We start from the raw sequence: 72,089 nt of genomic DNA on the forward strand, positions 1-72,089 counted from the left end.
CTATGCAGCTGACATGCAGCTGTATATTAATACTAAACCTGATTTGTCAACCACCTTGGAAAAAGTACACATCTGTCTGAAGGAGATTAGGATATGGATGAGCCACAATTTTCTCATGTTTAATAGTGCCGAGACAGAACTCATGCTGATTGGAACACCTACCCATATTGCCACCACTAATTACTGAAGTCCCATTATTGATTAAAACGTTATCACCATCTTCAGTTGTCAGCAATTTGGATGTGAAGTTTGATGCTTCTCTCAATTTTTCAGATCATATAAAAAACATTTGTAAGTCCTCATATTTCCATTTGAAAATTATCCCCCAGTTAAGGTCTTCTCTCAATTTTGCAGACACTGAAAAGTTAATTCATGCTTTCATTTAATTTCTAGATTAACACTCTCCTCAAGCACATTAATTAAATTACAGCTTCTACAGAAAAACATTGCCAAGGAACTCACTAGAGCAATTAAATCAGATTACATCATCTCTATTATAGTAAAGCTCCATTGGCTCCACATTCACCAGAGAGTGGATTTTAAAGTTTTGCACCTGGTTTTTATGTCTCTAAAAGGAAATGGTCCTGTCTACCTCACTGACCTTCTTTGTCAAACGTAATTCCCCTCTTTAAGATCAGGTCCCCAGAATCACATTTTGTTTCTTATCAGGAAACTCTATCAGAACGAAAAACACCTTAAATCCAAACCATATGAAATGGCCTCTCTGTGTCCAGCACCACTGAGATGAGGGAGAGAGAGACTGGCAAGGGAGCAGCAAACTTAATTCCTGTATTATTAATAAGCATTGCCGCTACACCTACCTGGCTGAAACGTGATTCTCACGTTTGAATGAGCTGAATATGGGACTGCTGGGGCTCTCTTTAACAATTTTTGACACGTCTGATGAGATCACTGCTATGAAGAAAAAGCTGCAGCTTTCTGTTAATAAAACCAACACAAGTGATGTCTGCTTTCCCAACAAATGGAAAAAGTGTTGTTAATGGTCCTGGGGATAGAAAGTGTGTTAGGGTGGAAGGGAAGCACCAAAGAAATGGAAGTCATCGATGATACAGTAAAATGGAAGTCATCTGATCAGCAGCAAGAAACTCCCCCAGGTGGCGAACTGGCTCACTGTTGAACATCCCAGGTATCCCAATTTTACCTCCTCCCCAAATTTCACAAAGCGACACCTCTGGACGCCTCACAAAACTACTCACATCTCGGCCTTTCTCGACAGCCTGATGAGACCCCTGGTTGAAAGGCTCCCTTCATATATCAAGGACACTAACCATGCCGAACTTTTTAACAATTTCCAGTTTCTGGGTCCAGAATGCTACATTTTCACAATGGATATCACATCTCTCTAAACTGTCATTCCCCACAATGACAGTCTTACAGCACTCAAGCACATGCTTGATACACCCACCCAGACCCTTGTACGTCTTGCAGAATTGGTACTGATACTCAATGCCTTCTCATTCAATAACCTTTTTTACCAGCAGGTTAAATGGGACCCAGCTATATGCTAATACTTTTGTTGGTTGGGTAGAAGAATGCTTCTTCACTTCTTACACTGGCTTTGTCCCTGACCTCTACAAGCGATACATCGATGACTGCATTGGTGTTGCCACATTCTCTAATGACCAGTTAGAGGACTTCATGCATCACTTCACCAACTTCCACCCATCCCTCAAATATAAAGTTAATATATCTTCCACTACTCTTCCGTTTCTAGACATAAACCTATCCATTAACCATCCCCGACTCTCTATTTCAGTCTATTACAAACCCATGGATTCACACAGCTATCTCCTGTATCCTGTACAGCTCATTTCACCCCAAACACACTAAAAACTCTCTTCCTTTTTCACAGTTCCTTCAGCTACGACAACTCAGCAGTGATGACATGGATTTCCAGAACCAAGCACTCAAAATACATTCCTTTTTCATAAACAGAGGATACCCCACCCATATTAGTGACAGGGCCCTCATCCGAACCGAAGTATTTTTCTGATTTCAGATATTGGAAGAGAATACATGCTGTATATTTTTGTCCACTAGATGGCACTGACAGGGACGACTGCCTTCCTGCGAACTCCCATCCGTTCTTGTTTATTTCTTTATTTTTTGTTGTTTTTTGTACTGCTTACTGCACATATTGTTTGCTTGGTGATTAGATATGACCAACAATTACTTATGGATATAAGGTCAAATATTGGCACAGTTAAACTTACACCAATGATTAATGTGACTATCTTGACTGTGGTGTCTCACCTGTACCTGTACTTGGAAGAAGACTGCATCATAGGAAGAGGGGTAAACGGGCAGGTGTTCTGGTAATATTGAGGCAGCGCAGCAATCGTGCCCTGCTCCCGAGTATACTTCTTGCTAATGTTCAGTCACCAAAAAATAAGCTAGATGAACTGAGAGCAAGGCTTTCTTTTCAGTGGGACATCAAAAACTGCAATGTGCTGGCACTAACGAAAACCTGGCTTGACCCATCTGTTCCGGACTCTGGTATCCTTCTGGGAGGAGTTTCTATTCATCCTCAGGACAGAACAACAGATTTGGGTAAGAGCAAAGGTAGTGGGGTATGCTTCATGGTAAACAATTCCTGTTGCACAGATGTAGATCATTTATGTAGACCAGTCGTTCTCAAACTTTTTGGACCAAGTACCACCTCTGATCAAACCAAAGCAACCAAGTACCACATACAAGTCATCTTCTCATAGGAACCCCAGAAATTCTCAATGACCAACAATGACCAACCAGCACACGTGTCACACACTCACATACACATATAATAAATATTATAATAATAAACTTTATTTGATATAGCGCCTTTAAAGGTGGCATCTCAAAGTGCTTTACAGAAAAAAACAGGAACAACAACAAATAAAAATAAACAATAAAAAAGCACCATTTCAGTGAGAGGAGTGAGTCTGTTTAGTCGAGCAAAGCAGATGTGAATTCATTTTTTGAGCCTTGATACAATTCACAACAGAGTCTAACAGATTTTAAATCATCAGGCATTTTCTTGACGGCCAAGCCCTTGCGGCGGATGTTACAATGTGTCCATTAATTTCTGGAGCAACCTCTCTAATCCGTGCAACTACACCGCTGTGTCGGCTTGTCATTACTCTAGCACCGTCTGTACAAACCCCAATGCATTTTATCCAGTCGATGCCATTCTCTTCGATAAATTCATTCAGAAGCTGAAATATGTGCTCTCCTATGGTTCCTGTTGGTAGTGGCTTACAGAACAGAAAGTCCTCATGGGATGTACCCTCAAACTCGTATCTAACCTAAACAGGCAAAATGGCCAAATCGACTACAGACTCATCTAATTGCAGTGAAAAGTATCTGCTCATCTTAATGCGCTCTATCAGCGTACTTTTGATATCATCTGCCATTTCAATAATTCTATGAGTGACCGTGTCTTTCAGAGTGGGCAGCAGATCGAGCCATTTAGCAGCTTTTTCTCCACACATAACACGTCAGCTCTTTTGCAAAAGGTAAATAAGGTTCTTCAAAAATAGTGTGGGGCTTACCTGCTTTAGCAATCCGCAAGCTTGCATATTTCCCCATTTCCATTGGCATTATTCCAAAATCACACACATTCTCCTACCTCCTTATTTGCTGGAGATAGCTTTTTTTAAATAAAATTGGTCACTTACGTTCGTAACACGCATTTCTATAGAGTGGTATAGAATTACATTGTGGCTCTGTGTCCACTCAAGTATTAGCATACACTGTATCGTAGTATGTAGGCTGCATATTAGACACATATTAAAATAGAAAATATGAAAACCCGTCCCGATTTTTCAGCGCACACAACAAAGTTCAAGAGTCATATGGTGTACTACTCCTGGCACGTGTACCACAGTTTGAGAACCACTGATGTAGACTATTTCAACATCATGCTCTACATATCTTGAACATCTGACAATAAAATGTCGACCTTTCTATCTCCCAAGTGAGTTCACATCGGTAGTGGTGTATATTCCGCCATAGGCAAATTTCACAAGGGCACTGGATGAAATACATCGCCTCCTTCACAGACATGAGAATACACATCCTGAGGGGGCATTCATCATAGCGGGTGATTTCAACGGTGCGAACTTGAAGAAAACAGTGCCTAATCTACATCAACACATCAACTGCCTGATATGCGGAACAAACACATTGGACAATGTTTACACTCCCTTCCGGGATGGTTACAAAGCCCTCCCCGGACCTCCTTTCGGCAAATCCGATCATGCCTCCATTCTGCTAATTCCCGTTTACAACCATAAGCTTAAACAGTAAAGGCTAGTGTTAAGAACCATTCAACGTTGGTCGGATGAATCGGATTTTATATTAAGTCACTGTTCTGCTACCATTGACTGGCAGATCTTCCCCGAAGCTGCCAGAAATAATATCAATATGTATGCAGACTATGTAACTGGCTACATCAGTAAATGCATTGAAGACGTGGTTCCCAGGATTACTGTTCGCACATATCCAAATCAGAAACTGTGGGTAAATGGTGAGATACGCGCCAAACTTAAAGCTAGGACAGCTGCTTTCAATTCTAGCAATATGGATGAATACAAAAAATCCATAAACGACCTCAGGAAAGCCGTCAAAATAGCTAAATACAACTATAGAGTTAAATTAGAGTCATATTATCATGGCTGCAACACACGGAACATGTGGAGTGGTATACGCACCATTACAGACTATAAAACGCAAACCAGCTGTATCACCCAACAGTCTGCCTCTCTTCCTGATGAGCTAAATTCATTCTATGCTCGGTTTGAGGTCAGTAACGCAGATCCAGCCAGAAGGACTCCAGAAATCCAAGATGAAAACTCACTGATCATGTCCAGAGCGGATGTGTGTAAAGTTTCTAAAAAGACCAATCCACTCAAGGCTCCTGGCCCTGATGCTATCCCTGGCTGTGTTCTGAAGGCGTGTGCAGACCAGCTGGCACATTTCTTCTCAGACATATTCGATTTTTATCTAGCTAAGTCTATAGTTCCTTCCTGCTTTAAGAAACCACCATTTTCCCTGTCCCTAAGAATCCCAGTCAGTTGCCTGAATGACTACTGCCCCATTGCATTCACATCAGTTATCATGAAGTGCATTACTATGTACATTATTATGTATTATTATGAAACCTTATCTTGTAACTTTAATTTTGTGATTTTTACCCCCCGGTGAGCTTGCAGAAAAGACATTTCATTGCCAGCAACTACTGTTGCACGCTGTATTGTTGTGCATTTGATAAATAAACTTTGATTGATTGACTTGGAATTCAATCTCTACTCTGATTACTTTTTTATTTAAGCAATAATTAAAAGAAGAGTTGCGACTTTATCAAATAATCAAACTTTATTTGTTTTTGTTCACAGAAAACACATTGTATATTTTACCTGAACACAAATATCGGCCAGTTATACAGAAACATTGATAATAAAGATATTGTTACAAATGGGGGGTTATGAAAATGGTGCAATATTTACAGTATATAAAAACAAGGTGTTTCAGAGGCCTAACATCACAATCACTGAGAAAACTACAGACTGCTACTAAATATTGAACTCTTAAATAATGCCTGCAGAGGCCAAATAAGAGATAAGCTGCTTTCTAATTAAATTTAACACAACCAGAAGTTATATTTCTCTCTCTGCAAACCCAGATGACAAAAAATGAATGGGAGTTAATCTTTAAAGATGCACCCACAAACAGGAAAGACTTCTCTAACGAGGTATCTTTTTACCCAGGAAACCCACGTTCCCTACAAATACAGAATAACAAGCAAATCAGGTTTTGTTTAGATGATCATGAAGTAGGGGATATAGGCTGGCACACCCTTCAAGTTTCCAACTCCTCCTGACTCCTCTTTCTGGTGGTCTGACCTTCTTTCTCCTCTTTTTCTCTCTTCTCTGTTTCTCTTCCTTCTGTTGTGTTGATATGATCTTATATGGCGTGTTTCTGGACTGCTCATTGTCAATAATTTATCCACAACTTAATTAACTAAGTAAGCTAAGGTAAACTTTCCAATGTTTTTGATCAGAAGCTCCCCTACGTATCAGGAAAACACCCCCTCCGCATTGAAGCTGGTAATGTTTACACTGCCAGGTGTTTAACACTTTATCTAAACTCTTAGAGACACTTCCTAGTCCCCCAAAGCTGTAACAATATTATGATATGATTGTTGGTTCTAAATAGTAATACCAATTGCAATTGCAGTACATATAATAGTAATTGTATTACTAATACTGCTATTTGTTCACAAGGTTATATAGTACACTTCAAATAAAATTACAGATCTTCTGGGAAACAACATACTGTACAAAACAACATCAAATGCAATTGTGTATAAAGTAATGGACCACATAATTCAGGGAATAATATACATTTTAATAAGTGTATCTTCCAAATGCATCTTTGTGTTTCTGCGTTTTTCCTCAAAAGTGGAAACATCTCTCTTGCTGCATGCATGACCGTCGAGGAAGGCAATAGACTGTATAGTTATCACCTGAATAGGATGTAATTCCTCCCACCAAACTATACAACCTACTACCTCACCTCGCAGAGACACGGAATACCTCCTTCTTAAACCTTGAAAGGCCTGACTCTTGGACATGAAATAGGAGTCACTTTTTAAAAAAGAATTATGAATATTGTTCTTGAACAATTTGTGTATAAATCCTAGCAAAAATGTATTTGAAACAGAAATGTAAAAAGTATACAGTACAGTGTTTTTGATTTAAAAAATCAAAAGTAAAAAAATCCAAACAGACTGAGTTTACAACCTAAAGTTTGTATGCAGTAAAACTTATGGTTGACATGTTTCACAGCTTCATCGGTTGGTACTTCCTCAATGGTAGATGACTTGACTGTCTCCTTAGGAAAGACAGTAGATTGTATAGTTATCTCAGAGGGAGTACAAAAACCCCACAACTATTCAATCTACTACCTCAGCCCCAAGGACAGCATTACATTTGCAGAAACAAGGCTGGCAGTTCACCATATCTAAAGAAAAAGAAAAAAATAGTTGAATTCTGATCCCGCACCTTGTCACTTTGAGGCATTATGCAGTTATGAATAGCACTAAAAAGTCTTGTAGTTTCATACTACAGTATTTTTATTTTTCTGCATATTTTCTTATATTATCTTGAAAAGACATAGATGTTGACCTGTCTCTGTCCCCAAAATAACTAAATGACTGCAGAGCCCATAATGAGGACTAAACCAATAGTTTGTTTCCTTCATAAATGGCAAGAAGCATTGTTTCATTGTTCTACGCAATGGGAATGCACTGTTGTACACATTGATACAGTTAAACTCCTGTCACAAAATACCAAGCTGTAGTTGTAAAGTACAGTATTGTATCTGTATATGAATTTATAGACACTTTGTGTATACAAACTCACACAAATTACATCAAAACAAACACATATATAGCACAGGACAGCATTTTCTGTCATCCGTTCATTCATCTAGAAACTTTACCACTACTTACTAGGATTGAATTAATATTCAGTATATAAGTGAATTAATTGATACATTTAGTTTAAAGATTTTTTTAAATTATAGGTACCATTCACATGTAAGTGCACTTACAATACAAAAACATACAACCTTGTCTTCTTAGAAATATGGACAGAGTTTCAGACAGTGAGGACCATATGCACTTGAGAAAAAAGTAAGATCTTTACTCTTTTGGAATCTATTTAGGTATCTCTCAAACCTGAGTGTAAGTGCAGTGCATCTCACTGATAAATCCCCAAATACAGGGTGGTAAAAGAACAAGTTTAGAATATTCATGTAGGATAAGACAAGTTTAAGTCCTGTAAGCTTGGGCCTGGTTCAAAACCAGAACTAAGGGACAAAAGCTGCAAGTGTTCTAGCTATTGCATTGTTCTAGACTGCAGAAGATCCCTAAAAACATTCAGACCTGAGGAACGAATTAAAACCAAGGAAAAAATATATTTAAGATGACATAACACAGGTACAACATAAGTACAAAAAGATGACAACAAATATTGCATTGTTCACGGTAACGGAATAAAAAAAAACAACAAACCACAGCCACCACAGAAAATACCCTAATTTGTGAAAGCCCACAGCGTAACTCACTGGCATCCAGAAAGGCTGGCATATGATACAGAAAGCTGCATGACTCTTGCCAGGAATTAATGCCCATTTCATCAAAAACTGGGTTGATTCCAACCTGACGACCCTGCGGAAGCTTGTTGTTTAACAGGCAGAAGTAAACAGCTGAATTTAAACATGGCTTCCCCCAGCTGCCTCCCCAAAGCCTGCACAAAGCAGTATTTTCTGCTCTCCGAAAACAAAATGGCTGCACTGCAGCCATTTTATGGTACTTAGGTTCAGCAATCTAAAATGACAACATCTGAGGAGTTATTCTTGTCAACTGGCCCTGATTCCAAATTGATTTTTTGTTGTGTACAGGTGAAAGGAGTATATATTCTGAAATTTGAACATTAAATTAAAAGAATTCCTAGGACCACATTTAATTTAGAGAACTTTAACTACATGAATTAAAAATCACAAAATTGGGATTATACTTTGTTCCACATTTCTACCACTCTGTGGAACTTTACTCAGAAACAAATACAGAAGCATAACTTTTTAAAACATGACCTGCCATTTACTGAGAGAATCTTATAAATTATAAATATATAAATTGGGAATTTGACATATACAGTAATTTACACTTTTTCATTGAGTGGATCATTAGTTTAGGTTTATAAGTCAGAACTACATACTGTACTGTATTTCAGACCCTTCAAAAGATGGTTTTATATTAGACCACTCTACACATGTACTGTTGAGATGTATAAAGTAGCATCTGTTTTTAGCTCCTTTGAAAATCCATGTCTTCATTAAGAAATTTAGTTGCATTTATTCTCACATAAGTGAACAATTCTTAATACATTTGTTTTTATCCAAGGTGATTTACTAGCAATTAACAATTGGATAATATAGCTGCAAAATATGTGTGAAGTAACTTGGGCCAAGAGGACAAAACAGAATGGATGGGTATATCTAACCAGAATGGCAATATTAGGTGAGTATAACTGATTTTAGCAAACATTTGAATATGGACAGTAGTGAAAGTGTAGATTTGTATTTGAAAAATTAGGGAATTTCTTTTTATATATGAATAGTGTTTAATATCTAAACACTTAAATTTTCTACTTTAAATTATTTCAGGAAATGTATTTTATTTTTCAGTTCTTCTCACTTAATTTTTGAAGCAACACATCTTGTAAAGCACAAAACTACAGCATAATAAAAATAAACAGAAATGTTTGACTTAGTACATATTTGTAGTTTTAAAGTTTTATGGGTAGCGATAAAAAAATATAAATAAACCTTTTCTATCACTTACTGCATGAAATCATTTTTAAAATAATAATTGTTTCTTTTGTGTTCTGTCATGAAACAATGATCTGACCAGGTTCAACAGATTACATGCCAATCCAAAGGTTTAAACTGCATCACATATCAGCTCTGAAAAGACACATTATTGCTCTTATACTTACAAATGTTCTTGTGGAATTTCTATACACTTTGCTTTTACTAAAGTTTTTTTTAACCAGTCCACAATGTGCTTTACTGCATTGTTGCATAATTTAGTGAAATGCCATGCTTGTATAGAATCTAGGTCTCTGTATATATAACATTACCCCACTCTTCAAATCTAGTTAAAATAATCTAGTTAAAACACATCTAGAAAAAAAATTCTTAGGTTTTAATTTGTTATACAGTGTTGTGCCACTTCTAAGGACTGTTTAAGTTTGAACATACTATATTTTTATACCAGATGGAGGAACATACTACAAGAGATATTTACAAACCAAAGCTTATGATTTATATGATGCTTATAGTATTTCCAGGAATATTATGGGATATAGGGTTAAAATCGGGACCACTAATGTTAACATAAAGGAGAATGGAATGGTAGAGGAACTGCTTTACATAAATTAGCATGAAAATCAAGGACGCAGAAAGGCATCAGAGTAACTCATTAACATTCAGCATTCCTCTTTGGCCTAATTAGCACAGACACTGATTGAAATGTTTTGGCAAGAAATTAGCCTACATTAGAACAGGTCCATGTTCACTGGAGTGGAATGAAAAGGCAGGAGGGCGGGGGCAGTTAATTGAGATGTTGAATTAATTACTTACTGAATGGTAACAAACATTTGCAAGTGGCAACTGAATAACAAAGAGATAGGTGATGGTAGAAATAGTTTTAACTTTCATTCAAATAATGTGTAAGCAAGAGTGTTCAAATAGTGTAATAAATATTCACATCCAAGTGGTTACACCATTATATTGATTAATTAAATTAATATCTTTTGTATCTTCTGAAACTCCCTTTTAGCTTGAAATAGAAGTTACTAAATGTAGTTATTCATTTTTGAACAATTTGGATTTGCTTTTTGCAAATTCTGGGTACTGTATGCTCCTTCCGCAGTCCAAAGCATTATTTTGGAAATATTGATTAATCAAAGTTGCACAATCAAAATCTTTTACATTTTACTTATTCATTATAGTTTTAACATCCATTTTCATGTACAAATATGATTTTATGTATATTTCTTAACATCTATTTTTTAAAGATTAAATATTAATTGAAATGAATATTTTTCTTGTTTATTTCTTTAAAATACTTAAAACCCACAATCATAACTGCTAAACAATTTTGATTTGCTAAGTAATATTAATTTACCACCCCTTGTATACTTAAAATGGGATAGGGCCTTCTGTTCTTAGTTTGATTAAACTCAAATGTGCAATGTCACAGTATATTTGACAAACAAAACACAAGTAATTGGTTTAGACATACTCATTAAGTTCAATGGAGATAAACAGCAAAACTGTGCTTCAAGCTGAACAAAGAGCAAATAACCTTGATTCTCTATAGGGGCTTCAATGTAGATCTACTTGAAATCACAGTTGTTTAGAATGCAGAAACAAACATTTCCTGATCTCCTGGTAAGTGTCATAGCGTTCTAAACTACAGCATCTTCCATAAAAATTAAATACATAAGAACCTTTTTTAAAGGGAGTATCTTACTGTAAATTGATAAGACTACTGAGAGTGAAAGTATTATGGTTTGAAATATAAGAACCTAGAAAAGAGATAGAACATATCACTGGTATACTGCATTTGCAGCCTGATACTAGATCTCCTGTTACTGGCCCCCACTTTTTTGCTGTTTTACTATTCTCCACAGATATTTTCTGCTTCATTTTTTCCCAAGAAGGTCTAAATGGTGAGAGACCACAACCAGCTGAACTTTTCTCCTATTTCCTTCCCATTTTGGGAGAAACTGAAAGAGTCTGATACTTCAAAATTGGCAAAAATCTGTGATCTGTGGATCAGCAAATACAGGGGGTAAAAATGGTAATGTCAATGGTGACCTCCCTTCTGTGGAAATGACGATAACTTAAATTCTTAGATGGCAAGTATTCAGCAAGTACAGATGCAGCCATTCAAAATGGGTGAGGTATTTCGCGGCATACCCCGGTGGGCGTGTCGCAGTATCACGCGGTATCACGCAGTTGACGTGGTGTCACGTGGTTAACTATCCGGCGTCGCCTTGTAAAACCGCCAGGGGGAGCTTAACCTCTCATGTACAGCATTTGAGCCTTTAATTTTGAACTGTGTATTACAGCATGTTAATCATCAGTCATTAAAATGTTGGTATATTTTATGAAAGCAAGATTGCTCAGTTGGACAAAAGTACACAACCTACCTTTATCAGAAATATTTATGCATCAAAGCCTTTACTGAAGATATTACTAATAGTATTAATAATGGATGACTTTGGACAAGCTGTATACTCAAAGTATAATTTCTTTAGCACATTTGTACAAGCACTTGGAATCTGTCCAAGCCATACTTTGTCAGGCATTTTGTTTTACTTCAACGGGCATAAAAACTCCCTTGCTTTTAACAGGGCGTTTCATAATTTCTAACTACGAAAATGATTTAAAATGCGACACTTATCATTCAACTAGAGCTTAAAATATCACAAGGATCCTCAAGAGCACAGCAAAGAGTGTATTAAAAGACACTTGTATTTATCAACGCTTTCTTTTCCGTATACCAGATTTTATGGAACCACTTCAGAGGGGTGTCAGCCAGTCAGATTCCAGGAATCGGCACTTTAAAGGAAAAATACACACCGGTATTCCATTTCTCCCTAACGATTTTAAGCATCGAAGTATTTAACTAGCATGTGAAATAGCGTGTGAAGAAGTGGTAGTTTTAAGCTTTTCTGCTAATATATGGAATCGCGTATCTAAAGAATTTAATAACGGTACTCGTGTGCTGCGACAGGGCTGTGTAGGGCTGTTTCGCCTGCCTGTTCATGCGAGCTGTCTTGTAGCCTACTGGTCTACGTGTGTAACTACCAACTAGCAGGTTGTGTGTTCGAATCCAGCTGGTGCTGGACTTTTTTTTTTAACAAACATTTCTTCGAAAAAATAGAATAGCGATATTATGGACAATCAATTGACTTTTATATTTCAAAATATCGCAACATGATCGATTCTAAGTCATTTTTGACACCAGTCCCTGCTTCTGCTTCCTGCTTCTATTGTGTGTGTGTGTGCAACAGAGTAAATTTTTATAGAGAAATGGAGGCTGGACAGTATGCGTTACAATATAAACATTTATATTGATTTAAATCGTGTTCTGATTTAAATCGCAAACGCGTGTTTAATTATATGTGTTTTTTAATCATAATCAGGCTAATGCAACATAAATTGATACCGTATCTTTGTCTTCTAAGAATCTTAATAAACTTTCAGCATAGCTTTCTACCCGTCAAGATTGATATTTCTTGAGATTTTTGGATCAAACGTGGAAGGATTAGATTATAATCGTTTTTATTTGTCAAATACATGATTGTATTTCTGAATGTTATGTGACACCTATAGTAGTTCACTGCTTTAAATACATCGAATTAAGAAAGTTATGTGTAGCACTTTAGATCTTTTTTCTGAACCAGGGAAAATCTGATCATGTTTCTCTATAACAATAATAAAAAACTTTATTTTACATATCGCCTTTAAAAGTGGCATCTCAAAGCAATACAGTAGATCGAAAAACAGTTAAAAGGGACCAAATTAAATACCAGACAATCGCAAACGCGTTTTCAATACAATTATTTTATTCATTCAGCAGTTTGTGAGAGGGACATCCAGCAGAGAGAGACACACACACCAGTTTTCATTGACAAAATTGTTTTTTTTTTCAATTCCTCTTGTCTAACAGGAATGTTTTGTTTGTGGACAGATTGTTAGACAAGAGGAAAAGACCGCCTCCTCCTACGAAGCATTAATCGCGTATCTAAGGAAAATTGCAGTATACCTTTGTTCATGCACATCATTATACAGTATCTCATTTTGTATTTCGATAAAAAAAATCGTTTGCCCAGCCACTACTGTTGTTATTGTTTTTATCCTGTAAAACGTTTCCTTTTTCTGCGTTTTCCATTTCCTTTTTCTGATCACTCGCTTTCTGGATACACATCTTACCTGTCCTGTTCTTTGTTTTCCTGGTTTGCTGATTATGCCTGCTGTGGTCCACTCCTACCCTCACACCTAAAGAATACTATTTTAAATTTCTTGGCGCAGTTCATTAACCCTTGTATGTGCTGTCCGCGCCCAAAATGCAATTTAAAAAAAGTCAAAAACCACGCTCAAAATGCAATTTAGAGCTTAATAAGATACACTCCACAAAATTAAAGACAAAATTACAGACGATTAAAATCTGTAATCTTTCCACTTGTACTGTGAGTCATCGGAAAGTTTCTGCTTTGTGTAAGGATGGTGAGAAAGCTGTGCTCAATGTATTTAAGGGACTTAAAAGTAAAAGGAGATGCTTCATATTGCTTGACTAATTTTAAAAACCAAGTTATAAATGCAGACGCTCCCTCGGTGCCGCGCCGGGTGTAAATATCAAAGTATACATTCCCAACAAGAATTGTACCCATCTGTCATGCAAATAAAACACCTTGAATTGAATTGAATTGAGGGAGAGAGGGGGGTAGTGGGACAGAGATACTGTAGACAGACTCAAGGCAAATAAGACACTTATGGGTACGCAGGCATTCACGACAGCAACATACGAAACATTTGCACATACTGTATAGTTAAGTTATTACTTGGTTTTCAAAGTGCAATGAAATACAATATTGTTGTTGCTGCTGTTCTGATTGTTTTTATCCCGTAAAGCGTTTTGAGAAGCCACCTTTAAAGGCGATATATACTGTAAAACCGCTGATTCTTATGGAATGTGTTCCGCAGGAGATTCAAATTTTTATTTATTTATTTTTTAATCGCGTATCTTAGGAAATCTCAGTATAACTTTGTTCATGAACAGAGGCATGTTACATTATCATTTGTTTTTTTAACAAGGCTCGCCAGCTAATGTGAATCAAAACCTGTCTTGCTAGCTTTTAAAGTCATGCATGTGTAAACTGTACTAGAGGGCATGCAAGTTACCCTGCCCCTTTCAGCTGAAGAGGAGTCCCTCTGCTGCAACACACAGCAGACAGAACGGGAGACTATTGCCTTTCATATCTGACACCAGTGAAGTAAAAGGGGTGCCTAAAGGGGTGATTTCAGACCACATTTTAGTTACTTTATTTTGTTTACTTTTAACATTTCTGTAATTTACAGTAGATGTCACAATAGAAGCCCTAAGCCTATTATACTCAGTCTAGCCTTGGATCCTCTGAGTCCCATGACTCAGTCTTGTCTGCTTTCCTAGAATAAAACCAGTTAAGTCTTGTGTACTATGCAATTTATATTTTCCGATTCCATGCATTCCCTTAATGTTTAGAGTTTACTATATTCTTCAGACTCAAACACATAAGTACTAATAGCTCTGTCCGTTTAGGAGACTCTTTGCAGTACTGTGTCCCACTACCCCCATGAATTATTTAGGTTGGGTCTAATATTTTCCAGTAATATACAGAATGGCATACAAAATGCTGTCAGGCAGGTAACAGAAAAGAGAAAAATATAAATATTTCCATTTTACAGATGTTCACACATTTATAACATTTCGGCTCAATAAAAAGCTAACCCAATAATTAAATGTGATAAAGTATAGTTTGGATGTTTATACATTCATGTTAATCGTATTCTTGATTTATTTCAATAAGTGTTCATGTTTCATTTGCTAACTTAGAGGATATTGTGCAATGAAGAATAAAATAGCTGCATGACAAGTGACTTCCTTCTCTCAGTGGAAACTAAAAGGTAGCCTGATAAATTATAAGACAGTAAGAAAGGTTCCAATCAGGAGGAGACAATTCTTTCCATTTTTTTGTTTGATTGCTGGTAGCAAACTGATCTGAGGAACTACTCCTGCTCTTTCTCTTTTTATCATACAGTAAATTTTATTTTCTTGCTTTCTGAAACACAATATAACAAAAAATAACCTCACCAACTCAAAGAAAAAATCCTTGCTCCCCCCCCTCCCCTTGGCAGTACTTCCTCCCATGCTTTTAACTGAGGACATCTAAAATACTGTCAAACAGCTACAATGGTATCTCTGTACAAGGCTTTGACTGTGTCAATCACAGCACCTACCGTTCCCTTACCAGCAACAACATGGATTCTAACACTCAGACATTAAAAAAGTCAGGCCAAGAGAGAAAATACCGAGCTTTACAACATGCGGTACCAGTAACATTTTACCCACAGTAGACTCACCAACCAGATGTGTTTCAGTTTCTGTGATAAGCCTAGATTAAGCATATCCTCTCCTCTAGTAGGAGCACCAAGTGTAAACATGTAATGTCCCTATTAAAAATAATGGCAAAACAGAAGTTCACTCTTTCTAGAACATACCTTCCTATGGACACTCCAAAATGTATAAAATAGTGTCCACAGCATCTCATAATAGAGGCAAATGGGGAACTACAAACTCATTTCATACAATGCCATCCATGAGGGGTTAAATACACCCTGAGAGAAATTAATTTCTGGATAATTCAACGGCTATGATTAAACACGCGTTTGCGATTTAAATCAGAACACGATTTAAATCAATATAAATGTTTATATTGTAACGCATACTGTCCAGCCTCCATTTCTCTATAAAAATTTACTCTGTTGCACACACACACACAATAGAAGCAGGAACCGCTGCCTGAAGGGAAGAAGGTGACTATTCATTGTTATCAAAAATGACTTAGAATCGATCATGTTGCGATATTTTGAAATATAAAAGTCAATTGATTGTCCATAATATCGCTTACCTATTTTTTCGAAGAAATGTTTGTTAAAAGAAAAGTCCAGCACCAGCTGGATTTGAACACACAACCTGCTAGTTGGTAGTCACGCACCTAGACCAGTAGGCTACAAGACATCTCGCATGAACAGGCAGGCGAATCAGCCCTACACAGCCCTGTCGCAGCACACGAATATAATCATACGGTTATTAAATTCTTTAGATACGCGATTCCATATTATATTCCCTTTTAATCAAATTCTAAAAGTATGCTTGTTGACTCCGGTATTACTTTAGTTAAAGACTTCGAAGCTTAAAATGTTTAGGGAGAAATGAAATACTGGTGTGTATTTTTTTCTTTAAAGTACCGAGACCAGCCATATACTGTATGTTTATGTTCCAAAATTAATATCGTTTATGGCCTTCACACACGTTACAGTATGCTCCTATTCTTTTTATGCTCAGCTACTAAGATTTCCCTTCAGTTGTAAAATTCAATATCTACAACGGGCACAGTAAAGACGTTTACAGTAAGTCTTTCTACGACAGACCAACGGACCACGAGTGCCCCCTGTCGGTCAACCAATCACGCACCGCGTCATAATGCATCATGATACGCGATACCGCAGCCAATTACCTGCGGTACGTGTCTGTACCGCTCACTTTGAATGGCTGCATCTGTAGTTTTTAAATCGGGCTGTGTCTCTGTTTCTCAAAGTAAATGAATATATAATATATATATATAATATATATATAATAAATTATTCTTTAGTGGCTCCAAATTCAGAGAAGATATGGATACTCTTCTGCAGGAAAGAACAAGTTATAGGTGCTTATTTCCAAGTTTCTCTGGCATACAGAAGAAAGGAAAAGTTCAGTCTGTTGGGGGATTGTTGTTGCATTTTTACATGGATTACAGTCTAGTGACAGAGATGGGCTTTTCCAGAAATTAGGATATTGTTGAGGCAGGGCAGTCCTTTCTCACATACCCTGCTGTGCTTAGGGTCCTTCATGCAGGCAGAAAATGCTTTTAACATTGGCAGGAGACAGATGAGATTGCTAATTTGGAAGGGATTGCTCCCACTCACTTGAATGAAGTAAAGAATTTTTTTTTTTTTCATGAGGCTCACATATATGTCAATAATTGACATTTGGTTGTGTGGGGGATGTCAGCTTAAATATTCATTGGTTGCAGCAATTATTGAGAACTGAAATTCTATTGAATTTAATGTATATCTACTTTTTTCACTGGCACCTACCCCATACCTTGTTACCGTTAAGTAGTAATTTATATATTTTTTATTTTATTTTTCTAATTGTTGTCAATTAAGTAGTTTATATGAGAAATTCAGAAGGAAGTCTAGATCCTAACTCACACAATTCTGCACACCTGTGCATTTAAGTCTCACATCTGGGACTTCCCATAGTGCATCTCACTCATACTTCTCCCTTCTCCCACCTTCCATCTACACCACAGCAACTGCTTGGCTCAATCCACAAATCACTCACAGGGGAGGCCTGGGCTGACTTGTCCTTCTGGTTAAGCTGACAATCCTTCACTCAAGTGAGTTCTGCCAAATACACGTTGAATATTTTGTCTCTCATTCACGTGTATTAGCACCTAGCTGAAGAATTTACTTGAACTGTATATATGCAATGTATTTGTTATTTTTCTTATGGAGATGGGGCAATTATTCATACTTGTTAACTGGATTCTGTGTTTGGGAGTCAATTCGGACTAGAGTGGGGATCATCCGATCTCGTTTTGGAGATACTCCAAAGTCTGCTTGATTTGCTGTAATTACTGTATGTAGTTTGGAAAATTAATTTGATCATGGAAAATGTGCAAGGTTTCTACAGTCTCTTCAGTTGCTTAGTCTTTCTTCTGTAGAGTCAGATGCCTTTGTCCCCATCTGAACTACAAGATGCAGTGCAGGACATGTCAAATTGATGATATCCCTGTTGGATTGAATCTGATCTTTTGGTCTCAATTAGAGCTCTCTCATCTTTTACTTGACATAATATTGTGACACCATATACAGATGCAGCCATTCAAAACAAGTGGGTTATGCTGCAGTAGAACGCGGTGGGCGTGTTGCAGTAAACCACGCTGTACCGTATGCAAATTAGATTATGTTAATAGTATCTGGAATCACCTTGTAAAACTGGCAGGTGGAGCTCATAAAGCTTAACCTCTCCTGTACAGCATTTGAGCTGTCACCAGAAAACATCCAGTTTCGAATCCTGATCACTGCTGAGGGACAATCTTTATTCAATTAGGATTCTTTAGACTTTTAAATTTAAACTGTGTATTACAGCATGTTAATCCTTATACATTAAAAAGCTGGTATATTTTACGAAAGCAAGAATGCTCAGTTGGACAAAAGTACACAGCCTACCACCTTTATCATAAATATTTTAATTATGCAGAAATATTTTATGCATCAAAGTCTTAATCAAAGATATTACTAATAGTATTAATAATGAATGACCTTGGACAGGCTGTAAACTCAAAGTATTACCCTGGTCCACATTCTTTGTAACCATCTTTGTAAATTAAAATACTTTCTTTTTCATTGACAAAAAGTAACACCACAGCATTTCGTTGATCCGATCACGCATTTGTTTCCAATCATAAAACGTATGCCTTTCACATACTCATAAATGATTTTAATTTAGGAACATAAAAATATTACTGTATGTAAACTACTGTATATGGCTGGTCTTGGTAGTTTAAAGAAAAAATACACACCAGTATTCCATTTCTCCCTAAACATTTTAAGCATCTTATACATGTGGTTATTTCGGAAACATTTTTACGTGATCTTTCTGACCATTTATCACTGTACCTTTATATACTTTGTGGAAATTGATCATTTTAACCTTCTCTGCAAATACGGTCTTTATCGGATTAAACAAAAGCATACTTTTAGAATTGGATAAATAGGGAATATCATATGGATTTGCGTATTTAAATAAATTAATAACTTTGAATGGCTGCATCTGTAGGTCGGCAATCACTTAAGGGTATGATCCAGGTGGGTCCACGTGGACTTACATGCTTGTTGGGGAACTTTTTCACTATGTTTTCCCCTTCTCCTGCAAGAGTAGTGTATAACAGTGCCCCCTCACTGGGGGTACCTAGGGCATGAAGCATAATTTTTCTATTATTCCCTTACTCCCTTCTAACCTAATTTTCATACTATGCCCTTTGTTTATGATATCCCAGTTGTTATCACATAATTTCTCATTCACATACAGTATACAGTATGTCTTTGTCCTTCCACAACCTCCTCCAAGGTCAGCTTAAGGTTCACATTGCTAATCACTCACAGTAATCTGAGCTCAGCAAACCTCACACCTCTGCTTCGTTACACTCCCATGCCAGTCCCTTTTTTACACAAAATCATAATTTTAGACACCATTTGGTTAACACGGATTGTTTTTTTTTTCATCTAATCAAACACTTCTAGCATCCTTCCCTGATGGTAATAGATGTGATTTATGTGCTCAGTGTAAAAGCACAGTGAAATGTGATTCCTTTACACATCCTCATACAGGTAAAAAAATCATGTAAATGTTTATCTTACATACTAAACAGGGTTCTGTTTATATAATTATATGTCCATAAGGAAAGACATATTATATTAGTAAAATTAAAAGGTCAACTTCTCTGTGCTACAGTATATAGTTTCTATCTAACAGTCTCTCATTCTGTTGAAGTGAATTATGCAATTTCCTCTCCAAGATGTGTTGGTATTGTGAAACTCCACTTATCTAGAGGAGGACATGATATTTCTGTTCTTTTAAAGAGAAAACACTTTGGATTTTCCATTTGACTATGCAGATACCGAGTGGTATAATTTTAATAAAGTTTCCTTCCTGTTGATTGTTAACAACAATGCTTATGTACTTATAGACATACTTACTCAACTTTTGAGTTTATATAAAACATTATAAAGCAAACAAAGGTTGTACACAGTTTAAAAAAGACTAATAGAATTTGGTAATGATTGTTTTTAGTCATTAATGGTTGTTGTATCTGTTAAGGTTTGAGAACATCTTAGCTGATTTGTATAGATGTTAAAACTAATGTTTTAATGTCTGTATTCTCAAATGGTTAGCTTCTAGCTTATTATCATTAGCTAATATCAACTAATAATAAAACATTAATCAAAGATCTTGGTTGAGTGAAGTTTGTAATTTCTGACAAAAGCTTTAGTGAAAGCAAAGTTTAAGAAATTATTAAACTTACCTTTATTGAACTTAATTATTATATTTAAGAAATTAAGAAGTAAGGAGTGTGTTTGTTGATTGTGTATTCTTTTCTAATAACGTATTTACCCAATTTAAGAAAGTATTGAAATATTATCACTTATTTGCTTACAAGATGATACACCTCCTTACAATCTTAACATAAAAGTCAATTTGACAGCAATTTAGTTATATTTACAGCCTTAACTGAAACTCCTAAGATGAAATCTTAAAGAGATTAAATAAATTACTGTTTATCTCCTATACAAGCCAAATCTGCAGACTTTATAAATGGCCTCAGTAAATAGCATCTTCTAATTTGTCTCCACCTTATAGCATGTCTGGAAAACAGGAAATGTTTTTCTGAACAGATTTCCTTTTCCTTTTTTGCTGAAAAAAGCCGACAGTCCTTAATTTCTTTAATGATGGCTGTGTGCATTTGGTGTGTGGCCATTAATTGGTCAACTTTGTTTATCTTAGGAATTTAGTTAAAATGAGAACTGTTTGAATAAAACATTTAAAATAAAATTTGAAAAGTGAACTAATTTAGTTTAGTGCAGTTGATATCAGCCTATACTCTATCCATGACGAATTAACAGTAACTGTGATATCCTGGATATGCAATCCTGGTCAGTATCCTCCCACTTTCTCCTTAGAACAGTACACTCTTTTTTATGACCCTCCTCGACTATTAATAGATTATTAACTACACAAGTATTTATGTTAACTACACAAAAAAGTGTTTATTATTTCTGATGTCTATCAATCAGTTGTTTTGAGAAGAAAATTTTACATAAGAACATATGAAAGACTGTATATGAGAGGAGACTACTGGGCTCATCCTGCAATCAGTAGTTTTGTAGTTAAGTAAATGTAAAATTTTATCTAGCTTTATTTTAAAAGTTAAACTTAAAATACCTTCACACTTTGCTTTTCTTTGTAGACGCAAAGGAGAAAGAATAAAACACAAAAAATGAAGAAAAAAAAACACCCACACACCAAAAAATGCAAAACTCACAATTTAATAGGAGATACCAAGAAATGCTGACATTTAGGTATAAAAAGGGTTTCAGCTATTTAATATTACTGGTTATTATGCTCATAATTAGCTAATCAGTGTTTGAGAATATAACATGATCACACTTCCAGCTAATCAAGCCACACATCATATAGTCCAATAAACTACAAATGTAAAATAAACAAAGTATATTTTACAGTATAAAAAATCAAATTTGCATGTATAGTCAGAATAATGAATAGTATAAAAATATGCAAAACATTGAATTTAAAGTATAGTCCATAAATCCCGTTCTTCTTTTAAAATCTGAGGTTTCAGAGCTTGAAGATAACGTTTGCAAGTTTATCTGTAATGGAGGATCATCATTACTAATCAAAAAGGGATCATGTCCCATAAATTGTAGAAATAGTGTGATGAAATGAACAGAATTTGGATAGTCTCTATCGTTTCTATAAATCAGACTTGTGTTCACTATTCATTTTTCACTACTTTTTCACTAGTCGAATAATAAAAAAAAATTCCCGTCAGTTGTTCCTCTTCACTAGTTTTCACTTTTATTACTGTACATTAAGTACGATACCCACAACTGTAATTCCCATTTGGTATGGGATTTAATGTTCATTGTTTACTATTACGACTGCATGGTTGACTGATCACAAAAAGTACGACAATATCTAAAAACCATAAGAGGTGGGTCCTTAAAATTTGTTACCAAGGCAGGTTCAGACAATCCAATAATCCAATAATAAGTTTTGGTCATTTTGTTTTTAAAATATAATTTTGATGTATTTGATTGTAACAGACACAGGCCAATTGGGTGAGCTCATTGCAGGTCTGTCTGTACATGACCTATAAAACTCTCCCACAGCTCATCCCACAGAGTTAATTTATTTTTCCTTTTTCAGTCACACCATCACTTTCATCACTTCTTCACAACACCTTTACAGTTTTCAATATTCACTAGTTTTCCAACATACTAAATCACAACACTATCACCACACACCAAGACACAACCACAGCTGGTGACATTTCTCTTTCACATCCAACCAGCCTGTGTCTCAGACATGCTGTACTGTCATAAAGCCAGGAACAGACATGCAATACCTGCTACTCTTATGGTACAGAGTTGGAGGTGCTTTCAGTCACATTTCTTGCTCTCTGATCCAACAGCCACAGGTTCCTCAGTCTGGGTGGATTGTCCTTATAGCTGAATCACCACCTTGTTCACACCCCATACTTTCTCACAAAGTCTGGCTTGTTGTTATCCCTGCTAGGTCACATTTCTGTTCTGGGTGTGTAGCCAAGCCAAACAATACTCACTGCTAGAGAGCCACCAACAGGAACAGGATATTTGCCCTCTATCATACTTCAAGTAAGAGGAGGGGTCCTAATACAGTCCAAAGGCCCTATTCCATCACAACACCTCCAAAACAATCTGCTTTTCTAATATTCTCAGGTATACCAACCCTCTGGGTTCCTAAATCCCATATATTGTTTGTTCTTCCTGCTAGCTGTTCATTCTTATACATGTTTCACAGGTTTCTGCAGCCCATATCTGATCCACTTCCCAACTATCCATCCCTGCAATATCGCAGATAACATATGATAGCAACATATGATAGCAGACAACAAGCATCTGCTGTATAAAAATCTGCTGTCACTCGTCTGGTGTACTGTGCGGGACTCTGTATGGACTTACAGCTCTATAATTTCTATCTCCACTGCATTCACAGATTGACATCATCACAGATGCACACAGCCACACACAAAAATGATTCCCTGCACCTCAGTGGCTTCAAAGTTCTTTACAATAGCTGCTCCACCTCTGACACGTTGCATGTTTACATTTTCGCAAAAAGGAATGGAAAGAAATTTGGTCTCATGGCCTTTAAAGGAAGTATGGTCAAGATTATTAAGAAGTGGAAGGTTTATGGCACCACCAAGACCATCAGGCCACCCCTCCAAACTAAACTGAACAAGTAAGAAGTAAACTGATCATAGAGGCTACCAAGAGGCAAATGGCAGATTTAGGCTTTTAAGACCAAGACTTGTCAGTGTGTGTGCAAATAATATTCCACACACTTGTATGACACAAGGAAGGAATTACTACGAAAAACTGCAACAAAGCATTTAAATGATACTGCTAACATGTGGCAAAAAGGATTGTACCCTGACAGCACATCAACCAATTAATACCATCCCTACTGTGAAGCATTGTGGTGGCAGCACTATGTCATGTGGATTTTTCTCATGCAGGAATTGGGGCATTTGTCAAGATAGAAGATGTAATGTACAGGTACAGAATGTCCTATAGGAAAACCTACTGCCTTCTGAACAACAACTGGAACTGGGACCAATGTTCACCTTTCAATATGAAAATAGCCAGAACACACAGCAAAAAATCAACACTGCAGTGGCTAAGGAATAAAAAGGTAAAAGTCCTAGAGTGGCCCAATAATACTGACAGCTATTTTTGAAGGAAAGCAAGCTGTCTGGCCCTGTTCACTCTGAGAAGGAAACTGTGCTTTGTTTTTACCTGGATTACAGTCCAATGACAGGTAAGCAGAGACATGCCTTTATAGGAATGAGAGGATCACTGAGGGAGTTCTATGCCTTTCTTTTGTACCTTGCAGTGATTAAGGTTCTGTATAATGGGCAGATCTGAAAGGATGACCCTGCTAGTTTGGATGGAGAAAAAACAAGGAAACCTCTTTCTCTTTTATCTTAATCTTTTCTCTTTTCCTTTTTGGGGGGTTGTGTTCAGTTTTATTTTATTAAATTCTAATTACAGGGAAAATATTTTAGTGTTTGTTGGCTGGATTGCTGAGAGAGGGGGAATGTTGTTTTGGGTTTGGGTCAAATGGTGTCTTTTGCTGATTTGACAATGGGAGGGGATGGATGGTTTAATGACTTAGAGACAATGAATTTAATTGTTCATATGAATGACTATGGAAATGTTTATTTTTTAACCCTGGACTCAGTACTCCCAACAAACATGCTAGCTGTTTAGATTTACTATGAAGGAAAAATAGAGATGATGCTATAAAACTAGAATTGTCATTTGAAACAAGACATTGGTAAATTTTATTTCATAAGCATTACTATGTGGCTGGCTCCTCTTCTGTAAAGAATAAAACAAACTGGTCTATAACTATTGTAAATGAAGTTTATATTTCTATATCCAGGTCAAATGTTATAAATTAAGAAAAACAGCATATTTGTGGCATATCATTTAATAAATATTATTGGCAACATTCTGGCACCTATGTTAAAATTAGACTTTTATAATCTGTTGGAATTTTGATATTATTGTGGGTAAATGAATGTTGTCATAAATCACTCTCTTAACATATGAAATTAAAATACTGTAATTGACCTTTTTGGACATACAGTAGGTTATACTCTAAAATTTCCTTCTGTATATTTTTGTATACAATGTGAAGATACCCATATCTTTAACCTATTGTGTTGCCAATTTCTACAGATTTGTTTGAACTCATTAATCTGTGTGTGAATCCCACTAGTATTTTAATTCTATAGTTCTACAAGATTACAATTACATAAATGTTGTCTTACTAAATTTACTGAACTGGAACTTATGTCAGCTTTTGTAGAGCATGCTCAATAACTCATTTTTTCTCATGTCAATGCACTGGAAATTAACTTTAGCAGAAGATTGCTTTAATATCAAACTGTTTAGAGTAACTGTGTGATGTTAAATCAATCTTCTACTAAAGTTAAGGTGTAATTCTAGGCAAAATAATTATTATGACAATGGGTGACCCTGTACATGGATCAGTACATGGAGAATATACAAACTCCTGTAAAAACTCTGCATTTCTTCTTTTAAAATCATATTGTACAATTAATTAAATGAACAAAATAAATACTTCAATCTTTCATTTCTCCAGATTTTTTGTTTTGCAGGAGCAGCTGTGCCGAAGGCATTTAAACTCTGTAAATTAAAGGAAGCAGTTCAGTACATGTCAAAGTGTAAATCTATATTAATGGCATCTCTCTTGAATTTTATGTGATGTTTAGTCCCAGTTAGGCCTTCTTTTGTTTGACATGTGTAAGGCCAATTAAGAAGGGAGTTTTCAGAGGGATGCCAATAGAAATAAAATAAAAAGACACACCCTTTGAGTGGTGTCTTATCCTATCAGCCCATCTCACTAACTTGCTCAGATGGTGAGCTGTAAGCTAAGGTGGCCTCATGCCAGCTGGAAGTATAAACTAGAATAAACTAGTTCACTATGTTTAGACTTTCTTAAAAGAATCTGGCCTCCAATGTGTTTGTGTTTCACTATCTTCTATTATACAGAAAACTGTGTCAGTCTTCAATTATACCTGTACATACATTTGATCATCCTGAGTATGATTACCTGGTTGATTCTGGCTTATTCAGTTCCCTCCAAATGTATTAAGACAGCGAAGTAAAAAAAATTATATTTTATATATATAACAATCAATAAGTACAATATAATGTATTTTTTTTATTTTGGAGTAATTTCATGCATACATTTGATAATGTTAGAACAAAACCTACTTTGTGAATGTTACATAACGCACTATCCCTTTAAGAAGGCATAGACCTTTCTGGAACACTTAACCATTCACTTTTTCCACCTCATCACCAGACCCCTGGCACTTCAGTATTTCAGGAAGCTCTCTTCATTCTTTTGCTGCTTAGTATTCTGGTAGATTTTCTCCTGGTACTTGGTGCTACTTTTTAATGTTTTTGATTCTGGTTTTTGACTGCTTTTCTACCTGACCTCATTTTTGGATTTCACTTCTGGCTGTTGTCTTTGGTATTGTTTCTTTCGGCTTTCAGTCTTTCTGGATTTTCAGAGTTTTGGTTTACGACTTTGGCTTAGTGATTTCGGTTATGGCACACAAGTGGATTATTTGGCTTTTGGAACTTTTGGCTTGGACTTTGGATTTCTATTCTCGGACTTGGCTTACTTCTCTGCATAAGATCCTACCTAAATTCCCTGGCTATTGTAACAGTATTTCATTAAACACAAACTTCATTAATAAAACTCATAACTCAAAACTCTTGTATACCACTTTATGCAGATTATTGTTATATGCAGATAATATTTTTCCCTCTCCACCTCTGCTATGCTATGCATTTCTGATATATTTTATCTTGGTATAAACTTAATTGATCAAGGTCAACATTTTACATCTCTGCAGTGGGGAAAGCCTGCCTACCTTTATAGATACCACCAAATATTTTACATACACTTAGTGTTGAGATTTTACTCTTCTTTACTCTGTATCACTGTAAACAATATTAATTAAATTTCTAAACAGGTAAATGTTATTTTGAAAAGATTACTTAATTTGCTTACCCCATATGTCTTCAACCTCATATATCCATGATTACAAATGAATGTTCTTTTTCATTTAGTTGTAGAACAGTATTTAGTTCTATAATTTCCATATCTTCACTTAAGCTATTTGGATAAATGTATTTAAAATTTATATGAAAAGAAAAAAAGGTGCCTATTAAAATGCAATATTGCATCTACAATGTTGGAACCTGTCACTACCATATTTTGGCATTTAGGATAGCAAAATGTGGTCTTCACATATACAGATGGAGCCATTCATAATGCAAACTCAACACAGAATACTGCAATATCAGTCGGGGCACCAAACTCAACATTTCACTGGCTGAAGAAGAGCGATAGTTGGCATTTGTGGTGTGTTAGATGTTAGTAAAACAATTGCTTCATTTACAGCAACCTGTTTCACTACTGTACTTCTTTGAAACCACTTAATAGGGAATATTAATATGGAATCCTCAAACTAAAGGGAAATTTTAGTAGCTAAAACTAAAAAAACTAAAGTATAGTAATGTCTATGATGTCATATTAATTTATGATTAATAAATAAAGAAAAATATTCAACATATATAGCTGGTAGTGGCAAAACAAAACAACAAACATAAAAATAAGATACACAACAGTTTTCCACCTTTTTCATAAACATTTTCTACATCAATTTTTCAAGTCTAACTCTCACTTGTCACTTGCTTTGATTATTTTGGGAGCTCTTTTAATTGCATCTGTTGTAATCGACAATGAAAAGTGATGCATTGGCAGCTCAGTGGTAGACTTCTCATCTTTCATGCGAAAGGTTCCAGGTTGGATCCCAGCCAAAACGCAAGTTGTACTGTTAACAAATTTTCCCTTGGGTACAAATAACACTTCCTCTAATACTAAAATAATATGTAAACTATACTCACATTTCTGATCATTTTATATATCACAGTACATTAAATATTAAAATAATATTAATAATAAAGTATAAACATAAATTAACTCCCAGAGCAACAATCTCCAGGATACTCAGAAAGATGCCCTTAAACAGAAATTGCAAATGAGATTTTTACATGTACAGTATGCAACAAAAATGTTTTGGTTTCATCTGTTTTTTTTTTTTGTTTAAATTTACTTTACATACAAAGTTTATTTAAATACAAAGTATAGAGTGAGAAAGCAAATTGGAGGTGTAAACTATTCAATCATTACAAAGGGTGCAATGTTGCAAAGATGAGAACATTTGCAAGAGAATGGAAGAGTATGAACTACAGCATGAGTCTTAGTGCCACAAGGAAAAAATACAAATAAACTTTTTCTCTTTCTTTTTCTCCTAATTAGGACACAGAAATAATTTTATTAAAATTCACAATTGTAACAAATTCTATCAAGTTTCACTCTCTTGTGTAACAATCATGACATTTCATTTTTTATTAAAATAAGATTTAAAATGAAATTGTAGGGTCATTGATGTATTCAATTTAAAGATGAAATTGTGATGTCATAATTAAAATAATATTTGGATAAGGATTTTAGAAAATGGATGGATTAGTGGATTTATAATTAATACGTTCTATTTTTTTAAGAAGATGTAATTGCTTGCTAATATTAAGAATAAAAAAACAACTCTTGTGGTTTTTATTTTACTGTTCAAATGCAAATGTTCTTGCGCTGTTATCCTCTCATCCAGTAATTCAGTGTGAGAGATGTCTAGACTGTGTTACTAAGGATCAAGTTCCTTGTACAGTACGTGGTCAAGTGAAATAAGGCCAAAAAATAATTGGAAACAAATCGGCCTCTATATTTTGGAAACAAAACACAACCTTTAAAGGCACAAACTGGCACAAAAAGAGCTCAAACAAATGTGGTGGGTTTCATTGTTTGTGCTGGTTGTAGCTTCATGTAGCTGATTCTCAAATTATAAAATTTGATCCTGCTTCCTGAAACCTAAAATTCAAACTTTTGTCAACATATTAACTAAATCAGTCCCCTCTTTACACCATCAATATTCAAAACAGAACATCTGCTGGGCACCCAATGATCTCACATGTAAATGTGAAAACAGTAGGGTTGATATCTGCTGTTATTGTAACAAAGGTTAATGCAAAGGCAAATATAATCGCAATTCTACTGTTTATCACCTAATTTTGAGAGTCATGCATTGTAGTACCATTGATGTAGTTGTTGGGAGTCTACACTATTACTCACTGGTGCAGTCTTAGGGTTTTTAAATGAAAATGAATATGCATGTGCTCTGTTGATGTTTAATAATAGATCAAATATACATTTTATTTATTCATGGCATAATTTTCCTAAATATTCTTAAGCTATATTGTTTGACTATATTCTGCAATGAGGAAAACAAATCAAATGCAGGACATTTTTCTCCCAATCAGGATCTTTTATCTCCTAAACTTCCTAAACTTCTACATTATATAGGACTTTTGATACTATTCTTGTATAGGGCAAGATTAATCACATACAGTGTTTGTAAGTAGCATAAACCTTTGTTGCTGTTGCAAGAGGCTACTTTCCAATTTCACATACAAACACAATTGCTAATATTCCTAACAATTATATTGACATTTTCAATAAAATAATGTTTCAAGTACTTAGTTTAGTATAGTGTGATCCACCTGCTTTCACCCATATTCGTTACTTTGAAATGAAAAAAGGTTATATATTTGTTAGAGGTTCAACTTGCAGATTGACTGGAATCGAACCCTGATTTTCCAAATGGCAAGCACAAATTCTACCACTAATTCTACCATTGCCTGGATCAACTATATAAAAACTCCAAGCACCGCTTTCTACATTATACTGCAAACAAAGAACATCATACAGTACAAAATGTATATAAACAGCAAATAATTGAAATTGCCAATATTATAATTGTTTACAGAAGAAGACAAACCAAAGGGATGTGATTTTGAAATGAAAACATTAAAATGTCAAAAACATTTTATCATAATTATTGTGGCATTGTTGTGGTGAAAGGTAAAGTAAAATAATTTATATAGTGCAGACTTGTACAGTATCAGCTCCAACACAACTTATAGTATGCATCTGTATACAGGAATAAGTAATTCAAGTAATTCACAACTAACTTCTTGTTTTCAAAATGCTTATTTATATTATATATGATATGTTTTTAAAGAAACTACATATAATATGCTATTAGAAGTAAAAATCTAAAATAAAATTATGCATTCTTTTTACTATTTATACACAGTAATAATTCTGTATACTGTATGTGATTTAAAAAACTGAACAAATCTGTTAGTGTTACAGTACAGTATGATTAGTGCAGGACGGAACTAATGCATTAATATACATTTAATTTTTAGGAATAAAATAAGATTTACTGTACATTATGTTAGACACATGCAACTTTAAGCATTTACTGCACCACCTGGCGGTTTTACAAAGTAGTTCATTCTTGCATCAGATTTTTTTAAAAAATAAAAAACTGGTGGATGTAGATGTAACCTGACCTGTACTTTGATGTACGGAGCATTATGCCTTGAATATTCTGAATGGATGCATTTGTAGGTTTCAACATCTACAGTAATTACACTGATAAAATCTATATCCAAGCCACATCAGGCCATTACACCATAGTTTATCCTGGATTTTTCCAGATAAATAAACCAGGTCCTTCACGGGATTAGCCCAGTCCTGGTCTGTATTTATACAGATGGTAGGTGGATCACTTTGTATAAAGTACCTTGCTCAACATCAGAGTTTGCAGTAGGGTCTTGACACCACAACCCACAATCAGGGATTTACACTATGAAAATCAATATATAAGAGCACTTCTTACATATTGTAAACTTTTCAGCCCCATAATTACACAATTAATTGTGAATTGGTATTCAGAAGAAAGATTCACACGCAATACTTGTCAATCCCTCTTGTCCTCTTTTCACAATGAAAGCTCTTAACAGCTCTTTTCTCTTTTTTACATTGGTGTGACAATGGAATTTGCCTTCTAAAGTTATATTGAATTAGGATGGCCCTGTGTGCATTAAAATGTCAAAACTTGCAATTACAGTTAATTCTCTTGGGCTCTTCTTTTTTGAATTCTTAAATCTTCATTAATCAATATTTATCCCCTGGGGATCTATTGGGGGAATCCCCTGGGGGTCTAAACTACCTATTTTTACATTTTAAACCAAATAGATTGAGTTTTTTTTTCTATTTATAGTATGTGTTTTTGTTTCTGAGTTTATATAAGCCATTAGAAATGGTTTTTATCTGGAAAAGTAATTTTCCAGATAAAGTCATTTTAAGGAACAATATCTAGCACAATACAAATTCTGGTAACCTGAATCAAAACCATTTAATGTTCCAGTTACTTTATTTAATCTAACCTCTTAGTGGCAGGGACCCATTTAGCCAATGTCAGCCTGGAATTTCCACCCTTTAAACAATTTGTTATATCTCTGCAGCAGAACATAACAGGAGCCTGGTTTGGGTCTTAAATTGAAGCTAACCCCCTTGGCTTTGAGTGTAAACAGTCAAATTTCCTATATGTCTTAATGAGTCCACTCAGCAGACAAACATGAAAAAAACTCCAAACAGCAGGTAGAAATGTTGTTTTGGTCTTCAAAGGTCAGAATTTTCAACTATATGCATGTCAAAGGCCTGGGAATGATTTGAAAACCTTGTTCTAGCTTGGATAAAAATCTGGGACAAATTGATCAATTAGAAAAAATTCTACATAATGTTTTGTGAAGACTGTACCTGGAATCCACTCAAAGCGCTTTACAGGTAATGGGGACTCCCCTCCACCACCACCAATGTGCAGCATCCACCTGGATGATGCAACGACAGCCATAGTGCGCCAGAACGCTCACCACACATCAGCTATCAGTGGGGAGGAGAGCAGAGTAATGAAGCCAATTCATAGATGGGGATTATTAGGAGGCCATCATTGGTAAGAGCCAATGGGAAATTTGGCCAGGACGCCAGGGTAACATCCCTACTCTTTTCGAGAAATGCCCTGGGATTTTTAATGACCACAGAGAGTCAGGACCTCGGTTTTACATCTCATCCGAAGGACGGCGCCTGTTTACAATATAGTGTCTCCGTCACTATACTGGGGTATGTAGAACCCACATGGAACCCGGGGTGAGCGCCCCTGCTGGCCCCACTAACACCTCTTCCAGCAGCAACCTTTTCCCAGGAGGTCTCCCATCCAGGTACTGACCAGGCTCACACCTGCTTAGCTTCAGTGGGTTGCCAGTTGTGAGTTGCAGAGTGATATGGCTGCTGGGCACTGCTAGGGAGCCTTTATCTGCTGTTATGCAATGAAAAAAACCCTTAGAGTTGCAATCTGGTGTGAAAAAAGGAGCACTGATAAGAAACTGAAAAAAACTGATTGATTACCCCTTCTGAGTCACTGATTGACAGCTAAAAGGCAGGCGGAATGCAGCCTGAGGCTTCTAGAGGAAGTCTTACCCCCTAAGGGCTCTGAGTGGCTGAAAATACAATGAATGACAGTGCTTTTTACCAATCAGATCACCTTATTTTTGGCGGTCCTGCTTCAAACATTTACTACAAAGACAATAACGTTCAATAGCCTCCAGGTCTGGAGATAGGCTAGTCTAGTCTCCTGTGGATATATATCATGCTTCAGAATAAGGTTAAAAACATGGGATATATATATTTTTTGCTGGTTTTTGCTTATGCAGTCTTCTTTTGCTGGCTTATTGATTACCTTATCGATGCATATTGGAAGTTTGGAAGTGCATCATCAGATAAAAATTTACTTTGTAATCGATCGTCTTGTTTTTTTTAATTGTTTTTTAAAGCTCTGGTTGTCCTTTTTCGATTGATGACATGGTTTTGTGGTTTTGGTAAAAAACGATTAAAAAATACGAAGGAATCAAAGGTAGATATTGATTTACACTGTGGACATTTACGACCACGCTAAGGATAGCACACGTGACTATATGAAATTTTTTCTACAATTTCTTAAAATGGTTTTGTGAACCCCTAGTTAAACACTTTTCGATTGATAAAAGGTTTTCTGTAAAGGTTTTGTGGTTTTGGTGATGTAAAATAATGAAGTGAGAAGGAACTTTTGAGGCATGTTTTTCTTAGAAAGTGGCGTATACACAAACGTCCAGCATTAAGCTTTCGTTCAGGACGTACATCTAGGAACATTACTAATTTTCCTATAAAAGATATACTTAACGTATCCTGCACTCCCAGTAAACATCCACATCTCGCGATGACATCATCAACGATGCTACACTCCAGTCCGGTGCAAACCCTGAGCTGCCATTGCAGACGACCTGCTGAACCTACCCTCGCATCCATAGACCCATGCTCTGGATCTTTTTTTAAATGCTGCTTATTTTGCATTTGCCACCTGCATTACTAACGTTAGTCCCATTCATTCTCTATGTGTGGGCTGTGCTTTCAGCCACGAGCAGGGAAGAGAAAAGTGCAACAAACATGCAATTTCCCCCAGCTTCCCACAAACCTGTTTAACCATAAAGCAAAAAAAAGCTTTGAACATCGGAGAGAGAAGTAAATAATTATGGCTCTTCAGCACACTTCTGCTCAGCTCACAGCAGGATGAAACCTCTGAGCTACCATCAGTCCAATCCCACTATCATCCATTCTGCAATCTCCCTGCGTTTCTTCATTTAGCAGTCTGTATTTGTTTTCCTTATCATATCTAAACTCAACCCTCTGAATCTCAAGCCTCCTCTGTTCTTCCTCCATGTCCTTTTAATCTCACTTTTCTCCTGTGCATTTAACTGCATCTTGTGTCCCTATCCCTAACGTTCAATTCAACCCCGTGTTCATTCCTCCCGTCTCTGCTGGTACTGAGGTCATCTCCTCAGCCCCGGCGTCCTACCTCCGGCCCAGTCAGCAGTTGTCCCGTGGCTCGTGTTAGCCATCATTCAATTTATCCCCGAGTTCCTGTCTCCACTGCTACTGAGGCCATTTCCTCGCCCCCTGGTCTGTCCGACGTCCTACCTCTGCTTCAGTCAGCAGTTGTTCCGTGTCTCGTGTCCCTGTCTCATTCGTGTTTCTGTGCTTCGTGTCCAACTCAGCCCATATGTTTCGTGTCCTCGTCTTTTTGCATCTTAATCCCCGGTGTCCAGTTCAGCCTCAGGTTCATCTCTCTCGTTCTCTGCTGCTACCAAAGCCTGAAATTCGTACAGGTAAGTCCTACTTGTGTCACTGACTCATTTGTGTGTCTATCCCCGTCATCCAATTCGGAAGGGTTAATTCCTCTCATTCTGCACTGCTACTGATGTCAACTTCTCAGCTCCTGTTCTGCTCTTACTTCACTTTCCAAGCCACGTCTGCTTCTGGGTCAGTCCAGCATCTTCTCAATTACAGTACTACAGGGCCGACCCATGCTCCAATGATTAGCTGCCTGGAGGGGAGGGGGCGGGACACAAAGAGGTTTATTTTCTCCCAACAGGAGTTTTTGTTTTCCTCTCCACAGTCCCAACATGGATTTGTTGAGTGGTCATCAGCACTTTCAGTTCCGTTCCAGAGTCCCTTATACTTAACTCTGCCTTGGACACCCAGAGGTTACACATCAACAGGTTTACAGGTCTTTCCCATTTACCAAGTTCTCACAAGTCCGGAGCTATTGTGGATGCTTCTTCCAACTCAAGGCTGCCTCCTTGCTGCTCAATGTGTATTTATTTAAATAAGTAACTTGCCTTGGTTATCAGAAGCCTTCCTTCTTTACATACAGTAACCCTAGACACTCCCTCAGTTGCTATCCAACTTCTGTGATGACCCAAAGTCATGACACCCCGAATTCTTCTCACCTCCTCCATGCTTTCATAATTCTGCATTGGTGGTTTGGGCTAACGCTTGGTTCTTTTGGGGGTCCTGGCCTCCTTGTCCTATGGCCATGAGGTCAGCCCTCAGCCAAGTGGGTTAAGCCAAAATTTCACTCCATAATCCTTTCATGATGCTTTAATCTTGGGCGTTGTCATTCTAAGTAAAATGGAATTTATAACAAATGTTTGGGAGGAATGACAACAACCAAGTTCAATCAGACTCAGCTGTCATTAATTAGCAATCACTCCTAACATCCATTCCTCTACCAAAACATTATAAATACCTAGATAAGATAAGATCACTATCTCTCAATTAAATTCAATTCAAGGTGCTTTATTAGCATGACCGATGGGTATAATCAGTGTTGCCAAAGCAAATAAAAATAATAAAATTAACATGGAACAAGACAAAAAATAGAAGCAAAATAAATCTACAGACATGTTACAGACATTTACAACAAAGACATATTATAAAATATTGACATATACTGTAGGCGGCTGGAGCATTATTGGGAGACAGACTCACTGTTCCTCAGGCTGTGACAGGAGATCACATACTGGGCTGCCAGATCAACTGAGTTCCCTCTCTCTCTCTCGGATGTTTCTTGCATCTAACCTCCACCCCATCTCCACCTCTGCAGCTACCCATTGGACAGGAGGTCAGCCCTCAACCAACCAGGTTAAGACAAAATTTCACTCCATAATCCTTTCATGATGCTTTAATCTTGGGTGTTGTCATTCCTTGTGAAATACTAATATGGATAGAAGTGTCTGATCAGTGGAGTGTTTATGCAAGAAATTTTAACAAAATGGCAAACAGCAGTTAGGGAGAGGAGACTCTTGCTGCGTATCTCTCAGGAGACCGAAAACTTTAGAGAACAATTGCTGCCTGAGAGCACAATTGCCAGTAGGTTTGACAATTTGAAAAACTGACAGTTTTTTTTTTGTTATTTCCATATGTTCTAACACCAACCAGGCCTTTAGATTTCAAAATCTAAAGAAATCATTATAGTGTACTTGGAAATTTGGTATCACTCACATTATAAATTGTATTAGGTAGACAACAAATATTATCTGTCAGATTCCAATAAACCCCCTTTGATCATGATGAATTAATTAAGTCTGAAGTTTCTAAGTGCTTTGCCATGTATTGTAGAATGTGGATTTATTATAGACATCTGGTAATAGCTAACACATAGAGAAAGGTCCTTTTCTTTTTGCAATACTGAGTTCCGTTCAGTTTATTGTCATATGCACAAGTGCAATTAAAATACTTATTTGTACATATGCACCAATAAAAAGACATTAAAGAAATCACCAAAAACATAAACACAGAACAGCAGCAGCATAACAATAAGTTAAATAGATAGACAAGACTTTATGGATCCCATAAGGAAATTCATGAAATTTCCTTTCAAGTTCAAATAACATACAACTTAAAAAAAAACTCAGTGTGAGTCAGTGGTAAGGGTAGAGTTCAGTAATCTGACAGCTTGTGGGAAGAAACTCTCTCTGAATCTGGTAGTTCATGCCTTTATGCTCCTATAACACTTACCAGAGTAAAGAGGGGAGAAAAGTGAGAAACAAGGATGACTGGTATCCTTAGTGATACTTCCAGCCTTCCTGAGACAGCAAGTTGTAAAAATGACCACAATAGAGAAGCGTTGTACTCCAATGATGGACAAAACACCAATGATAGTAAAGAAGTAGTAACAAAGCCTCTTTCTATGGCAGTCGGTGTTATCTCAAATCGTAAGGGTCATCGCTGATCCCAAAAAGTCACGAAAAAACTTTGCACTAATGTTAGCAAACCTATGGAACTTGTTTTTATTTATCATCTGTAGTGCCTCTTTTAAGACCACCAATTGATTTACTTTCTGAGGAAACATCAAGATTTGTCAGTATCATACAGAATATTTGAGCTATGTACTTTTTAATCCAATAAGTAGAATTTAGAAATTATTAGGATCAAGTAAAAAAATGATGTTGCCTCTGAAAGTCTTAATATTTAAATATATTTAAATAAGAAGCTTTCATTGTTGCAGAGAATTAATGCTCAGAGATGGTTCAGCCTTCTACCAAGAAAATAATAATAATAATAACAATAATAATAATAATAATAATAATAAGCTACAAAGTAACTCTGCACATGGTCATCGCAAAAGATTGAGTTCTCTCTTATATTCAATTCAAATACAAAATTACAGAAAAATAGATTTTTAGTGTGAGCTCAAGGAGTGTTAATTCAGATTCAAGATACAAGGCTGATGTCCTACAAGGCTGACTAGCCCTCCTTATGAAGGCATTTACTGCATCCTATAAAACACTGAGCCTCAGTTAACAGAAATAAATTTGTGTAGTATGGGAATTATCAATAGAATGTCCACATTAATAAACTGAGAAAAATGAATTCTAATGTGATAATTACATAAAATACTTAGCAGATGGGTTAAACATTTGCCACTTCAATTAGTTTAGATATAAATTCATGCTGAGCAACAGATGCAGCATTTATAGAGAGGCCCTGCTGTGAATATGATCCATCAAGAGCTGGATTAAAAACTACATTCATTTCAGAAACAATAATAAAACTATTTTAAGAGTCGTCTGATCACAGCTGGCTAGTAAAATAAAGAATTCTGGGTCAAATGCGCTCAAGAAACAAACGACAATAAAAAACCTATAACCCTATAAACTATAAAATTAACCCCATAAACTTTTCAAAATATATATTTCTCCATTTACCATCACACCACATACACAGAATAAAATAATAACACAATGGCACAATAATGTTATGTAACCAGGTAACCAAATATATGGAGGGCTAGCCTTAGAAGAGGTTCACCTGTGTGGTGTAGTTGAAACAGAGCAAATCAGTGATATATTTGGCTCTCTTAACTCAGAGATGCATTCAGAGATAAGCACAGTACTTCTCAGTTGCTGAATGATTTCTATGGCTGAAAGCAAAAGGGTGAGCTTCCGTGATTTTTCACATGCTCTGTCTCAAGCTTGGAGTTTTATCTTGAAACAAGCTCCTGGGGTTGTGGCCAAAGAGAGAGAGATGCTTAGAGATCAGTTCATAGAGGGAGTCAAGATCCTGTACTTGGGAGGGAGCTCCGGAAATATGTGAGGAACAAACCAGAATCTACCCTGATAGAAGTGCATGATGGAGCATATACGTGGAGTATGGAGGAGAGGTTGGTGAATGTAAAGGCCTCTAAAACTACGAGCAAAGGGCCTGATAGATTTGTAGAGGGGGCACAATGTACTTTGGTTAACACTTATGAAACAAAGTCAGTCACGCTGGAGGATGTCCTGAAAATGGTAGCAGAGCAAGGGAAAGCCATTAGAGAGCTATCACAAGCGGTAAAAGATCTTGCCGTCCAAAGGCCTAGCAGGGTTAGAGGTAAACAAAACATTCAGATGAAGTTCACAGATTATGGAAAGCCTATATGTTTTAAATGTCAGATGGAAGGACACGTACAGTAGCACGAAATTGTCCAGTGAGGATGGCTGAAAATGGGGAGGGGTCAGCTGCTCCTAGTCAGCAGGGAAACTAGAGCCCCTTGGTTGTGGTGAGTCGGACAATCGAGGGGCAAGCAGTAGACTCCAACAAATTGAAGCTATCTCGAGATCAAGTAATGGAACATGCTATTGGGGTTTGTCCAGTGGTTGACATAAAGATAGCAGGAGTTTCTACACCCTGTTTGTTGGATACCGGAAGTCAAGTAAGCACTGTAACAGAGGTGTTTTTCAGAAAGCAGTTGTGTGGGCAGGATGAGGATATGTTGAAAACTGCTGGCTGGCTTAGGTTAACTGTAGCCAATGGATTAGAAATTCCATATTTGGGATATTTGGAGTTAGACATGGAAGCATTAGGCCTGACAATCCCTGACTGTGGGTTCTTAGTGGTGAAGGATCCCCACAATAATCAGAAGTCTGTTCCAGGAATAATTGGTATGAATATAATAAGTTGGTGTAAACAGTTGGTCCACTCTGAATTTGATACAGTATTGGGGGGGAAATTGGACTCTGATTGGGGACAGGTATTTCAGAAAATTCAGACAGGTAATGTGGAGAAGAATGCTGTTGCTAGGGTAGCTGGTAAAGGTACAATACATGTGCCTGCATGGTCAGTGGCCACCCTCATGGTAAACCATCAGAGAAGAACATGCAGATGTTACTTGAGCCATTAAACATACAACTGCCAGGAGGCCTCCTTGTTGTTCTACTTTGATAGAGGGTCATAAACATATCTCACCGGTACAGGTAGTTAACATCTCGGCAGAGGATGTGTGGCTTTCTCCTGGAACACGGCTGGGTGTCTTGTCAGTAGTGGAGAGTGTCAGTAGTGGATCAGGTTGTGAAGTGAAGTTCCAACTGGTGTCTGTTGATGTAGAACAAGTGACAGTGGAAGTTAAAGATGCACAATATTCTCCCAGTGTGTTGTCAGTGTTAGACCAGTTAGATATTGAAGGCTCTGCAGAACAACAGGCAGAGTTATGTGCATTACTGTCTAGGTATGTAGACGTCTTTGACCTGGAGGAGGAAGATTTTGGGTGTACGGATAAGGTTAAGCATGAAATCCATCTAGTGGATGATGTTCCAGTGACACAGCCCTATCATCATTTTCCTCCGATGCAATACAGGGAAGTTAGGGAGCACATCTCGAAGCTCTTGAAAAAAGGGGTCTTACAGGAGAGTAGTAACTCATATGCTTCTCCTGTTGTCATAGTGAAGAAAGCAGATGGTGATATCCACATGTGTATAGACTACTGGAAATTAAATTAGAAGATAAGAAGAGATGCATTCCCTTTACCTCATATTGATGAAAGTTTGGTGCGTTGCAGGGTGAAAATTTTTTCTCGACTATTGATCTGGCCAGTGGTTACCATCAGGTAGCAGTAGATGAGCGAGACTGGCATAAGACTGCCTTTACAACACCTTTTGGGCTATTTGAATACATTAGAATGCCAATAGTTGGTTTTTACCTATAATGTGACACCCCATGCGACTACAGGGTATTTACCTTACTACCTCCTTTTTGGGGTAATGCCGTATCTTCCAGTTGATGCTCTACTTGGGCAGGAGCAGGTTGTGAATCCGAAGATGGACTGGTTAGTTGTGCACCAGGAAAGGTTGAGGGATGCTCACAACAGAGCTAGAGAATATTCTGAGCAGCGAGCAGTGGAAAGGATTGCCGCACGGAGAGACAAGGTTTACTGTCCACTGATCAGTGTAGGTCAGTTGGTGTATCTTAGAAATAGGCTTCTAGGTCGTAATAAAATCCAAGATGCTTGGGGACCTACTGTTTACTGTGTGCTTGAGATACAAGGGACAACTTACACTGTGGAACCTATTGAGGGTGGACTAGTTAAGAGGGTAAATGTTGATTTTAGGCCTTGTGTGCATGAGAGAGCAGCCTCCGTCCCTACTCCTTGTAAGGTGGTCAAGACTACCGAACTTGGATCTAGGGTGATTTCGCACTCTGAGTCTGACTCCGAAAATTCAGAGCATGGAACTGAAGGGGTACTGTTGATGGAGGAGAAGAATCCGGGCTTAGATCCTCACAGGGAAGTAGATGAGCCAAAGATGAGTCCTGATTGTAGGGATCTAGTGGAGACTGTTGACGTGGTGCAGACTGTAGGAGCAGAAGCTGACGATCCTGTCTGGGAAGCCGCACCGGAGAGCTTGATACCAGCATTGCGTCGAAGTAAAAGACAGAAAGCAGGGGTGCATTCAAACCCACACCATGAGCTGAGGTCAGTCTTAGGGTCTATGGAAATGAGTTCAGCAGCTGTTTCATAAATACTGGCTCATTTGGGCGAGGGTTTTTTTTTTAGAAGCTTTAAAGGAGATTAAAATGATGTATGGTGTCACCGAGGACATTGACAGCAGGGGAGAGTGTTACCAGGTGGTTAAGAAGGGGATATTTGAAATCTAACACTGAAATTGGTAGCTGGCGCTTTAAGACGTGCATGTATGAGTGACGGCAGCGCGCCAGTAATTGTGGGAGTGGACATCGTAAAGTTGCACGTGGTGTGTGGCTACGTGTGATGTGAATTCAGAGGTAAATGTTCAGAATTCAGTTGATTATGTAGCTATCGAAAATGAAGTTTGGTAATCCTTGAAAGAGACGTATATTTCTGATATATGAGTGGAGGGTGACATATTAGTTAGAGAAAATTGGTGGATGTTTAGGGATGAAGTGATCCCGACCCCCATGAGGTTCCAGTGCTGTGTGGTTGAGTTTGCGGGAATAATATAATGGTCTTATATTTGTGTTAGATGTTTGCGTTACTTTAACCATTGTTTGTGGAGGAAATGATTTGTTTTGTTCTTTGATAATGACCTTATTCTGTTTAACTTGTTCATAGCGTGTTAAAAGAAGACTGTGATATTCTGTGCATCTTGGATTAGACTAGATCAAAGAGTGAGTAGTTTTTTAATATTTCTGTGATGTAATGGGACCAATGAAGAATGTGGCATCAGACTAATGTGGAGTATTTCTTTCCTTAGGGCAATTGACACTACCATATTTTTTCTTTGTCTTTGTTATTTTAGTAGCGCTTTGTGCATCCTGGTGTGTATATATCTCCATGTATATCTATGTGAAGCTTTTGGGTTAAAGGTTATACTGCATCTAATCTAAGTTCTGTAATAGAAAATAATACAACCATTTATTTATATGATTTCATGGAGATCCAGAATTAAGAAAATCCCCATTTAAATTCATTGTAGTATGGTGTGTTCTTTGTCGGACTACAGTTAAAAAGCACTCAGTGCTTTATTGTGAAACAAAAAGCAAATAATTATATAGTAATACAGTATCTGTAGCACAGCTGGAGACATCCAGATATTTAATGTAAGTTTCCTGTATTTCAGTTTTGCACAAGAAAAACATGAATGTGTACAATTAGTACACCTAACCAGTGTAAATCAGAAAATTACCTTGTTCTTATTGGCAGAATCTGGCTTTAATCACAGAAAAACATGAGAACAATCCACATAGAAAATGAACATGCATTTGTTAAAAAAAACATAGAGGTGTCTTATGATTTATGTTGTAAGAGAAACAAAAAGTTCACAGTGCAAGATTTTCCAGATCCAGCCAGAGAGACACCAAAAATGAGGAGAAGGATAAGAGAAAGTAAAAAAGAAAGTAAACCCGTAAGCATCCTCTCTATCCTATTATAAGGATTCTCAATTTCTAATCCTTCAGGCAGGCGAGCTACCAAATCTGGCCTACAGATTGTTTAGCTTGTGCTTAAATTTTTTGGTGATTAGTACAGTATCTCTGTTAACTTAATGCAGTTCAAGTGGGCCTATAGCTTCAAACAGTATTTGCACTATCATACTGTAGATAGTGTTGCTTTGAGACATCAATGACCAAAAGCAGGTCCTCTTGAGTAGATATTTTTTTGATTCACTACCCATCCACTGTCTCTTTCTTTCTTTGTGTAATATCAAAGAAGCTTGCAATTTTTACTCATATATTTCTTTTAATGAAAATAGCAACACCATTTGATTTGCTCGTGTTGATCCAATCTAAATGGGTGTCATCACAGCAATAAAGGTAAGAATTATGTGAGAAACTGATTTTAAAACTATAAGTTATTATTTTAAAATATATTTTTTTACTTTCTTTGAAGGATTTTAATAGGTTCAATGGCGACTTCAGTTTCCCTAACTCTTTCCCCTAAGGTCTTAAGTTTACCAACCCGTAAGTTTACCTGTTTTGAAGGTTTTCAAGAATGTAACCTTCACATTTCGCAAGAGATTGCTGCATTTAAGGGGTGCTTGGCTGACAAAAGCAAAAAAAAAAGATAAAAGAGAGAAAGTGGCAACCCTTATAAAGAGAAAGAAATCCATTAATTTTCTATGTGCTTCATCCAATTTTGCGTTGTGGGGTCTCTGGAGTCTATCCCGGCATGCAATAGACACAATGCAGGCCACACCCCGGACAGTCTATCGCAGGACACACACCTAGACACAGACACATACTATGTACACAATCTTACTAGGGCAACTCTTCCCAGCATCCAATTAACCTTTGGACTGTGGGGGGAAACCTATGCACAAACAGGGTGAACATACAAACTCCATACAGATAGCAGCTCAGGTCCAGAATGGAACCCAGGCCCCAGCACTGAAAGACAGCAATGGTAACCACTGCATCGCATACCACTCCATCAATTTAATTATATATTCAATTATTTTTAAATTAATGCAGTTGAAAAACCCCATACAAAATTAAAAATGTTAGCATGTACTAACCACAAACTATTGCTGAAATTTACTTATACTTTAGACGTGGTTCCATCATACAGATGACACCCTCTGAAGATATTATGATATCTTTACAACAGCTTTTGGTGTGCTCATAAATGCACACATATGCATGGTTTAAAGGAATGTGCAATTGCTGAGTAGTGGCAGTTTCATAAATGATACTAATTTCTGTGAAAGATGCAATCATAATAGTGATGAAAAAAACATTAGTAATAAATAGAATTTAGAAAACATTCTGCTGTTCAAACTAGTTGATTTTACTATAATATGATTGAAACCGTGAGTTTATACAAAAATATAATGATACTAAAATATATAATTACATTAACGGATATTACATAAAGCATCGGTCACATACTGTATGACATAATTGTTTTCATGATCAATTTTCACTCAGTTGTGAAGGCAAATGGAATATCAGGCCCCTGAATATTTAATTTTGTTCACTTTATTTTCATTTAAAAAGGCTCTTCTTACATTTCATGCCTGCTATTTGCCATGAAGCTTTTTTTCTGTACTCTTACAGCATAAGACGTCCCTTCACAGGACAGCTGCTTTTCTGAAGAAGAGAGGGGTTAGTTAATTAATTCTTCCAAATGATTTCCTCCGCGTCGGAGGAAATTGCAACAAGCTGTTTGTTTATTCCTCAGTGCCTAAAGTACCATTAACTGAATGCCTTACTTGCAAAAACAGCAGAATTGCAACAGGAAGCCACAAAGATAGCTTTAACAGTGACATGTCATTTATGAAAACAAAAGATTAAAAAGTAGATTGAAGTAGATTATTTCAAATTCTTGCTTACTGGTTTAGATTTTTAATCACAAAATGACTTTCTGACAATTATATTTAATAAGGAATGTTTTTAAAAAAGGGACTAAATATTTTGAATCCCTATAATTTTTGCAAACTTTGACAAAGTGAATCCTACTAGACTGCATGTTTTAAATTCACCAACATGTGTTTAGACAGGTACATAGAACTAAGAAGCATATCAATCCCAAAAAATACATTAGAATGAACTGAAAAGAAACTACTTAAATTGAAAATAAATAGGTGGATTTCATTCAATTGATTATGAGTCAATAGTTTTTGAAAGCCAACAACTGCAAATTAGGAAACATTAATTTTGATGAAAATAACTTAATATATTAAACATAATGCAAATGATAAAATAAAGAAGCAATAAGTTTTAATAAAAATTGACCTGTAACATACATACAAATGTTACAAACTATGTTTAGGGTGCCTTTACAGCTGGCCTAATGAGGAGAAATTTAATCTGCACTCTGAGAAGGCTAGTCCTTTATCACAGTTCAAGCCTTCACACCCGAAGAAGGCTCCACAGCTGAAACGTTGTGTTTTTCTTATCTTTTCAGCATGGAAAAAAGCATTACTTGTTCCTTTATCTAAATAGAGCAGAAAAAGAACAGATTCCCTTTACTCCACAACACTTCATTCTCTTTGTCAAACACCCTTGTTTTGATTTGAATTTATAAAGATGTAGAATACAAAAAAACATATGTGATAATTTTGAGAAAACCGTGAAAACTAGTGAAAAGATTTTTTAAAGGTTTTATTATAAAGTTATAAGTTCTTTCAGTGTTTTAGAAAAAGTTCAAGTTTTGAGCCACTATTTCTCAGCTTAATAATTTTTATCAGCTTTTTACAGTATGTCCTTCTCATTCTGTTTTATCTTTTTCTGAAATGTAAGTAAATAAGACAAATGTTTTATGCCTAATACAACAATCGATGCAATGCGCTTTTGACACCTTTCCAAAACAGAATTGATGTTTTTAGACTTTGCATGAAGTTTTGCTTGATGTACAATGACAGATACATCTGTCACAGCTTAATTATTTCTGAGCCTAATAACAAATATTTTTTGGTGTGTTGACTCTTTATTTTTGGGGAAAGACGCTTTATCTTACCCTGTCATCCTGAAGGTAATAGTGATTCTACATATTGTGAAGGAAAGTAGTCAATGTTCATATATACTATGGTTTCGAAATCAAATAAGGAACTACTTTATTATGATGGTAAAACTTTATAATAATAGAAGAAGGCTAAAAGAGGAAAAAAGAGATGTTTACTAGGTCTAAAAGTGACCAAACATTTTTAAGAATCCTTTATGTAACTACTGCAGTACTTTAACTATTTACAGGCTTTAAAATGAATTATTTTATTTGTTATAACAAAATAGAAAATTAAACTTTTAAAACCATTTTGTATCATAGCTAAAACAACTTTGTAAAAATAAACCATTTTGTTTTATTTCTTATTTACTCCTCAATTAAAAAAGAAGTTCAATCATATTTTTGGGAAGGATGTTAATACAGTAGTTTGAAATTGTTTTTTTAAATAAATGTTTCACATGGCTGCAACTGTTACACATCTGTTAAACAGCCAATGTTCTTACTTGATTTAAACAGACTGCACATTGTTTTGGAGGCAAGATTGTGTTCTAAAATTATTTAAATGTTTAAAGTCTTACTTTATAAAACATAAAGACTTTGCTCCTTGCCCTACAGTATCACTGCAGGCTGAGCTGAACAGACAATTGTGAGAAATACTGTAAAAGGGAGGAAGCTGGGTCACAGCCACATGAAAAAAATCATGAAGCAACATGACAAGTTCATCTGAGGAGAGCAAAGGGGAAGAGGAAGTGGATGATACATTCTAACTCAGAAAAACAACCCACTGCTGTTTATTCATCTTGGATCCCCTACCCCCTTCACCACACACACACAAGCTTCTACCATATTAGTTTGTACTGAACTTCTAGTTGAAAATCACACACCTTACTGATTGAACAATTAAAAGTATGAACCAAGATTTTCAAATAATTATATATATTGGCAATAAATTTCAACAAATTTAAAAAATGTTTATGCCAGTAAGTTATGATCTAACAAATCACTTGTTTTGTTTTTTTTTATATCAACTTATAATTAATTACACTTACCATATAAATCAATAGCTTAAGTAGTGCAATAGGAAACTATTCTCCAAGCTATGATTGCATTTACATGTACCGATTAAAACTTTTTTTTTCCTCGGTAAGAACTCCAGAGAACTGCTGAATCACATAGTCAGTGTGGGCTATTGATTGCTCTAAACACAGACGAGCTATTCAAATTGAAATGCGTACATAATGTTCAAAATAAAATACAGAAGTTACATCCCATTTTTTAATAAAATTCCAAACCACTGCAGCAGGGAGCTGGTTAACCATAGAGTATTAATACTTTGGCTTCACCATTAGGGTCTTAGAAGCGAATGGCGAAAACACCAAAAACACATTTTTTCTCAAAAAGCAATGCTTTCCGAGTGCTAAACACTATTATCTTCAGCAATAATTTCAATTAGCGTTTACACTTGTAATCTCTTACACAACCATTTTAAAATGGAATAAATTTTAAATTTTTATTTTTAAATATGTCTTACCCACCCTGTTTTCTAAAGTTTTCAAAACTTTATAATTTCATGTTTGAGTTTAATCAGTGCACAATCTTCCATACAAAATGCAGTTGTCCATATCAGCAACAATCATTAAAAAGAAAACAATAAACAACATTTAAACTATTATGATTGGTGGAAGGTAAGAGCGGCAAAAAATGATTGAGACCAAGCCCTACTACGCAAAATCCTGCTTGCATCAGAATTGCCAAACTGGTTTCTACTGGATTTAAGGCATTCCATAATACTCGCAACATACGTGTACAAATTCCACCACTACACAAAAATGCAACATTTCCTCCCATTATTTATCTGCTCTTGATTTAAGTTTAATTTATTTTTATCTAAAATCTGATAATGAATATTATATATATATACCTGTACTGTATGTGAAAGTATATATATTCATCTTATTTTTCAATTTGTTTTAAAATGCTACACAAATTATTGAATTATTGAATCATTTGCTATTTAATAAAAACTTCTTAATATATAAATCCTGAATCAAATAATATATTAATGAGAGTCAAATCATAATTAAAAGAAAAAAATATATTCTGCTGTACTGTATATTACTTGTTTCGCATCTCAGCAATGTACATTCTGCTTTCAAAGTTACTAGAGCCAATGACTTAATGTTGTGAATGCAAATAAATGACTACAATAACAACAAAAATATAATATAGTATCTTTATATAGATATGTTAGCTTATTAACTGACACAAAGGTTAACTATTGTGCACAGTTAATATACAGTAGGAGCACATTCCCTTTTTCATTCTCAAGAAATTCCACTGCTTTTATTATGACCTATTCAGAGGTGCTTTTGTTTTCATCTTGTTATTTATGTGAAGAAATTACCTTAATTTTTTTTTTTTAAAGTAGAACTGATCCAAATTATTCTGTCAAAAAATCAAGTAATGTCTAATTTTGGCTGGAAGGCAATTTTTTTCTCTCCAAATTTCAACAATGTTACCTGTTAAACAGACCTGTCAAGAGAAATTCTTTTTAATGTATAATCTTTTAATATTTGGTTTTACAGCTTCATGTTTAGGCCATGCTAACCACAGATTAAGAGATTCTTTTTCACACAAACCTCACTGTGCTTTTGGTTTCCAAAATTACAAGAGCAGAACACAAAAAGCCTCACTTTTCAAGCATTGGTGGCAGTTGATGATTTGTTTTTAAATGTCCTTCAGAAAAAATACTAAATGATGTCTATGCATTGTGTCAAATCAGAACAACTACTCTAGAAGAAACTGAATGTTTTGCAGTTAGGGAAACAATGAAGAAAATTGTACTGTCAAGCCTTATAACATTATGATTTTCTCTCATAGTGAAACTATTTTTTGTTGCTTGCTTGGTTGTTTTTCTGAAGGTAATGGCGGCAATTGCATTGCGATAGTGGGACGAGGAGGACACGTTACAAAAAGGAAGTGATGATCTAGAAGAAGAAACCCGAAGAAGTAAAATAGAAAAGAGCTCTTTTTTAAAAAAAGGGACTTGATGTTCAAGTAATATTAAAGAAATTAAATACCTGGACTCGCTTGTAAAGGGAGTGCGAGGATCTCTTGCAAGCCGAAGGCGAACAGGCCATGGAGGTAGCAACACGCGGGCTGGAGAACACATTTGTGTCCCCTTGTTAGGCTGCATGGGGAGAGAAAGACTGAGGGGCGCGCTGACAATCAACCACACTCGAACAGGGGCTGTGGCTCAAGGCTCAGCCAGCTTAGCGGCCTGTGCTTTACCCTGTAAACTGTTCTCTCTTTGCTTTTTCCCTGCCCATTTTGGCCCTGCTGCCAAGTGGGAGAGACAGAGTGAGGGTGTGAGTGTGCAAGAGACAGAAAGAGAGAAAGGCCAGAGAAAGAGGCACTGAGTTTGCACAGATCCTGCAATGAAATGATTCTACCTATTTGCTCTGAATAGACGATGTCATGCAACAGAGTGACAAGTCACATCTTTTGCATGTTAATTATTTTAGGGACACTGTTTCACTAGAGCCCTCCCTCTCCCCCACATACACATATGCATACATACACACTCTCCTACTGGCTATACATAATTTAACAGACATATAAAGGATAATGGATTATTTCCAAATTAATTAAAAAAAACTGTGGATGCATCTCAAATGGTTGTGTTGTGCTTAAGAGAGTGAAAAATAAGAAAAGAAAGGGATACTTACATTATTCTCATGCTTTTTTTGCCAAGACCCATGAATTCAATAAGAACATACGCTGTGATTAGAGATTTTGGATGCTTCATGGAAGAGAAAATACAAAACAAAACAGGGAGTTAAAATGTTCTTCCCAAGCATGCTGTGGAGGCTTTTGTCAGCAGTTGGCACCAATCCCAGGTAGTACAGCCTTAGAGATCCCATCCAGGGTAATCATTAAACGGCTCTTTGGCTGTTCTGCATCTGCCTGCATTTCTGTTTTGATTTGCTTCATTATTAAGCTTCTAAAAACAACAACAAAAATGAAAATTGTGCATGACGTCACTGCATTCTTGTTATCCCGCTGTACCCAGGACAAAAAAACCTGAATGATAATAAATAAAAAACAAAGAAGTGAGTTTGGCCTTCAGTTCTCACTATTTTCCAGCCCTGTCCTTCTCTGTGTAGTCCTCAATGTTACTAATACTTTAAAAAATAGGTGCTGAAAAGCCCTTGAGAGTTTTCTTTTTTTTGGTTAAATCACATTTTTTAATGCTGTATTAAGACGTTAATAGTTAAAAATGTTTCAAATTCTGGGACAACCAATACCTGGCAAAATTATTCCTCTGCATTGCTGAGGACGTGTAGATCCCTGAGACTCCTTAACGAGAAGGGGAAGTGACCAGAATAATCCAGCCTTTCTATGGCAAATTCAGTCCTTAACATCATGCAGAGGTTTGTAAAAGGCAGTACTGCTTAAATACAAAATGCTTCAGTCTCATTTTCTCATCCTTATCTTCTTTCAGGCATTGTCCCGGGCAGCATTCTGAATGACGTCACACCTTTTGTTATTTATTATTTTATTTTCCACCCCCCAAGTAAGCTTCTAGATTTGGTTTTTCTTTAAAATTGAGTCCGATTAAATTGAATAGTTTGCTTCAATGCAAATATTGTAAGAGAGCAGCAAACGGTAAACTGCAAGTTCTTTACAAATCTCTCTCTGTTTCTTCCTGCTTGCAGGCAGGGAGCTTGTAAAAGTTTCAGCTGTGACTGCTAGGCCAGCCTCTCTGGCAGCGGTTCAAAAAACTCTCTGCCTGTTTCAAAGAGCTGGGCACGTTTAAAAGAACCATGCTGCACTCCGCCCCCATTGTGAGAGTCAAGGGCAGTGCCCACTATAAGACTGCTGCACACAGTAGCTTTAATATCAGACTTTGTATTCTTATAATACAGATCTTTACAGCAACTATAACAGAAACTAGGTCAGATGGTGTCTTCTTAACATCTGGCCAAACATGAGTCACCTCTGATTATGTACTAATTAAAAAAAATAGTTGTAATCTACTTCATTTATTTTGTAAGGTTATTAATAGTCATAATTTAAATGTATCTCAAATATCAGGATCTGTTTTTTATATGGAGTTCATGAAAAAGCTCTGATTTTCAAGGAAATTTCATCAACACCTTTTCTGGTTCTGCATTTTCTTCATTTTTAATTGTTTCAGAGTCATTAATCTTTACCTTTCCTGACTCCTCTATCTCTAAATAGCTTGTCATGCTGAGCATTGTCAGGAACATGTTTTAGTTTCATAGGCAGCCTCACATTGTATTTTTTGAGAAAATTAAACACAGCAAATTTATGTTATTTTTCATTAACATTGAAAAATGTTAATTACTACCAATACTTTTGTGGATGATTGAAATATTATTATGAAAATAGTCAACATTGTTTTGAAAAAATACACATAATTTTAAGCTAAGCTAATTTGATTTTCTGTATCCAACTTTAATGCTTTGTGTCAGTACATGATAGTTTTGAACTGATTTGTGAGTTATTCTGTTATTGTTGCTCTCAATCCATTATCCAAACAGATTTCAAGTACAAAGGACACATACATGATTTAAAATGGTTTTGTTTCCAGGGGGCAGATTTAGTCTAGATATTTATACTTTTTTTTTAGAGTCTAGCTTATTGTTTTGAAATATGAAATGTGTACTAAAAACAATCTTACATTGCTACTGTAGTCTGTAAACATGTGAGGAGTATTTTCCAGTGATTCTGTTAAAGTCTTGCTATTATTCCTTATTCATAGGTGACTGCACGATTCTGCGCTATTTTTGATGTTTTCATTTAACAGTAATTATTGTACTTTACAAAGTTGCTTCCTTTTTCAAAACCTGTATTTACATTACTAACAGTGAGAAGGTATGAGAAACAAATGCTTGGCTTTTATGTTAACTATCATGATATTTTTTGCTTAAACATTGGGGGCATGTTTAGCATTCATGAAAAGTATCAGTCTGACATTGCATGTAACTGTCACGGACGTCCAAAGGGACTAACCGTGGGGAGCAGGAGAGCGGAAAAAGACCCATATGTGTAGCGGCGATACGGGAAAAAGGCCCGGGCTCATAGTGCAAAGAGTTCAGGAATGCCGTATAGAAACCTATGCCCTCAGGGAGCGGACGTGGGGCGCCCTGGTGCTAGGCGGGTCTCAGGACATCCGAACGTCAATGCTGAGCCAGGACAGAGTGCAAGACCCGGAAATATATAGCCCAAGGGAAAGAGAGGGACAGGAAGGACAGCAGACCGGAAACTAGGGACAGGACAGAGAAGGAGCGCCCTCTGGCTGCAGAGGGTGTGACAGTAACTCTTGGCTTTGGGACTTGGACTGGGATTCTTTGAGGTTCTTCACCTGAAGCTTCTCTCAGAATGTGGTCTAAGTCTTCCCCGGTTTCAGGCCGATTAAAAGTTGTGGAGTGAAAAAAGAATTGCCGCATGTAAAATTATTGTGCTAGAACCTTTCGTTGTTGAGCTGTTTAAGACCAAGCCATGTTATGTTTTTTTCCAAACACCTTAGTGCTGCAATGTATGAATACACAGAATAAAGCAACGTATCACTTTGAACCATGAGTCCAAACTGAGACATGTTAGATACTTTGAATAACCACAAATTATGAGTAGATTCAACTATGCAGTGCATAAGAAGCACTATGCTATGGGTAAAAGAATGTAAGTATGTGAACAGGTGGCAGCACTAGCTTTCAACAGTATCAACACTCACTAGTTTGAGATTGGAACTCTGTGGGGGGAGCAGAAAACACTGTGGTGGCCCAGAAAAGTAGTCTGATGCAAAAACCAGAAGAGAACTGCCACTTGCTGAAGATCGCTAGATGAACCCCCCAAAAAGATTACATATCAGCTTATGTGGCTAGAATTATGGGAGGGTGGAGAGTCAAGGGCCAACATCAACTAGTTGGACACCAACTGAAGAAAGAGTAAAAATGCCCAGATTTGGCACAGGCTGTCACTGTGCGCTTGCATATGTAGGGTGGAGTTGAAGTCAGTAATCGGGGATTCCAGCAGGGACAGCAAAATGAAGGGGAGAGGGGAGACAAAAAAAACAGTTACGTAGGCTGGGGCTGTAGGTGGAGTGATTGGACACTTGACCAGAAACAGAGATAAAAGAGAGGAAAAGAGGGAGAATAGAGTAAATGGGATTAGTAAGAGAGATAAAGAAGGGGGGAGTCAAAAGTGCTGCAGTTGTCTGGAAGCCTTGATGACATCAGCAGAAGTAAAAGAAACATGCAAACAGCATGATGGGAGTCGACCCACTTGTCTTTGGTGGAGGGTTAAGGCTGAAGATGCTAAAAAGCAACTCCAGTTTAGGATGAATACGATGAAAGTAAGGTCCCAGCAATCCCAAGTGTGAAGAACGACTGTCTGCACCTGCAAGTGCAAGTGCTATAATGATATATACAGCCAAGGAGTTCTTATGCATAGGAAAGTGGAAGTGCAAGGTTAAAATTTGACCTCCATGTGAGGTAACCCAATTAGACACTTCGACCTCATTCTGCACAACTTTGTTTCATAGAACTTAACAAAATTGAGACGAAGTTTAAGATACTGGGTTAAATCCATTTCAGAAACAATAATAGCTTATGAACTACTGAGTGCAACAGAAAAAAAACATTTGGCATAATGTAACTGTTTGTTCTGACTGCATTCAGTTCAATTTACACCTGGACCACTGCAGACATGTTTTACTATTTCCCATAGATTTATACCACACTAACCTTTTCTGTGGCATGAAATTTGCAACACATAATAGATGTAAATACCTTCAACATAACAGCATACGAACATAGCATTACATAACATATGAGATTAAATAAACAAAGCAGTTGTTCTGTAACTAAAGACTTGTAAAGGTATTAATTACATGTAATTACAACTCAGATTACATTAAAAATCAGATTTCTACTTGCTTCAGTCACAGGATAGAGCTAAATTAGAAGAATAGTTAGAAACCAAAGGCCTCTTAAGAGAAAGTCAATATTAATTTAGAAAAGGAAGGTCTTGTTTAAGTAACTAAAAATACAGTAAGTTAAACTAAGGCATACAGCATAATACAGTAAGAAATCAAAAATAAAATCACCCATTAAATGCTGATGTTCAAATTAAATGCTATAAAAATCAATGTCAATGTATGCATATTGATTGAGAACCCATTAAGAAGAAGCAGTGTGTCATAAAGGGCAAAACATTTACTTGGGTATACTGTATATAAGCGGTGGTATGCTGGAAGGATCCTTTTTTGGCCTGTTTTTCAGCCTCATCTATAATAAAAATACAAAATACAAAAATAAATACAAAAAATAGGCAGTGTGGCAAGATAATTGTAAGGACACTTTGAAAAAATCATGCAATGAACAGACATACAGTAGTAAATTAAAATTAACATTGTAAAGCTCAAAGTGATGCTCAATTGTACAAGGAACACACATTATGAATATTGCATGGGTGATTCTGAGCAGAAGAAATATATATGAGAAAGGGATATGGATGTTTATGTACATTTTCCTTAGTTCCTTAGAAAAAAAAATGTGTTCAATCACATAGTAAATAACTATTTAAATCCAGGGAAACTATGCTGAAGCTTTACAATGCACTAGTTAGACTTTTTAGATTTTTAATTTTTGTCAATATACCACAAAAATTGATATTATAAAATCAGACAAAAATATTATAAAATCAAACAAAACAGATATTATAGCCATAGAAAGAGTTTAAAGACGATAATTAAGAATAGTATAGTTTTTGGTGTCAAGAAATTGTCACATATGAAGAGGTTAAGGGAAATCTCATCAGTTTAAAAAAAACAAAGTGAGAAGAGATTTGATTCAAATATATACTGTAAGATTTATAATAATTAAGATTCAAATTAGTGAAACAAGGACACAAGGTCACAGCTGGAAACTAAAAGGGAATTAATTTAGGACAGAGTTATTCAACGAGTTGTGACTATATAGAATAAGCTTTCTAGCCAGATGGTGTGGACCCAAATTCTGCCTGGATTATATTTTAGTTTCACTTATCCAATAAACTACCAAATAAGTGGGACCAAATGGCTGCCTGCGATTTGCAGACCTTTCTTATATTCTAAAAATATAGAGGCATTACATTAAAAAATAACTATATTGATGAAAAGGCTGGTATCAAAAGTTATATGATTTAATCTGCTTACTTTAAAGTCTTTGTTATGTAAAATACCTGCAGTACAACTGTGATAAATTACATATGCTGTATATATTACTTATACTGTATGATATAATTTTAATGCATTTCTAGATTCTGGCTACAGGATTAATTAACACTAACATATAATGAACACATTAGTGAAACTGTTTTTTTTATCTTGTTTTCATACCATGCCATCCATTAGAATGACAGGGGTAAGCCAGGAGGTGTTCCAGACCCATTAGCAAGGGCAGCACAGTCCAGGGGTAGTGGCCAACGTGCTCCAGAAAGGACTCAATTTCTTTAAACCAACTGTACTTAGGGAAACCAGGGAGCTGAGCTGGTCATTCTGCACCTAGAGCCAGGTAGGACAGGTGAGGTCTACCAGGTGTCACGACCACCAACCTGCCCAGACCAGCCCCCAAGAGAGCTAATCAGTGCCAGCAGTGGGGTGATAATTACAAGCGCTGCCGCGTGTTAACTCGGTACCAGACGCCCCATAGGTGCGGCAGGCTGCAGTATTTAAGCCATTCCAACCCGCTTCACTCGGTATTGAGTGTACTCCCTGAGAGCTCTACCTGGCGATTACTGTACCTCGTATGACTTTGGATTTTGGAATTCCCTTTTTTCTTTTGACTTCAGACTCGGATTGTTTGCCACCAGTGTACTTCCTGGATTTTGACCTACCTTACTCCTTTCGACCACGACCTCACCTCTTGTTTAGGATTGTTTGTTTCTGTTGGACTTCCTGGATACTGAATCACCTTTTCCTTTGGACCACAAACTCGCCTTTCGGATTGAATTGTACACCTGCCGTGTCTTCTGCCTACTCCTGCGTCTGCACAGGATCCACATCTCTTCATTAGGGATTCCTAACACCAACTGGCCCACCAGGTACCAGGCTGATCAGAGCATGTGCTCTTCACAGGGGATCTCCTCTAGAGACAAGGAACACCATAGACTTGGCCAAATGATGTGCCCAGTAAAGTCTAGGTCCAATGCAGAGTCTTCGGGCAGGACAGGAGAGGCAGAAAAGCTGGCAGGGTGAACCTGTGAACCTGAATCTAAAGGGCTGGAGACAGGGCTGGAGTGCAGGAAGTGGAGGACTACCAGAGCTGGCAGCTGTGCAGAGCTGCGAGGTGCATGGAGGAACTAAATGCCCTCAGCCAGACACAGCAGCCCAAGAGAAATGTGACCCCGGTGCAGCAGCAATCCTCATTGCAGGAGCGCACACCATAGGGGGCGGGCAAGAAACACCTCACACCCACTGCAGGACAATTCCACTGAGATGGGGGTTGCAGGAGGAACAGAAGTGTGCATGCTGAAAGCACGTAGCCACTTCCCTAAACCCACAGCACCACTTGGCACTGCTAACTGCCAAACAGCCAGCTGCCCAAGACATGCAGCAAGCTGAAGTGGTGAGAGCACAGCAAAGGACAGGTTTCCAAGGAGGAATTCCAGCAGCAAGGATACGGGCAGGCAACATGGAAAGTCCAGACAAGAGAGGAACATGAGAAAACAGAATACAGGAGGCATATGTGGGTATACTGGGAATGGGAGAAAATGATGGAGAGCTCTGCTCCACTGGCAGGTGGTCTGTAAGTGCAGTGCAGGGCAAGAACTGAAAAGGGATTGCTGACGGCAAGCCAAAGAGGACTTAAATAACCCACAGTACCCAATGCAGACTGATTTCTCATTGCATTCAGGTGCAGCCAGTACGTTGTCTCCTCAGGAACAGGTGCATGGAAGGCAGGAGGGAGGAGGCATTGCCTGTAGCTACTGCAGCTGCACATGCCCCACAACTTCACTGCGGGGTGGTCATGACAATTGTATTATGTAAACAAGAATGGTAAGGTGTTCTGTACATCTTAACCAAACTGTCACGGACGTCCAAAGGGACTACCCGAGGGCAGCAGGAGAGCGGAAAAAGACCCATATGCGTAGCGGTGAGACTGGAAAAAAGGCCCGGGCTCGTAGTGCAAAGAGTTCAGTAATGCCGTATAGAAACCTATGCCCTCAGGTAGCGGACGTGGGGCGACCTGGTGCTAGGCGGGACTCAGGACATCCGAACGTCAATGCTGAGCCCCTGGTAGAGTGCAAGACCTGGAAATATATAGCACAAGGGAAAGAGAGGGACCGGAAGGACAGCAGGCAGGAAACTAGGGACAGCACAGAGAAGGAGCGCCCTCTGGCTACAGAGGGCGTGACACAAACTTAGTACTCAAATATATTTTCACATAAATTCTTATTCTTTTTATTAATAAAATCATATATGTTTATTTTTTGTAGTTTTAGTCACATTTGGTTAATAACAATTTATACAGACAGCACATTCACACAGATATATTTTGGATGCAAAATTTAAAATAAGTGCTATATTAACAGGGTAAAGAAGACAAAAATTAAGTACAATTAGGAACTAGATATATAAAGGTTGTTGTGAAACTCTTGTGATAGTATGTTGAGTTCTGGAAAACAGATGTTAAGTTTGGTTTTATTTAACAATACCTAATAATAAACATTTTGAAGTACATTCAAAACATAGCACACTCTGTGTTCCTGAGTTTGGAGTTCACATGCAAGAAATGTAATCAGAATTTTCGGTCAGATTTTAGGATTTCCAACATTTTGGCCCGATGGTTTTCTTTTCTGATTAAACCAGACAGCTATGATACCAGTGACATGGGTTTTTCCCCAACATTTTTTTCAGCACACATCAAACTAAGGGTTAGTTAGTTTTAGAAGAATTAGAATAGTCCCTATCCAATTTTAGTGGGATAGGGGGGAGGGAACTACAGAGAGCTGGCAACCCAGTATGTGATCTGTCACTCAATAATGTAGTTCAGAAGGCTCCACGGCCGAAACGCTGTGTTCTCTTTCTTCTTTTTTTCAGCATGGAATAAACCTATTACTTACTCAATAATGTAGTATGTGTTGTGTGTTGTATTTGTATTGAAAATATCTGTAGATGTTGTGTTGATTGTATATAGTTTGGCAACATTGTAATTCATAGGTCATTCCAATAAAACTGTTTGAATCTGAATTTCAAAGATGGAATGTGAAAGCATGTAACAGTTAAGAAAACAGCACAAGCATGTATTTGACAAGTCTGTTAGGTTTTTAATTTTTAATTTTGAGATATTTAGAAGAAAGTTGGTGTTGATTTGGAATAGGAAGGGATGTAGCAAAGTACTGTCATAGATGCATTACCTGTAATAACTGGAGGTATAAATATAAGAATGAGACACCCAGGTGTTGGAGGAGAAAATGAAAAGACTGCGTAAAAGTTCTTTGGCAAAGACAATGATGGGACCAGGTAGAATGTGGTTAGGAGTTCTGTCTGCAGTTTTCATGTACCTACAGTAGAAGTTTTTAACCTATGGATTGCGGTCCAATAATGGGTCGCCATGCCATTTAGGGTTGCCATGTCCCTCTTTAGTAAATTGAATTTAATTTGAAGTCTGTTTTTATAGAAATATTTAAGTGCCACAGACAGAAAAATATTGCGTTTTTAAGAGTTAACTGCATTATTTTGCAATATTTTGAAAAACCTGAAAAAATGAAAAAATGTTTTGCAACTGTTTGAGAATGAGAATACCATAATCATGAAAGTATTTTCAGAAGAATAAAACAATAACGCCACACCCCCTTTTGTGAAAAGTAATTTGTATAAAGGAAAACATTTAATACATCTATGGTTAGATTTCATGTTTAACTCCCAGAAAAAGTACTCCTCAAAAACACATGTAACATTATGACATATTCCTAGGACTTCTAGTAGAAGGATATAAAGTGAAGGGAGAAGAGGCTGATGGTTTGCACAGACATAAAAAGAAAAAAAGAAGCTACTGTATTCCATATTGTTCATAAAGTTGCAAAATACCAATAAAATACAATCCACCATTTGTATTACAGTTCAATTAAAGTTGCCCACTTATTCATTTCAAAAATGTAAATTCATTCATTGTGAAACAGTTAAATTAGACAAGTCAAGTAGTTACAGAGATGCCTTGCTTTTCACATTGCATTTGAGAGAGGTGTGTGTCCTTAAATTCATTAAAATGTAGTAGCTAAAAAAGCTATGCTAATTAATGAGGGTCTGAAACTTTTATTATCCTTTTGTATAAATTACTTGTGTGAAACAGGATTTTCAACCATCACAAAAATTAAGTTATGAAGTTGACTGCAACCGTATGACTTAAGCGTATGACTTAAGATGGAGCCTTATAAATACATGACCACAGATTGAACAACATCCGTGACATCACCCCCATGTACATGCCCAAGACATTGCAAATGTATTACTTGCATTCCCAGCTCTGTTCATTTTCCACTGGTGATATTTCATCGAGATCAAACCCATCCCCTCAGCATGGCTGAGGTGCATAATTCTGCTGTACTATAAACCAGGTCTTGAAAGTAAAATTACAATGGAAACCCCTAAGGCCTAGGAGAATGGTGAGTATTACACCTGGCTCTGAGAAAATTTAAACACAAGATATCCACCCACTTGTAAGAAGAATATTAATTCATAATCAACCAGCTCAATACTGTAATTGTAGGCCAGGGGCTCTTTTTTCTTGCAAGGACCCAGATTAAGTTTGCAAGTCAGCTTTCCAACCCAATGTTCAGTTTTGAATTCATTTCCCTTTTATTTACTGTAGTCTCCAGATTAGGTATATTGTTACTTAAATTTAACTAATGCTTGGGAAATTAGGTACTTGTAGAAAATAATAATATTAAACTGCATGGATCGGGGAAGGTTTTGGCATTTCAGGGGGGCTGTAATGGTCAAGATCCCCTAAAGTAGCAACCAGTATGTGGCAGATCAAGAATATTTGTCTTGATCCATTGGGAGGAGTACAGTGTAGTGGCGAGGCATATTAGTAAGAAAGAATTAAGTGTTCTGAGCCTTCCCAAATGAGGCCCCATTTCTCTGTTCATCTCTGTGGTGCAGCCACAGAGAAACTATTCATGCAGGCTGATTTAAGGTTTCCTAGGACAGCTCCCAAATGGGGATGCACTTAGCTAAGCCTGGCTATCATGATCAATAGTCATCCATTGGCACCTATCTGTCTAGGGAGTGCCAGATGGACATCTGGACTGCATTCCTAAATGTCAGGAGTAAGTGACTCATATCTCACCTTGATCAACCAATCAGGGACTGGTAGGGCCGAGTAGCCCACGTGGGACTCTGATACCTATGGAACTTTCAGCCAATCAACGAGCTGAAGTTGCTCCAGGTAAAAACAGGCAACAGAGAGAGCCTGAGAGATTCAGTAAGATTCAGTGGAGGATTCTGTGGACAATTCTAAAGGGAATTCAAAGGAGAATTCCAGGGCAGGACGGCCCAGGAGCAGAAGGCTCCCAAGGGCAGGACATTCTCACAGCGCGCCTCCTGACCATCCTGAGACTCAGCCCGGACAACCACGGAACGGCCAGTGTATCCGAGTGCCAGAACTTTCCTTTGTTCTAAGAGTGTAGAGCGGAGGTTGCCAGAGAGTAACCAGAGGATCCACCCGAGGTTAGCACCAGCAGCAAGCCTCGTGAACAGGTCGGAACTGTGGACAGCTGAATCACTATTCAGAACTAGCGCTTCATCAGGAACAAACTGGTCCTCTTCCTGACTTGCTGGGACCCACAGTCATCTTTTCTCCTGTGCACAAACTTTGCTAGTTAAAGCCAACACTAACTAGCCGGTCAGTGAGCATCAGCAGCGCACCATCGCAAACCGCACAGCACAGCCTGGCACGGAGCCAGAGAGCGCGGATTGGACAGCAACAGCCTGAAACTGTTTCTTTGAGCCCGCAGGAGATCTGAATCCCCAGAGATTGGATGAGTATTTAACTTCAATGCATTACAGCTCGAGAATTCAATTGTTATCCCAACCAGTTGATATCAATTTAATTCCTAAGAGTTATATACTTGTTTTGAGTATCTAATGTAGAAGTTTTAACCAAGTTCATTTATGAAACGGTCTAAATGAATGATATACTGAACGTATGTCCTCTTGATGTGTAACACTTCGTAAGTGACTGAATATATATCTTTTGTATTCTGATAACCCTCTCGATAAGATCTGTTAGGTTTATATGCATATTTTACATATTAATAAATGTATCCTCGTGTATTAGTACCTGTGTGTGTGCGTTGTTTGAGTTATGTCGCATGGTTGGATTCTAAAGCCATCAAAAGAATCAACTTTGTGATTTACTGCTACAATTAATAATTGTTCCAGTAAATGCCCAAACCCTAAAGAACTGGTGCCTTCAGAGAGCCACTACATTTACATTTTGGCTATGGCAACATTACATATTTGGCATCCCTGGGCCGGCTATGATTACAACAGTCAGCTGTTTGAGGACAAGTAGAGTTTAGATAGAGTGTCCGCTTCACAGAAATAGAGATATGTATTCTTGACACTGTGACAGCAGTAGTTTTTAGGGATGTTCATTTAAGAGAAGAAAGCAATGTATGTGAAGCCTTAGATGTCTCCTTGCTTAAGATTGTGTGTTTATATGTACATCTCACAAACTAATTAGATGTCCATGGAAAGACAAAAGTGGAGAGAGCTACTCTTTTCAGAATGCAAACATCCATAGATCAAATGTTTTGAGATTCTTGACCAAATACTTTTAGGTGGGCCCTTTTTGGTTCAAATAGTGAAATTCTATAAAAGAGGATTCCAGTTTACCTACTCATCTGTAATTCTATGCACTTTCTTTTGCACTTGACAGGCTGTAAGCTATAATCACTGCCTGAAAGGAGCCAACTTTTGGTCCTTTAACTTCTAATACTTGATGGCTGAATTCCTCCCTATTTAAATTTCATGCTCTGTTTTAACAGGTGTGTGAGGTAGCCAGGAAAAGGCTGCAATCCTAGGTTCTACAACAGAATCCAGAGTAAGAGAATGACTACACAGACGTCTAAGGAAAACTTCTAATGAGAAGCTGCATGAAACATTTTCTATTCCGTGAATATTTTTTTTGGGTGGATTAACTATCAAATAACACACCTGTGCATCTGAACTAAAAGTGACTTTCACTGTTATTTTTCTTCATCTTCTAACATAGTGTTTTAGGAGACACTGTAACCAATGGTAGATGTGCTACTGAATTTCAAAACAAAAAATGGCTTGAAAGGGATGGGCAATGAAATGCTTGACTAAAGTGTTGCTGGTGTGGCATTTTAAGGTTCATTTTAAGTAACATTGTAAATCGTCTGATTATACTGTTATTCCAGAGGCTAAATCACCCTGCAACTCACAATTGGCAACCCACTGAAGCTAAGCAGGTGTGAGCCTGGTCAAAACCTGGATGGGAGACCTCCTGGGAAAAACTAAGGTTGCTGCTGGAAGAGGTATTAGTGGGGCCAGCAGGGGGCGCTCACCCTGTGGTCCACGTGGGTCCTAATGCCCCAGTATAGTGATGGGGACACTATACTGTAAACAGGTGCCGTCCTTCGGATGAGACGTAAAACTGAGGTCCTGAAATTAAAAATCCCAGGGCGTTTCTCGAAAAGAGTAGGGGTGTAACCCCGGCGTCCTGGACAAAGCTCCCATTGGCCCTTACCAATCATGGCCTCCTAATTATCCCCATATATGAATTGGCTTCATTACTCTCTGCTCTCCTCCCCACTAATAGTTAATGTTTGGTGAGCGTTCTGGCGCACTATGGCTGCCGTCGCATCATCCAGGTGGATGCTGCACATTGGTGGTGGTGGAGGGGAGACCCCATTACCTGTGTAGCGGCAATGCTTGTTAATAAGACAGAATTAAGCATTGGTATGCTGTCCTAAAGGAGGCCCCATCTCACCCTCCATCTCTGTGGTGCAGCCACAGAGAAAGTATTCATGCAGGCTCATTTAAGATGTTTTCTTTTGATAAGGAACAAACTCCCAGACGGGGATGCACTTAGCTAAGCCTGGCTATCATGATCAATGGTCATCCATTGGCGCCTATCAGTCTAGGGAGTGCCGAATGGACATCTGGACTGCATTCCTAAGTGTCAAGAGTAAGTGACTTATATCTCACCTTGACCAACCAATCAGGGACTGGCAGGGTGTGGTAATACCACATGGGTCTCCAATGCCCACAAAACTCTCAACCAATCCGCACACATCTGTGTCTTGGTCAAAAAGGGAGCGCAAGCTCAGATCGGGGCTCTCCTTGGCCATTTTCGCCCATCCTCAGAGACAATCACGTGACAACTGCTGTTGTCTGCAAAGGGACTTGGACTTTGTTCTAAGCGCGAGGCCGAGGATCCCGTACGTACTCAGAATTCTACCAATGTGAATGCTCCGCTTGATCAACGGCAGCCTACAGTTGGACCCTCGTCGACAACCTGAATAGCTTATTCAGAAGCAGCGCTGGACCGGGAACGAACCAGCTTCTTCCCAGGCAAAAGAGTGACTTGTGAGGACTCGCGGTCACACTCTGTGCATAGAGACTTTCTACTAGCCAGCCGGACTGCTGGTAGATCCCCTCGGAGAAACGACTGCCCTGCGCGCCGCAGTCAGATTCCTCCGCCCGTCCTACTCCAAGCTGGACCTTGACTGGTTGGCCGGTAGCCAGAGGACGCCAGGACAACGCCCATTGGACAACCACTGGAACAGAGGCTGCAACAGAGCCTGTCAGCTGGTTTGGTGTTCGTGCACAGTTTATATTAATAAATGTATCTCGTGTATTGAACCCGTGTGTGTGCGTTGTTAGTTGTTCTGACGATTGATTTTCTAAAAGCCCCAACGAACTACCTCGTGATTACTGCTCCAATTAATAATTGTCTCAGTAAACCCATCAAACCACTACATTTAATGGCGTCCCTGGGTGGTCGAGTTTAGAATGAATGAGAATCAATCGCACAGAATAACTGATGTTGCTGTGAGTTCAAGTTCAGCACAGCACCGCGGCTTCTATGCACGAATACCAGGTGTGCTGATAACTGCGAAAAGAAGTCCCCCTGTTTTCTAGCGTTTAGTGTAACGTGTGCTGATTGGAAATCCATCTGCTCGGGTGTTTAGATTCCATACTGTATTTTGGTAAAAGGAAAAAAAAGTAATACTCTTAATGTTTTTCTGACGTAATGACAATGGCTGCTAAAATGTCTGAAGTGGAGTCGCTTATAAGTAATATTTCTAGCTACGACAATCCTGGTTACTGGAGCGGTATCGAAAAGTTGAACTTTGATGATATTGAGAAGCTGCAAGTAAATTTAGTAGCTAAGGTAGCGAACCAGCTTAACACAGGAGGGTCCGTGAACACAGTTCAGGTCCTATCTAGTTTCGCCTTAAATCTAGCTAAACAGCTGGAACTGTCTTTGTCCGAGCTGACAAAGTTTCAAAAGCTTCAGGGAAAGCTAGAATTGTTGGAGCGAGTTGAATTGTTGGATATAATCAGAGAAAAGAGAGTGAAAAATGAGGAAAGTGAAGACAGACTCAGGGAAGTTTTAGGTAAATTAGATGACTTGTCTGCTAGAGAAACTGCGGCTGAGGTAGCTAGGAGAGACCTGGAAGCGAGCTTGAAAGAAAAAGAAAAAGAAATTGAGAGTTTAAATGAGCTCAGCCAGGAAAGGCAAAAGGAGTTAGATGCTGCCGTACTGGAAGCAAAACAGGCTAGATCCCACCTGCATGCCAGCCCACCTAGCAGCCCGGAGCGCTCACCCAGGGCGCCGGGAGGAGGTTTCTCCCGGCCAGGGTCTGTGGTCGGATCGGCATGGGGGAGATCCTCGAGTCCTGCGCGAGACGCAAGGGCGATGCAATTCAGGCATAGACCCCCTGCTCCTGATCACGGCCGTCTCCCAGCCCGCGGAGAAACTGTAAAAATTAACCTCCACTCCCTGAGGCAGTTAGCCAAAGATGTAGAAAGGTTTGACCCGTCAGTGTCAGGGAATAATGTGGAAACCTACATCGATGAGCTGAGATATACTTTGCAGTTTATACCCGGAGCGTCCAAACAGGAAAAGGCTATGTTAGTAAGGAAAACTACCAGCCGAGCGGTCAACAAGTGGATGTCTAGACAAGGACCGGAGGTCTGTAATAGCTTTGAGGAGCTGATTTAGGCAATGATCGGAGAATTTTCGGCTTTCATCGATCCCATAGCTGCCGTGGCCTCTGCGCACCATATAAAGCACGAAAAAGCTGAAGCCCCTCGTGACTATTATGAGAGGCTTAGGCGCACTTATTTTGCAGGGCGGAATGAAGAGGGTTGCGAAGAGAACATCAATTTCAAAGGTTTATTCATTGCTAATCTGCATCCCTAAGTCAGGAAAATGATTGTGATGCACACTGATGCAAAATCTATGAAAACGGCTGACATTAGAAGGTTGGCTCAAAAAGCCTGGGGAGCTGAAGTCTCTGCTTCCTCTGAGCGAAAACCTGCTAAAACGGCCATGTTCGCCACTAAAGCCAGCAGGGTTGACGACTCGCCTCAGCTCAAGGGAGCTGAGGTTCCTGAGCCCGCTAAGCCCCGGCGCAAAATAGGCAGGCAGGAATTCTTAGGGAATCTCAGCCAGAAAGGCAAAGCAAGGCGTATTTATATCAAGGTTTCTCTTGAAAACGGCTTAGATAGAGAAGCACTGATTGACACTGGGGCTGAAATTAGTTTAATGTCAGCCGATCTACTCAGTGAGCTCAAACGAGTAGCGAATGGAAAAGGCATCAGACTTAAGGTAGAACCGTGTAAGATAGATATTTCCAGCTATACCCAGGATCATGCCAGGATCACACACCGAGTGTGGGTGGCACTTAGGTTTGGGCCAATGAATGTGGTGCATCCCGTTTACATTTCTAGGTTTAAAACAGAGCCACTACTCATTGGCCAAGACCTGCTTGACAGGCTGCAGCCTCTGGTGGACTGCCAGCGTGGAAAATTGTGGGCCAGGTCAAAAACCCTAAGCTTGTTGTACAGCAAAAAGGGGGGTTCAGTGGTTATGCTGTGATCACACAGTGCCCACTGAACACTATAGCTGAGTTCGAGGTTTCTCCTGGTTCCTCTGGACGAGAAATAAATGTCTCTTCTTGCTTTCCAAAACCACAGGGAAGTCCTGCCCAGGCCAGCACTCCCACAGTCTCCCAACTACAGGAGCAGTGCTCCGAGCAGCTGCTTGACCCGCCAGGTAAAGCACACCCCTTTTTCATCCCTGAAGAAGAGTGGATCTCTTTGTTCGGTAATGAATGGGAGTCCTTTCTGTGCACCCTGGTACCTCAGGGGGACCAGGACTACCACCCCATGGTGGTGGGAGGAGTCCAGGTGGCAGAAGTGCAGGTTGATGATGTAATTCTTAGCCTCAGCTCTGAGAAGTCCATAATCAGTGAAGGTCTGTTCAAGGACCTGTCGCAAAGCCGTCAGGTGACCCTGGTGACGCAGTCACAGGTTCTGTGGTGGGCACCCCCACCTCATAGGTCCATTTGGAGCAAAGGAAGCTGTGTAGCTTCCATCTCCATCGGAAAAAGGAAATTTGCTCACTACTTCCAGGTAGCACCTCAGCTGACCCATTCGGTCTGTATTGGTGCAGACCTGTGGGTTCGACTGGGCGCCCAGCTGGACACAGTAAACAGTGTGCTGTGGACATGGGTGAACCCAGATGCCCACTCTCTAAGCGGCGACCCCGAGAACATTCAGTCACGTCAGACGATTCCTCAGGCCTACCAGGTAGTAAACGAATCGGACCCGATTGTTCCTGCGTCAACAGCAGGCTTTCCGGTACGTCTTGTCCTAAAGAGGGGACAGAGAATGGACGCTGAAATGGTTTTCTTCCAACCATCAGCTCAGTTTATCAGACTGAACCTAGCAGTCTGTGATACCCCCAGACTGGAACGGAATGGCCGAGCCACCTGCCAGTTGGTGCAGAACATAGCAAAACAAAATGTCAAAATCCCTGCTCACACTGACATGGGACTGGTAATTGACAATGTTTTCTATGATTTCGAACTGGCCATCCCAGTACTGGGGCAGCTCCCTGGTCCCTTGGCCAGGGAGGGGGAACCGAGCAGGTGTACAACACCTACCCTTGGCAGATGATTGCAATTATGCCAATAGAGGGATTCTGCAACCAGGAGGTGTGCAGGGTGGACCTTAGCGATAAGGATGAGATGGTTGTGTACACAGTACACCCAGGTGTTCCAACAGACCACTCAGCCGAGAGTGCGACCCGGGATACCGCCATGCCGTCAAAAGCGGGGTTCCTAGAGCAGGTACAGGAACAGGTTGGTAAGGCAGATGCCCTGGAAACGGAAAGCCAGCGTCAGCGGTTGCGTCAGATCTTCCAGGATTTCCAGGAAGTGTTTGCACGCGACGCCTATGACTGCGGGGTGACGGATTTGTACACAGTGCGCATTCCCACGGCCCCTGGCACCCGCCCAACCTATGTCAGGCAGTATCGCATTCCCCTCACGGCATACGAGTTCATAAAGCAGACGTTGGATGCTCTACTAGAGCGTCAGATCATAAGGGAGTGTAACTCCACTTATAACTCCCCACTGTGGCCGGTGCTGAAACCCAATGGTAAGTGGCGTCTGACCATTGACTACCGGCAGCTGAATAAACAGGTTCCTTTGTCACGATGGCCAATGATCTACCTAGATCAGTAGTTAGCCAAGGTAACAACAGCGAAATATTTCACCACAGTGGATGTGGCCAATGGGTTCTGGACCCTTAAGGTAGAACCGAAAGACCAGTACAAACTGGCCTTTTCCTTTGGAAACAGGCAATTTACCTGGAATCGATGCCCCTTTGGGTATTCCAACTCCCCAGCGGAGTTCAACATATTTCTGCACAAAGCCATGAGTGATGCAGCCGCCAGGGGCAACCTGGTCTATGTGGACGATATTCTGATGCGGAGTCAGACCTGGGAAGAACACATGGCCGAGATCAGGCATGTGTTGACCCAGCTCTCCCGTGCAGGGGCCAACCTGTCTCTGGCTAAGGGACAGTGGTGTAGGACCCAAGTGGAGTATGTGGGACTATTGGTTGGAGCCCAAGGCATACAGCCACAGTCCAGCAGAGTCCAAACTATCCAGAAAATGAAGTCGCCCACTAACCTGTTTGAACTGCGCAGCTTTCTGGGAGTATGTCATTATTCCCGGCAGTTCATTGAGAATAAAGCTGAAATAGCAAGGCCCCTCCACAAGCTGTTGCAGAAAGACGTGCCCTTTGAGTGGGGGCCTTCCCCAGAACAGGCTGTGATGGAGCTGAAGCGCAAACTCGGTAGTTCGCCGTGTTTGGCCTACCCTGACAAAAATAAGGTCTTCTACCTTGAAGCAGGGTTCTCAGAGCACTGCCTTGGGGCTGCTCTGAGTCAGGAATATGACCAAGAGCGAAGGGTGGTGGCATATGCCAGTCGAGCCCTGAGCCCAGTGGAGCAAAAATTCTTGGACTGCAAGAAGGCCCTGTTGTCTACGGTAGAACACTTCCGTAGTTATGTTGGGGGACAAAAGATCATCATCGAAACCTGCCACCAACCTGTGACATTCCTGCATAGCCAGAGACTGAAAGCGGGCAGGGTGTCAAATAGCAGGATTGTGGCATGGATAATGACAAGGCTATGAGATAGAGGTACGTTATGCACAGAGCAAGAAAATGTACCTGGGACAGGGCCTGGCTTTGGGCCAAGTGTGTCACGGCTGTGACACTGACATGGAAGCTCCAGAAACTATTCCCGCTGTTGAGCTACCGAACAATAATCGGTACTACGATGAGAACGTGGGCCAGGACTTACCCATGGCCTATGTTGATGGTTGCTCTTTTCGCCACGAACAGCAGGTGCTAGCAGGGGTAGGAGTAGTCTGGCAAGACAATACTACCTGTGGGCCGACCCGCTATAAGCTAGGACCAAAGACTAGTCAGTATGCGGAAGTAGCTGGGGTGCTGATCACCCTCCAGCAGGCCCTGACAAATGGCCTTAAACAGTCATCTGTAGTGACTCGAACTACGCCCAACATAGCTTCGTGTCCCATCTTCCGTATTGGAAGGGTAACGGCATGAAAAATGCCCAGGGCAAGGAAGTAAAGAACAAAGAGTTGTTCCTGGCCAGTGACAAGCTCACGACCGAGGCTGGAATGATGGTTTACTGGAGGAAGGTGAAGGGACACTCCCAGGTGAAGGGACCCGACAAAGACGGGAATGATGAGGCCGACCGGCTGGCCAAATCTGGCGACTTAGAGGGTGAACCCTGGCAGTTCCAGCAGGAATGGCTACCCCCAGAAACCGTGGCTGAGGTCAAGGCGGTCACCCGAAGCAGGGCTAGACAGGATGTTGGAGCTGACCCTCAATCTGTAGTGCTTGGGTCACAGGGTTTTAACACTGATGCAGAAATACAGAAACAGGACCCAGCAATTGGGCAAATGTATCAGCATATCTCTGACACAGTGCGTCAACCTCTTTCGGAGCAGGTGCTGAGCCAGTCTCCGGAGCTGAAGGAGCTGGCAGAGGTGAAAGACAACCTAAAAATTATAAAGGGGTTGTTGGTTTGTGTACCAGTTGCACAAGGTGTCCCAAAGTGGGTAGTTCCCCGCTGTCATCGGGGGGTCATGATCCAACACGCTCATGATGAACTCTGTGGGGGTCACCGGGGAATCAAGGCCACGTACGACACTATGCAGCAGGTGGCATTCTGGCCTCACATGGGCCGAGACATCGCCCCGTATGTAAAGGGGGGTCTGACATGTAGCCATTTCCAACCATCACGGCCCTTGCACTGTGCACCACTCCAGAAAAAGGGTATGACATTCCCCTGGTCCAATCTACAAATGGATTGGGTGGGGCCGCTGGTGAGGTCATCCAGAGGGAACAAATATTTCCTCAGTTACGTGTGCATTCACAAAATGGATTGAGTGCCTCCCAGCACCCAACGACACGCAGAGACAACTGCAGTGCTGTTGGTGAACCATGTGTTCAGTCGATGGTGACTCCCCCTGACCGTGGACTCGGATCGGGGAACCTCGGGCCAGGCAGAAAGGGCAAACCGAACAGTGGTTAGTATGCTCAAAAAGTTTGTCTCCACCAGCAGTAGGGAGTGGGACATTAAACTGCCCCTGGTTCTGATGGCCATCTGAGCTAAACCCCATTGCTCTACGGGGGTCCCACCTTTTGAGATGATGACAGGTCGGAAGATGACTCTTCCCCTGTCTTTATGGGGTGGAGGACCTGAGCACAACAGGGGCTGCTACGGCCCATCAGTATGTGTCAGACCTGCGAGCACATCTGCAGGCAACCTTTGCTTTTGCCCAGAACAATCTGGGAAGGAGTGCAGAGGGCAGGAAAGCATACTATGACCGAAAGGCAGTTAACCAGGAACTCCAAGTAGGAGACAAGGTCCTGTACTTCCAATTTGCCAAACCTGCAGGGGTGGCCCGGAAGTTCTTACCCAGTTGGACAGGACCCCACGAGATTGTCAATAAGGTATCACCGGTAGCTTATCGAATTCGGATTGAAAAGGGAAGGCAATCTCTGGTCTATAAGTGGGTGCATCGCAACCACCTCCGGTTGTATCGCCCACCTCAAATGGTGCCGGAGGACACAGAATAGGGTTAAAAGTCCAAACCCGATCAAAGAGGGGGGTGCCCCTTTGTAGTTGCAGGTAGTTAGGTACTGTAGTGTAGGTCCTGCTAGGAAAATATATTCAAAAATATAGTGGAACTGTACCATGTGCCTCATCTGTGTTCCAGAATGGGAATCCTAAAACTGCCACGGCTGGTCCTGACAGTACTGTGGATTGCCTCGACACAGCCCCTTGAAGTTGTGGAACCCGGTCCTCCTACCGGCATAGTCCTGCAGGACACTCCCGGATTGTTGTTAACAAATTGCAGAACATATACTCAGCGAGTGTATGTACGGCTGGACCCACATGATGTGTTTCGGAAGCACATCAACATGAACAGTAGGGTGTCCTATCATGGTAGGCAGTGGGCTGGGGATACTATATGGCATGCCCAGCTAGACACTATACACATACTCCGCCAGCTGAGGAAGGCAACAGTCACCCAGGAGGAGATGACAGGCCTCAGCCGCCCCAAAAGGTTCTTGGGGGGTCTGATTGCTGCGGCCTCCGCCGTGGGTTCGCTATTTTCAGTGGGTCTGTTTGCTGCTAACACTGTCAGCCTGACCACCTTGAGAAGGCAGGTGCCTGGGTTACGTAAGGAAATGCCAGAAATTTATGACAGGCTGTATCAACAGCAGCAGCGGCTGGAAAGCCTAGGGAAAACCTTACAGGGCACAATTTTAGCAGTAAACCTTCATGCAGCAGTGTTAAATAACTCCCTCCACACCGTGGGCAGGATTGTCGACGTGTTACAGTGGGACTATGCTTATGTGCAACAGGTCAGAATGCTGATGCAGGATCTGCTTAGGGAGCTTAGTGCCACGGTAACTAGCCTAGCCATGGGACAGATTCCAACCTACTTGGTTCCACTGTCCTTAGTAGAAGAAGTACTGAGGACAACCACTTCCGAGATGGTGCAGCCATTGCAAGTACATCTTGCATACAGTCTAGGCAGTGCCATTCCCATACATGTCAACCCCGAAGCCAAGGAAATAGGTTTCCTGTTGAACCTTCCCATCGTGAGTAGCAAGGATATCTATAGACTCAAGTCTATATCGAATGTTGGCTTCTGGAGGGGGGACATGCATGCGAAGTTGACCATCCCACCGCTCGTAGCTTACCAGGAGGATGATCCAAATTTGTACCTTGTTCCAAACCTGGAACTGTGTATATCAACCAAGGATATCCACTGGGTATGCCCAAGTAAGCCATTCCTTAGGGACACAACTCAGAGGTTGTGTGGTATCAGAAAGGGGGCTGCCACTGAAAAGTGTAAAGCCACAGTGATGAGCAAAAGTGAGGTTAACGAACCCCAGGTTGAGCAGGTGGGAAAGAAATGGCTGGTCAGCACACCACAGTTAACTGCTACAATAACCTATGACAGACATGATACAGCTACCGAAGTGCAGCTACCCAACCAAACAGTTTTTCTACAAGTTCCTGAAGGAGCTATAGTGCATCTCAACGATTTAGCACTATATCACCTGGAGTCAGAACTGTATGAAATGGAACTCGAGATTGTGGACGCTTTCAGAGGACACAGCGTTGACTTGGATGAGAGAATCCAACAGTCAGTAAGTCTTGAGGGTGTACAGGTAGTCGAATTTGTTCTCAACGACAAACTTAAAAACTACACTGGTAGGTCCCAAGCACAGTCGTTGTGGATCCTCTGGGGCACTAGGAACAGTTAATGTGGTCATCTTGACACTGCTGCTGGGTAGCTGGATCATGGCTGGGGTAATGTGTTGGATGCTGTTCTCTTGTATCAAAGCCTTGCGGGGTAGTTTGAGTGAGACAAAGGGAGCAATGGTGTATCACCGAAATCAGGTAACCACTCCCAAACGTCTGCCTGCTGCAGAGCTATCCGATACTGACAGTGAACTGCCGGAAGTTTAAGGTCTAGGGCTAATGATGATGCCCGATGCCTAATTTCTATGTACCTTTTAACTGAGGGCAGGTATACGCAATGTTCTTTCCAACACTATTTCCTGTACAAATTCTCGAGAGGTAATGTGAATATTGGGTGGTAGAATCCACCGTGGTACAACAGACATCACTTAACTCTGTTTTTGTTTTGAAGGCAACAACGCCTCAGGACCTCGTGACCTTCAAAAAGGGGGGATATGTAATTGCAATGCTTGTTAATAAGACAGAATTAAGCATTGGTATGCTGTCCTAAAGGAGGCCCCATCTCACCCTCCATCTCTGTGGTGCAGCCACAGAGAAAGTATTCATGCAGGCTGATTTAAGATGTTTTCTTTTGATAAGGAACAAGCTCCCAGATGGGGATGAACTTAGCTAAGCTTGGCTATCATGATCAATGGTCATCCATTGGCGCCTATCAGTCTAAGGAGTGCCGAATGGACATCTGGACTGCATTCCTAAGTGTCAAGAGTAAGTGACTTATATCTCACCTTGACCAACCAAT

The 72,089-nt window shown here is 38.9% G+C and overlaps 1 long non-coding RNA gene across 2 annotated transcripts; it reads right to left on the reverse strand.

Annotated features, from left to right (window-relative positions):
- Positions 1–5,357: 5,357 nt before the first annotated feature.
- Positions 5,358–48,912, reverse strand: LOC107076770 (uncharacterized). 2 transcript variants are annotated; one of them, XR_011189643.1, is made up of 4 exons: positions 48,641–48,912; positions 47,993–48,102; positions 38,969–39,094; positions 5,358–7,023 (listed from the first exon to the last, which is right to left on the reverse strand). It is a non-coding gene; the product is annotated as an uncharacterized lncRNA (long non-coding RNA). The 2 variants fall into 2 exon arrangements; XR_011189642.1 differs by lacking the exon at positions 48,641–48,912 and having other exon boundaries at positions 47,993–48,191.
- Between the last annotated feature and the right edge of the window lie 23,177 nt (positions 48,913–72,089).

This window comes from Lepisosteus oculatus, chromosome 5 (genome assembly GCF_040954835.1).
Source record: "Lepisosteus oculatus isolate fLepOcu1 chromosome 5, fLepOcu1.hap2, whole genome shotgun sequence".
In the NCBI taxonomy this organism is placed as follows: domain Eukaryota; kingdom Metazoa; phylum Chordata; class Actinopteri; order Semionotiformes; family Lepisosteidae; genus Lepisosteus; species Lepisosteus oculatus.